The following is a 55,261-nucleotide window of genomic DNA, read 5'->3' as shown; positions in this document are numbered from 1 at the left end:
GGAAGAAACAAAAAGGTGCGACGGGTATAGTTATAGAAAGAGATCATAATGTACTTTAATATGCTCGATTTTCTACAACATGAGAAAAATATCAAAGACTTCATGCGACCATTTGCCTTTTTACTAGGGGCCGAATTTGTGGACTTCTCCATTTGCACAACATATAGCTCTTGGAATAGCATAGTTGTCACCCATGCCTCAAAAATTCTAGCCCTTTTTATCCCTTCATGTGAATCATGTCAGATATAGTCCATTCTCAAGGATAACATCACTTTTTGCCCCTTTCTTGTTCCGAACTATTTTTTTTGGGTTCGACATTTAGAAGTGTTCGGGACAATTTGTGTGCATCTTAACTAATCTTCACCTCGGTTCAGGCAAAGACAAACCATTCACACTAGAACTAAGATGTTCACAAAAAAAATAAAATAAAATAAATTTTTGCAACCTGACTCCAAAAATCAAACTATGGTCAATTAGAGGGAGCAAACCCATCTACCAACCGAACTAATTAACCCTTGGGGCTATTCCAAAGTCTCTATATTCTGCATCAAACTTGTTCAATAGCTTTTTTAAGATCATTTATTTGGTTTATAGTAAAAAGCATTAATGGGCTCTTAAATTATCACTCGCTCGGTTGAGTTATGCAGAGACCAAAAACTTCACTCTTTTCCACTTAAAAAAGAAAAAGAAAAGAATAGAAGAGTACTTTGGACATCGATCGATTTGCAAAAATTAAACTATACTGGGAAGCACATTATCGTGTTAAAAAATGTAAATTCATCGCACTTAATCTAATGTAATTATCCTTATATATATACAGAGAGAGAGAGAGAGAGAGAGAGAGAGAGAGAGAGAGAGAGAGAGAGAGAGAGAGAGAGAGAATATTAATTTGTAAAGATTGTGTCAAGAGAGAGAGAGAGAGAGAGAATATTAATTTGTAAAGATTGTGTCAATAATTAACTGGGGAAAAGAAATTACTAATTAAGGTGGGAGACCTTTATATGCAAGTTGTAAAAGTGGACAATTTCATAAGAGGGCACCATATATGGACAAGTTCCGAGACAACACGAAATGGTTTTATGTGGTCTTAATCGATCTTAAAGCACTTTTATGTGGAGTCTTTTCATGTTTATCTCTTGGTAGGGACCGGAATCATAATTAATTATGTATCGAATGGTAAATTAATAGTATAAGTAATAATAATTAGTCGAAATCAGGAATCCTAAACGAGAGTAGAAGGATACGTGTCGTCGGGAGCCACGGCACCCTAATTTTTGTCAAAAAAAAAACCGAACTATGAAATATTCTATATATTTGATGTATATATTTCAAAAAATAGCACTTTAATCCCTACAAGTTCTTAATGATCTTAATTACCTCTCTGAATATGGATGAATCTTAGCTTAACCATCTAAACTCTTAATTATTTTATCATGAAATCGATTTAAAAAGTGTAAACAAACAAAATTGGATCGTAAAGAGAAATTATGATCCCTATGTGAAGCCCCAAGAATTCCAAAGAGTCCCACATCGGTGAGTAATTCAAAGGAAAAATGGAATATAAGGATTTGCCCACCAACTACTATATAACTAGAATTAACCTTTTGAGTCACCTGGTTTGACGAATGATTAGCAGGTCAGCTAACGCAAGTCGTTACACCCTAATTAATAGAAATTATGATCCCCTAATTAATTGTCTGTGTATGTTTTCACGTTTACATTATTAACTAAAAATTTAAAGCTTCCACTAATGGTTTGGACTGCGGAGGAACAAAATAATTAAGTAAATGATGACATGAAAATTTATTCTCCTCTCCATTTAGTGGTTCACACTCTTGGAGGAGAAAAGAATAAACCGATTGACGTGAAAATTGAATCAAAGACTAACGGACAAATGATAGTTTGTCCATGGCGTTAGGTACTACAGTGACAAACAGAATTTGTCTTAGCTTTAATTGTGTTGATTAAACTCATTAATTTCTCGGCCTATACATCACCACATGGGGGATGCCAATTCGCATGTCATTTTCACATCCAGCAATTCGTTGCGTATGGTATAAGAGCAATGTTACGAACACAGATATAAAATACAATTCCGGACCGTTTGATCGATGCACGTAGACTCACATGCATCGAACGCCTCCGGATACGATTGTGTTCAGAAGTTGCATGTAGAAATTCATTTGTGGGGCCGCCTTGATTAATTGAAGACCGGTGGAGTTTTGATTGCGTGATTTTGCACATTTGTTTCACCACTAGCTTCCAACAATCATGTTGTTTTTCTCTTTTGATTGCTTTTTTCTTTTTCTTTTTTTAATAATATTTTAACTTACGCCAATCAATTGGCTAGATATCACCTTAGTGGGTATGATGTGATGAATCATGAAGATCTTCAGTAGTACAGCTAATTGCCTCATACATCTTGAAAATTGACATGGCATCCTATGTATTAGTGCAGCTTTAACTTTAATTAATTAGTGCTAAAGTCAGAAGCGTTAATAATGAACTAAAAAAATGACAAATCTATATATCCTTCCTTCCTCTAAATGCAACAATAACCATATAGTTTAACAACTTAATTTCTTATAGTTATGAATTAGTCGAGATGTACATAAGCTGACCTAGATCGATATCCGATTATCAAAAAAGAAATTCTTGTAGTTACACACAAAATGTTATGTGGTTGGATGTAATGAATTGGTCAAATTACTCGGTAATTACGGGAGGCTCTTATTCGTTATTTACCAATTCATTAGGTCATGTAGGTTGCAAACTAATCATGTTCCTAACTTGAATTGAACTCGAGATAAACTAGCTAGTCAAGTGCACTTTTGCACCTCAATCATTGCGTCCATGTGTAAGTACCAAAACTTATGTTTCACCCTCACATATTTTTTTTTGTTAATGATGAATCTTTACTGTCTTTCTTAATTTTCGCTCTACGTTTTCACTCTGAAATCTCACTCTCACGAACTTTAATAGTTTTGTGAGATTATTGGAAGATAATTCCACGCTCTTATTCTCACTCACGAACACGCATTAGGTCACTTACCTCGATCCCTTCTATAAACCTACAAGTACCTATCATTCTAACTTCTATTGTTTTTAGCCAAGGAAATGGCATGACATTAATTTATTTCATAGGAAATGGTATAATTAAAGCTGCTAAGTGAGGTAAGACATCAAGAAGCTCAAGTTACCATATATAAATATTAAGCCTTCAGATCATGCATTTTCATGGGATCAGCTCAACCAATTAGTAAGTTTCATTAAAATAATTAATACTATCAATAAGCACCAAGCCACCAATTGTTGGATACATGCTTAAAATTAAGCCGGTCCAATTAATTTAGTGACTTATTAATCCAATAATAAATTAAGTAGTTCCAAAATATCTACTCCAACCCCTTATTTCCAACTTTTCCTTAATTATCAAAATAGAGATCTAAGTCAAAATACCCAATAACAAACCTTCTTCTTTCTTTTTTCCAAATTTTAAGAAGACCTTAATGCAAAACACGAGAACTTGTACGTGTTCTTCCGCAACAACAAACGATAACCACATCAATGTTACAGATCGATCAGGTTTGAGTTACATGTGGAATCAAAATCTTTTTAAATAGACATTTGACTATCCACCTGTTCTACAGTTGGCAAAAAGAATACAGAGCAATTTATTAAAGTCTAAGCGCATATTAGTTGATTACTAATATATTCTTTAAGACATTACTCTAAAGTGGGAATTTTGTGCACTGAGGGCCCGTTTCAGAATACATTCTTAAAAGATAAGTACTTATTTCACATTTTTAAACTCAAAAATAATATAAATGAAAAATAATTTTTCAATTTTGTTTGCACCGTATTGAAGATCTCAATGAGATCTTTCAAACAAGATCCATAATACATATTTTTAGATTTCAATAAATCTATTATTTTTGAGCTTGAAATTGCATTATTGAAAAATAAGTACTTATTTCGCATTCCGGAACGGAAGCCGATTAACTTTTAGAGACTAGAGTTGTTAAAAGGAATTAAAGAAAACATGATTTATGCCCACTTGTAAAATAAAAGGGGGATAAAAGAGAGGGCACCGTACCCCATGTTGTATCTGCCTAGTTGCATTGACCATGAGGTTAGCAATGTTAACTTTTCTTTCCCCACTTTGCCATTTGCATGTGGCTTAGACCACCGAAAGACAAGAAAGACAAAAAGTGATGTTACGTGTCTTTCCTTTATATTACAAAACTCTGATAAAATATCGAGATGAAATGATGTGATGAAAAATGAAATCTACCGGAATCGTATTCGATTATTTGTGACGTTGGTATTGTTGACCTTGATAGAAGTTACTGTCATTCTTACAAAAAAAAATCAGATTGATAGTCGAATCATATTTGGCGTAAGAGAAATGAAACGAAACGTGACAGATATATTTTATTGAAATGTGACCTCCATAATAAGTTGAACGGATCGTCAAATGAGACCATGGACGGTCTTACTCTACTCCCCATAAGAATTTACAGTGTGATATACATTTAGATAAACATTAACTTGGTTTTATTTTTAGAGTGGGACAAAACTTCCAATTTATATATCTCAAGGGTTTTTATTTGTGGTTTGAACAACTTGATGGAGTAAAATTTTCACTTTCTGTGGTACTCCCACTCAACCAACCCCACCCCTTTGAAGGTGCTATAGAGAAGTTACCATTCGTAAAAATATGCCTCTCAGATTTCGCTCCATATTGGAATAAATTAAAGTAGTTTCCTGGTAGGTGACCTATGTAAAGTTTCCAGGTAGGTGACCTATGTATCTATTCTCTCTCTCTCTCTCTCTCTCTCTCTCTCTCTCTCTCTCTCTCTCTCTCTCTCTCTCTCTCTCTCCATATGTATACAAAACGTTTTATATACCGATTAATTAATCACATTCCTTGTCCCCGTGGTTCATTCAACCATTTCAACTTGTAAATGTCGGCCAACCATGTTTGAGATAAGTATCTATCTTGAATTGTACTACTACTACTTTATTTTTCTTTATACATGCGAAAAGAATTCACGACTATGACCTATACTGGTAGAGTACACTAGTAAAGCATGTGCTTGTTGCACTTTTGAAACTTTCCGTTCCGATTGTAGATCAGTATTGTACTCCATCGCCTAAGGTAGTTCTACAAATTATTCACAAGGCCTAGCTAATAAACCATACCAGAAAACCAATTAAACGACTTAATTTCCTTCAAGGAAATATATATGTGAGGTGATTATAATTACTTTTTCTGATAGAAATGTCTAGAGGTTTGTTCAGATTAAATTAATCTCGATGCTATCCCGTCTTGATCAACTCAAATAAACTAGGGTAATTATCGGGATCCTATTTGGATATCCATCTAACGGTCTTATATATTAATAATACCCATATGAGCCTGTCTTTTGGGCTTGGTGTGGTGGTTAATGTCTTTTGGGCTTGTTCCATCCGTACGCCGCTTAGCAGTACCCCATCCTCTTACGAGTAGGCTAACCATCTATCGAGTGACAAAAAAATGTCCATATAGAATGTCGTGTTTGAAGTACGTAAATATACTCTTCAATTGGAATACCGTATCACTATCCCTATAAAAATGTCCAGCTCAATATTGTCCAATGAGTAAAACTTCCTCCTCCCCTTTTCCGTCTAGAGATTTTGTGGCCCAATCATGGTGGGGCACCAGTACGTGACTCTACGAGGAATGGGTTTGGGCCATATCACAGAAAACACTGAACTTCATTGTAGCCCATGAGATCTCTTGTTATATTGGGCCTAGGCAGCGAGACCCATAATGCAACGACGGCGTTTCATTGCTCCGCCGGCCCCACTCCGAACATACACTCCAATACTCCATTATTGTTTCAGCAAAAGTTCATTCAAGTTCGTTGGAAGTTGAGAGAGAGAGAGAGAGAGACAGAAAACAGCCAACAAGCAAGCCAGCGTTAGTGGTTGATCTGCTCACCTACATTGATTGAATAATAATTTCCCACCGATTTCTTGTAATCCTCCTCTCAAATACCCTCTCTCTCTCTCTCTCTCTCTCTAAACTTCACTCTCTTGCTAAATCTCCTCTCCATTCATTCAGATCTCTAAAATGGCAGGCTTTTCCTCTGTTCTAAGACGCACGTACCTCACCCTCTACAATTGGACCGTATTCGCCGGCTGGCAAGTCCCTCACTTCAATTCCTATGTTGCCCCCTGTTCTTATTCTGATCTGGTCTTAATGTATGTAGTTAGATAACGCGAGCGTGAACGTGGAAACGTCTTTTAAAATATCTCAAAATATTAAAATTCGTGAGAGCGTGAGCGTAGAGTGAGGAGCGCCGGCGGAGTGTTCTACTGAATTATTGTGTGACACAGGATTTGATTATGTTGAATAATTGCAGGTTTCAAGTGCTGTATCTAGCTGTGAAAACCCTACGGGAGTCGGGCCACGAACATGTCTACGACGCCGTCGAAAAGCCTCTTCTACTAGCTCAATCCGCCGCTGTTCTGGAGGTACACCTATCTGATCCGTACATAGAATAGACAACCTTAAAACTACTCCATAAGTCTTTGTCGATTCCGTGGCTCTGTTGTGCTTCCCAATAATTTTCAACCCTACTTTGAAACTGATGAATTTAGGTTTTGACCAAATGATTTTCATCGGAAATTGGGTGGAAGAAATTAAGTACTAGTAGTAAATCCAGATGTGTATAGGGGGGAGGAAGAGAATTGGGTGCGTATTTAATTTTCCAACTGCCCCTAGTTTTTGTTAGGTCAAGGAGTTATCTCTATTCATTAAATGAAACAAGAAATGGAGAAAAAGAAATGAAATTGATTTTGGCAATTTTAGACATTGACACTCCACTTTGTGTCTTGATCATGTGCAATTACGAAACAAAAAGAGGAGTGCCACCCGCTAAAAGTGGAGTGCCAAAATCACATCTTCAAAAAGAAAATCAAGGATTTCGTGTTCAATATCAACCAGCTTAGAAGAGAGGCACTTTGTTGATTGGTTGATAGTAAGTCCTACTCCATTAATTACTGGTAGTTATTCAAAATCCATCCTTATAAAGCTTTCGAACCCAATGTCAAAATATGGGGGTGTTTGGGAGCCAATTATTTTTTAGATTCACGTTTGTAGACAGTATGTTTTAGATTTTTTTTATTATAATTAGAATCGGTGGAAGTGTTTTCATGATAATGTGCAAAATAGATTTTGCAGAAAGAAAGTGTTTGAACTTGTAATGAAAATCTAAAAAGCTTTTCCAGAGATAATGTTTAGATTCTGCATTCTCTAGTTTATTTTGCAGAATGCCTTTAAAATCATCTCCCAAACACCTAAAATGCAAATCTGCATAATGCATAATTCAAAACCACGGCCAAACAGGCTCTAATTTTTATTATCAATCAATAAATAACAATGTCAAACGCTTCAAATCCTTTTGTTTCATATCCAAATCCATCTATGCAAACGGAGACTTAGTAAATAGCCAGATAACCAGCAGCAAATTTTCTTCCTCTGTTTAATACAAATTCCGAGTACTTGTTTCGATAGCCAGACCCACCCTTAGTTTCTTGAAATTTCAGTCGTGTACTATTTGATGTGTCTGACACATTTTTATGTTTTCGTTTGTGTTTTGTTCCTATTGGGCAACAGATATTTCATGGTCTAGTAGGTGAGAACTTTTTCCATTGATAAGCTGTACCTTTCATCTTTCATGGGAGAGAATATATTCTGTCAAACCAAATCAATTTTCTTATACACCTATTATTTTTCTTTATATTCTGTTCCTACAAAAGGTTTGGTAAGATCTCCAATCACAGCAACACTGCCACAGATAAGTTCAAGGTTGTTTGTCGCTTGGGGCATCTTATGGAGCTTTCCTGAGGTTAGAAACCCATGTTGTGAACATTCCCCTTATGTTCGTTTGACAGAAAAGGGACGCAGGAATTGAACTTTTGTTTTGCAGGTTCGGACTCACGTGCTTGTTAGCTCTTTAGTTATAAGCTGGTCTATCACAGAGGTTAGCATTTCATCCTTGCTGCTTTAACTTCAATCTTCTTAAAAAGGTATCTTAATAAGTTCTGGTTTGAGTCCTGGAGCTGTTGTTAATGAATTACGTTAACCCTCATCAAGGTTACCATAACTCACCATTGATCACAGCTCACACTACCTCTTCCATAACTGGTAGTTCCACTTCCTCTAGTAATCTGTCTTGAATCTAGTCAGGTGAGAGGTGAGAAATTAGACTCTTTGCACTTGACTCTCTCAGGTTTGCATCCTTGGATATGGATTTGAAGTCATAAAGTTCGGATAAAAAGAGCTGGACAAAAGGTCCCACATTAATACTAGCATTTTTGGGTTTCTTGATACTTTGTTACATGTACAGAAATTGATTTGGGTCTCTAGGCCTACCCTCTCTGATGCTATTTGGCTTTGATTTGAGGGCACGGTTCTACAACAAAACGTCCCTGTAGCTCCTCAGTTCTTGGAGGTTTAGGGGGGCCACTGTTTCAGTGGTATTCTGAGAGTAGCCACTTTGTGCATATATTGCCAAAGGTTAGGTCTGTCTCCAATCATCCCCGCCCATCCCCCAATGATTGGGGACTAGATGGGTTATGTTGTTGTTGTTGTTGTTGTTGTTGTTGTTGTTGATACTTTGTTACAGAAAGCTGATATAAACTATCTGTGCAAACAAGAATTTAGTAATCTTAAATTATCCTTTGTCTTGGTAGATAACTGTATGCATTTAGCATTAGAAAAAATCGCATTTGCAAGTCTAGTCATATTAATAATCCGTAATCAAGGAGCAAGAGAACAAGTATACTAAATTGTTTCCCTGTTATTATTTGTCCTTGGCGTGTTCTTTTGGACAAGTTTATAATTGATTCGATTTTTTCATTCCTGGTCGTGTTAGATTATTCGGTATTCTTTCTTCGGCACAAAGGAAGCTCTTGGATCTGCACCTTCCTGGCTCTTGTGGCTCAGGTTATACATGCATTCTAAATTTTAAATCTCTCTTCTTTCTCTTTTTACTTCTTTAAAGAAATTTATAGAGGATATTTATTGCAGGTACAGCACCTTTATGTTGCTGTATCCTACCGGCATCACGAGTGAAGTAGGTCTAATATATGTTGCCCTTCCTTACATTAAGGTAATAAACTCACGATGCAGACATTGTAGTATTTTCACTAGATTTTGTTTGGTTGAAACTGTCCAAAATTCTGCGTTCTTCAACCAAGCTTTACGAGGTTGATCTGATAACCGCTACTTGTGTCAAGACATATTGTATTGCTCACACATTGCACAGGGCTATAAATGCGGTTATTTATAGCACATGCACACAGACACACACATACAAAAAAAGAAGAAAAAACAGTTCTTGTATAGCTCTGCTCCCCTGGAAGTATGCAAATACCCTTTGATTAAATGCTACAAGAGAAAATTCGAATACATGCACTGATTGAACTGCGATGCTTGCAGGAATCTGAGAAATATTGTATTCGGATGCCTAACACATGGAATTTCTCTTTTGATTACTTCTATTCTGCTATTCTTGCCCTTGGAATCTACGTCCCGGGTACGAATTCAACAGATACAATTTCATCCTTCTTGATTGGCTTGCTATCTGTTGACAAATGAATCCTATGATGGTGTGATCTATTGCAGGCAGCCCTCACATGTACACATACATGCTTGGACAGAGGAAGAAAGCTCTCTCAAAATCAAAGAAGGAGTAGAACGTCAATTTTAAGATTTTCACCGTGTCTTTTAGGTTTTTGTGTGTGAAGCAGACTGCGGGTTTGGTCCTCAATATTTACGCTGTGAGTTGTACTAAAAAAGTGTCTGTTCTAAGCTTTCCGGGTGTGCTGGTTCTCTTATTGCCATATTGATTTAGTTCAGCGGTGTCTGTTCTGTAATTTATCTGGTCCTTGAACATTGGTACGGAGTACTAGTTTATAAAAACACTCCATACATTTGTCTATAACGTTGTTGAGTTCAAGTCCTTGATTGGATTTTGAATCGTTAGAACTTTCCCGCTGGTGCTTCGTGGATCTAAAAAGGTTAAATCCAAATGTCAATCTCGAACAATAAAGTTGTAATTAGAACATCGCTCAAGGAAAGGAAAGAAGGATTCTAACCTCCCCTTGTTGTACGCAAAAACTGCCGCACGGACAATCGGGATAACCGCGATATCGAACGAGAAACATAATTCAAAATAGGACTATAACAAAAAGCATTCTAGTCGCCTGTCAATTTCCACATACTACTACAGAGCAGCTGGCATTAACGTACATAAGAGTGAACATTGGCACAATGGTAAATATGGGATTATGGAAAAGTTAGGAGTTAATCTAGCGTTCCAATCAACCCTAGTCAATCTTCACAAATTTCTCTCCTCTTTCTCGTTTCAGCCGGAGTAAGGTAACCTGCACAAGAATCGAAAATCCAATTGTTAAGTCCATGTCCGCGGCCGAAGGAAGCGTGAAAAGAATTAGCTCCCTACGGATAGCATGAACCTTGAAAAGAAAATGAAAACGTGATTTTGGATATTCGTAATTCCTACATTGATAACGGATTGGATTAAGGAAGTGATTACTGATGCGGGATGAACTATCCAACCCAGAATGATCAACTTCCCCATCTAAGTAGGAATCTGATTCCAACAGTCCCATTATCTTAATTTCCTAACTCAATCCAATCAAAAGGACTTCTTGTCGGTTTCAGAGTTTATTGGCCATGTAAATAAGACCAAACTTATGGTTTCTGATCCGTTAGATTCAACTCAAGCCAATTTAGTTCGTAAATTCAAGAAATTAACTAACCCCAACTTGAGGGAGATTGTGTCTGAGCTTTCGTAGTCCTGTACACGGCCGGTAGAGTTGCATACATTGGTGACAGACTCTGATGACTGGCCTTCTTCATAGACCATGTTATCCGAGTCGGCAACAACATTGTTTCGAGCATTAGATACTCCCATTACCTTCAATGAAACGTTACAGTATAGCCACGTTAAATCTCGCAGAAGAGTAGAACATAATTGAAACAAAGAAGGGTTTATGGGTTAACTCATACTTGCTGTCTCAGTTTCTCATTGTCTTCCATAAGTTGCATTCCCTGCATGTTTTGTCAGGCAAGTGAGAAGAAGAAAATTGCAGATCCTAAACAATATAGGGATATAAATGTGTATCCTAAACAACATACTTCCTCGGTCCCATATTGCTAGCTAGTCCAAAATTCCATTTTAGAATGTCCCAAAATGTTAGTCTTCTTTTAGATTAGTTAAACAAAAGAGTGTTTAGAGTTCCACAAACTAATCCCTACTAGATGACTAAAACTAGTTATATGAGGAAGATAAGAAACAATGTTGGTAATCCAATTAAACTTTCGAAGAAGACATGTCCCCATAGAATGCAGAAATACTTGTAGGGGACCAGGAATATGGGACGGAGATCGATGGACGGACTATGTTATTTTTACCAACCAACCCCCGATCAAATCTTTTCGCAAGATTACGATGTTCGGGTTCTGACCTTTTGTTGAAGGTGGGTGATCTCTTTCATGATTTTTTCAGCCTGCCGCATTAACAAAATCCTGTTAAAAGATAATCCTTAACAAAGTTAAGAAATATGCCTGTATTTTGGAATAAAAAAAAAGGGAGACCTTTTTCTCTATCACGCGGGTCAATCCAACTTCAAGGGATCTCTCTAGCTGCTGTAATTCCTCAATACTTAGTCCTCGGAGCTCCTCTCCTCTCATCTTCCTGTTTCCGAAAGCATTACATTCCATAAGGTCTAGAATCGGTACAGTAAATACATATATTTTCGCAAATAAGTTCGATACAACAACATGTACCTCAGTTCATGGCTTTTCTCCACCACTTCCTTGCTTAATCTGGTGTAGTTGGTGTCTTCTACTAGCTACAAGAAAACATCTCTTGGTCTTTTTGCGAAAATGGAATGAAGGCTTGGAAAGGCAATACACTATCAATGTTTGGTTCACTACGAAATGAAAGAATGAACATGCCAAATGGAACTGGTGCTGATCAATTAGGCGAATGACGATTTCATTGATGCCTAATTAAGGAATCGCCATTTTATTCTCTAAATCTTTCCAGCGAACCAAACACTACGTAAGAGTTTGGGATTTGGCAAACTAAAAACTATTAATTACCTTAAACGATGAGGGAAAAAATAACTTACTTGCAGCTCAGTAGAAGGTTGCTCCAGTTTATCAAGATTCTTTGAGTGCAAGTCATGCCTTTCGAGTATACCCTCCATACTTCACAAGGAAAAGAAATGTTACAAAGTTACTTGCTATTCATAGGGCTTGAAACAAAAAACATAAATGAAGTCTAATTTGGCTATCGGATGCGCAAGGAACAAATACATTTAGAATTATGAAGTCTAAAGTTTAATAAATCCATGTACTCGCGATAGGGATAAGAATTAAACTCACTATCAAGCTTCTCCTCGTTGAGTCGTAGTCATTGTAACAGAAGATCAATGTGCAAAGATCTCCTTGAGCATAGATACGAGACATGGCACATGCACTCAATTAATTCAAACCGACAGGCTTTTAATATAATTAAACGAATCCTCTCCCACAGAAGGGCTCGATACTTGAATTCTCTCCTTATCAAGTCCGCTGGTGGGAGAGGATTCTCACAATATGCACCCAATTATGCTAGTCACTGCCAAGAGAATACAATTACATGGAGAAGTCACTCTTCTCACCTCTCTCGAACAAACCGTCTCTGATGTCTTCTCTCTCAACCCCTTATGGGTTTTCTCTCTCTCAAACAGCCCACTTGGGTTTTCCCATGCTTTGGTAGAATCCCTCCATCCAAGGAAATCAGGTTAGTGCTGTGCAGTGGTGTGGTGTGCGCAACACCGTGCTGCATACCTCTGAGTCGTCGGATCGTGCATCCGACTGCTCGGATCTTATCTCGGCAACCAATGATCGAAAGCCGTTCATTGCCGAGATGAGATCCAACCCATCGGATGCACGATCCGACGGCTCGGAGGTGCGCAGCACACCACTACACAGCACCATCCCCCAATTCCTATCGTAGATGATCCAGTATTAAATTTAGGAATGTTCCAAAAAAAGATTGTCCATTTTGGAAAGTTTCAAAGAAAGTAATGCAATATTCCCATTTTCCCCTCTTTTTTTTTTATCTTTGGGTCCGTTTGATGAGAAAGAAAATTATGCTGGAAAGTAAAAATGAGAGAAAATAAAGTGAAAAGAACTTTATTAACATACATGCGTTTGATTGAATGAATTTTTTTTGTAAGAATCTTGAATATATATTTACCAACTTACCCTTAGCATACATAATGGATGATGATACAAAAGAAAAAATTATGAACATAATAGGAAATGTCATAAAATGTGGCAACTTTTAAAAAAAAAAAAAAATTATTTGTGTTTTTAGCAAGAAAATATAAGCTATGTGCTCATGCTTTAATGAGTTGTAAAAAAAATTCATTTTTTTACACTTTCTTGTATTTTCATACTAATCAAACACCAGAAAAGTGGAATTATTTTCTTTTTCTTACATTTTCTATCACTTTCACTCTATTCAAACGAACCCTTAATAAGTTAAGATTGGAAAGTTAATTCTTATCCCTATCGCCAGTGTATTTGTTTGTTTCAATGATTAATAATAATAAAAAATTGCCGATCAAAAAAAGATAGGAAAGTTTAAAAAAAGAGCAATGTAAAAATTATGTTCCCTTAAATAGTTGGTTTAGCCCAACAAAATTGATCAAGGCAAGAAGATGTTCCTCCCTATACCCTCCGTTAAGTCGCACGGAAAGGATTGGAAAGGATGAAAAAATCAACTTCCCTACAACTTTCTTTTTGTTCAGTTATCAGAAAAGTTGTAGGACTCACAATTTCAACTTCTCTACTGAAAAATATTTTCCTGCAAAATTGATCTTGCTAAAAGTAATGAGCTCTTGTTTACCTGCAAAATTTCTTATCAACAGAATACAAACAAAAAAATAATTTTTTTTTTACTTTATTTCACATCACTTCATTTTTTCTAAGAATCAATTTCTCATACAATATTCCTGACAACTGAACAGAGTCAAGGGGCACTCATGCGCTACAATAGGTAGCCCCTGACCAAGAATTGGCAATTGATGCAGGAAGGAACTCTAGAGGAAGGAACTCTAGATGACTGACAATAGAAACAGAGTATGTTTTATAGCCAACACCCTTACGAGTCAGAATGTCAACTCCCTTGATCAACACCCCGAAGGCAGGAGTGAGAAGAAATGACTTGTCTAGAGGTGATTGGAACCCTAAAATAGGACGGAGAGAGTACATTTTTTGTTATTGCTAGGCGGTGCAGGTAGTACATTATATGACAACTAACTTCAAGTGGCAAATCTCATCATCCACGTCTGTGGTGGTTGGTAATTTCTTTTCTTTTTTTTTTTATCGACAAAAGTAACATTTTATTTAGAGGAAGTGGATTCCAACTAAAAGTTGGAAAGTACGGATCTTACAAAACCCTAACCATTTAAAGAAAATTCAAACCCTATTTCATTGCCACCGCCAACCACCATCAAACAGCTACAACCAAAGCAAACACCGAACAGCCGCCTCTGCAACACCGGAGAGACTTCTCGTAGCTAGCACGAATCCAACACACATTGCCGTGGATGCTCACCAAGCCATTAGGCAAAAACCGTGGCACCTAGCAGTGACCACAGTAGGAGCCGACGCCAACCGTGTCTACCACCCACCAGAAACTCCTTGCCGTTAGGCCAAATCGAGACACCCAGGAGATAGTCTGACCGAAGTTCAAAGCGGAAAATGCGAGCAGAGACGAGAAGGGACACAGCGAGAGGAAACGCTCAAAGGACAAGGGTATGGGGTTGGAAAAAAGGAGAGGAAGCTTCAATCATCTGACACCCAATCAATTCTTCAATTTCACCTTGTCCCACTGTAGCAGGCCGAGCGAAGTGGCTCGTGCGGCTTCCGAACGTGGTCCAGTATCTCTTTCAATTCCAATCCTTCTTTCTCTCTTCGTTCAGAACTCCGAAGATCTCTGTAGCCGAGGGTGTCGTTAATTACAACTTCCTTAATCGCCTCGTTTTCCAATACCCACACGAACGGGAAACTCGCTCGGATTGGACACCACCTGAGGTCGCACGGCACGCTCGGTGCCGAACAAGCTTAGCTAACATTCTATCTCACCTGTATGGGAACAGCAGCCTCGGTCGTGGTGACGTTCGTGACGTCATCCGAGCAGTTATCAGGATAAGGATAGGGGTGGCACGTGAAGGTTCCAGCTCATCCTACAAACGGTTACAAACTCCTAAACGTGACCCAAGAATGACGTCAGCCGACGCGTGTCGAGCGTTGGTGCAATCTTGGAGACCAAGCTAAGAGGTTCCTTATAAATATCCCATTATGCCTACTTGGAAGAGGTACGCACAAAAAAAATCCTAGCTCCTAATCCCTAACTCTTCATTGCAAGTAAACTGACTCTTGCACCGAAGGGCCATCCCGAAGAACTTCCAGTGTGATCTTTAATCGTGCTTCGTTTTGCAGAATAGAGCAGGAAACCAAGAGCTGACCTCGAGCCTACATTCAGAAAGTATAAACCACCCGGAACGGAGCCCCCACACCCACAATTCTAATCTTGTTCCCCAAAAGGGTACCAACACAATCAATCTTATCCCCACAATAAAGCCGTCCTCTTCACGTTACTTCTCTGAGAAAAATTTGACAATATGCAAAATAAGTAAACTTAATAACAGCCCTTTAAGAAAAAAGGCATTGATATAATAGTATCACTGGGACACAGCAAAGCCATTGTCTGATCTTTTGTCCACTTCACGGCCGCTAAGGCCTCCAGTCGATACTTGATTGCTACGATCGCTTTGAGCACCCAAACTTCTCTCGCACACCCGATTTCCGATAGGTATCACTCGATCCTCTCACTACTCTTATATATGCTGCCTACTACCGCTATTTTACACCTCGGCTCAAGCACTCCATAGGCAACACAGAATAAATGAAAACACGAAACATAAAAGTCTACCCAACTACTATTTGTCGTAGTACGGATATATCTTCAAAGCTCGAACTAACAAACGGAAACAACCAGACCCCAATGATTACAACTTTTGTATAAACTCTAGAGAGAGAACCTTCTTTTCGAGTTACTGGAGTTGCTGTACGTTGAAGCACAAGAGCGGGGGCATGGATTTAAAGACAGCAATAAATATTTGAGACCTTAAACATATCGAAAACATATCTATCTATGTTGAACATATGCAGTACGGTGTATAGTTGAGAGAGAGAGAGAGAGAGAGAGAGCGAGAGAGAGAGAGAGAAACCTGGAGCTGGAGCTGGAGTACTGGAAGAGCTTGCCAGCAGAGGAGAAGATGATGAGGGCAACATCTGCATCGCATAGAACAGACAGCTCTTCTGCCTTCTTAAAAAGCCCTCTTCTTCTCTTGGAAAAAGTAACCTGCCTTGCCGTCGAGTTACTGATCTTCTTTATCTGAATCTTCTCTCTCGCCATCTCTCTCTCTCTCTCTCTCTCTCTACATATATCTCCTAGTATCTTCTTCGCTTATTCAATATATATAGAGAGAGAAACAGAAATCAAAATCAAAATCACGGCTTCACACACAGAACACACGGAATAAACCAGCATAGAAAGCAAAAATGAGCAAGTCAAAGACGAGGGTAATTAACCAAAAAAAGAAAAGAGGAGGGTAATTAATGTTTCTATATTTAGACTAGGGAAGGGACAGATTGGGACATTTTACCAGACTAAAAAGACCAATAAAGAAAACCCACATGGTCTAGAGAAGAAAGAAAGAACCCATTTGGACATTGTTTTTCAGATCCAGACGAACAGGATTAGGGCCCCTATTGGGAAAGAGACAGTCAAAATATCCAAGACTCATCAAGATGCAGTGTCTGTCTATTTGAGTGAAAAAGGAGAGAGATTTTGCCAGAAGAGAATTTCTTACTTACCAGTTTGGGTTGTGGGAGTGGTGTGTTGGCCTTTGGGCTATGGTGTGGATGATGCTTTACTTGGTTTTTTGGAGTTGTCGTCGTTGTTGGGAGGAAAGCCACCAATGGAAAAATAGACACTAGACAGTGCTGTGAGAGAGAGAGAGAGAGAGAGAGAGAGAGTATTTGATGTTGTGAATAAAGGGGGAGGCTATTTATGGTGAAGCAAAGGTGCGGGCCTTGATCTTTCCACTTCTTTAAGCTTATGCGTTCTTTTATGCTTAACTTAAACTTAAGCTTATTTTTTTAATTTAGTCCATTCTTTTAACTTAACTTATTTTTCATTCTTAAACTTAACCTATATTGTAATTGTATGTGTTAGGCAATTAAGTTTAAATTTAAAAGAATGAATGAACTTAACTTATTTTCATTTAAGTTTAGAAAAAAAGTTAAGTTTAAGTTAAGTATAAAAAGACGCAGAGTAGTTTACTTAAAAGGACAATTTGACATAAACAAGAGTATCAATGATCTAGGGTCACGGTTACGTGGCAGTCAAACACTTTTATGCACCATACACGTTGTTTCAGAGAAATTATTTGGTGATCTAAGTTACTGTAATTAACGTGGTGCCCCAATTCTTTTATTCACTACACATTTCAGTAGGGCCCAATACCAAGGGTATGGGCCCCACAAAATTGTATGATGCACGGATACCACGTGGTGCCTTAAGCCTACTGAATGTCTCATTCTTTTGGGGTTCATACACTTAGTATTTTGAAATTTATAAGGATGTGTGAAAAAAAAATGATACTGAGACACCACGTAACAATGCTACAAGAATATTGAATGATCTTTCCATAAACAAGGGATAAAGTGCACAACATTTGAAGTACTGTAATTAAGGAAAAATCATGCACAAAATGAGGTAGAAATGAGGAAGGGCATAAGCAACAAGTGATGGATCCATTTGCGTGATTTAAGGGTATTTGTTGAACTACTGCCAACGCGCAAGGACAATTTTGTATTAGAAAATTTTGAAAACGTACAGAGATATCAAAAAAGAATTACTATTTTATCATATCGGCATTGTCTAATCCTAACAACGGCCTTTTTGGTGGAGGAATATATTTTGGAGGAGAAAATGGGATATGGGAAGGGATCGGGAGTGCTATAATGCGGTGGGCAACACACTATAGCACGCTTGGATTCGTTGTAACTAGAAACACTTGTGATATGTAAAAAGTACATTCAAAGCCAACTTCAAACAAATGTCATTTATTAGAAAAGTTTTTATTTATCTTTTTCTTTTCTATTTCAGCAGATTATCTTTCTATTTTTTTTTAATTTTATGAGTTCATATTTTGTGAATAAGAGTTTGCATGCTTATTGGATAGAACTGAAAACGAACCAAAACCAGACCTGTCTTGAGGTTTGGATGCTTATTGGATAAAATCGAAACCGGACCGGTCTTGATGTTTAGTTCTGGTTAGGTTCCAAGTATATATTGGTTAGATTATGGTACCCAATTTTTTAGAACCATTTGAAATGGTCCGATTACTGATTTTATAGAGAACTGGACCAATCTGGATTATGTACACCCCTAAATTTGATTATAAAACAAAAAAAAGAACAAGAAGAAGAAGAAGAAGAAGGAGAGAGAGAGAGAGAGAGAGAGAGAGAGAGAGAGAGAGAGAGAGAGAGAGAGAGAGTTAATTTAGAGAAATGATATTGAAACTCCAAAAATTAATGTAGGCATTCCAAAAAATAAAAGAAAGTGGCTTTAAAATTACACTGATTTTGAAATACCTGCATCAATTTTTGGAGTGTCAATATAATTTTCTTTAATTTAATAGATTATTGATTGCAGTTTCTGCCTTTTGCAACCCATGCTTTTGTGCAGATAAAGCCATGCCGATTTGGATGGGACACTGCATTGTCGTTAAGATCGCCGCAAAACTATTAATCCTACATTTTATTGTCGATACTCGAAGTGGACAGATCAACCAAATACTAGCTAGTACTAAATAAACAAAATACATTTTTATTCAAAACATTAAAAAAAAAAAAAAAAAAAACGTTTTGGAAACATGAAAACCACTTCTTCTTCGAGAAAACCAATAAACAAATAGGTTTTGATTATACGGGCTGAAAAGATTCAATTGCTTACAAATAAAGAAACACCGATAATATAACGAATTTATTTAACAGCCAAAAATGAATCTAGATAATAAATTTATTTAAATTCATTTGTTAAATGAATTTATTTAACGAATTCATTTATATAGTGTTTCATATAAATGAATCTAGATAACAAATAAATAAGCAAGTGACACAAACCAAAAAAAATTCCAAAGCGGTACTCTAGCACCACATCAGTGACATGATTTAACAAATCATTCAGACATCATCAACAAATTAACTCCAAATTAAATTGCCGCAAATGGGAAGGTCAATTTCGAACGTCCAATTTTATCTACAATATACACATTAGAATTTGCTCTAGTGCAAATCTAACATTTTTTTTTCCCTTTGTTCTCTCTCGAGTCTCTACAAATAGCCGAAGTGGTCCTGCGTTGGATCACACTCGGCATTCTTGTGTGCGAAAAAGAAAATCGACTTTTAGTTGGCGTATAAAGATTTTGGCCTGTTTTATTTGTCTAATCTGTTTAGACAATAGAGAAAATCTAACCAAAGTGACTCTGGTTATGACAATGATGGAAAATCGACTGTCGACTGAGAGTGAGTTGTGATCGGAGAAGCGAGAAAGACCAGAAGTTGTGAGGAAAGGCCGGAAGGCGAAGTCGTCAAGGTGACAGTTAAACCTTTTCTTGCCCCAAATGGCCCCAAATGGGCCTAATTAATCAAAATTCATATGGGGTCTCATATCTAGGGAACCATTGGTCAAGAACCTCTAGCTGGTTTTAGTTTCGTGGGAATGGCGTGACCAGCTTTTTTACCAGTTCCCGGGATCTCGCTTGATGCGTCAATGACAGGAACACTATGATTGATTAACACCTAGTGGGTGGTAAAGGGTCCTTTCCAGTTTCTTACTGTCGAGTCCTGTTCAGTTTTGATTTTGTAGGTTCTGTTCCGGATCTGCAATCATTTTATATCGTAGAGTCAGTCAAGATCTACTATCATATAAAAAAATCATGTTAATCGATTATCGATTTTCATCTCATATGAACAAATTTATCTTTGACGGGACTTAACAGTTATAAAAGGTAGGAAACTGGACAAGGCCTTTCCCCCTAAAGGAAGGCTTTCAAATAAAACAAAAACCCTAGTGGACGTACTGGTAGTTAGGGAGCAGAAACCTATTGATTGAATAAGAAGGACCTATCATCATTACCTGCTGATTATGTACTCCTATCTCGGCCAAGTTTAGCTTGTAGTACTAATTACAGTACCTATTACAGTATAGTATTTTGTGGAGAAAGCTGCTACCCACACGGATAAAAGTGAACATATTATGTATAGATTTTTTTGTGAGGCTTATCACGGATTTCAGACAAACGATGAGAGCCGTTCATTAAATGTAGAACATTTTTTCAAGGATTTTTGTGAAAAATTAGCTCAATTCAATATTTATAAGTTCTCGATCCAATTATCTAATTTTTCATTGAAATTTTAGATTAATAAAAAGTTATTAAAGATTGAATTGAGTACCTATAACTATCAAATTGAGCTGATTTTTCACCCAGACCTTTGGAAAAGTATTTTATATTTAATAAACGACTTGAATCATTTGAGTGAGATCCGTGGTAGACCCCATAAAAAAATCTGTGCACAATTTGTGCATGAAATGTCTGTGTGGACAGACTTTCTGTTCTGTGGAGGATTGCTAGAGGTACCGACCATTTATATACCAATGGGTTACCGATGGCTCCATAGGGCCCACTATGGATCCTGCACGAATTCGAATCGTTCAATAATTTAAAAAAGAAGAAGAATGTGGCTATAAAAAAAATCAGCTTAATTCAATATATGTAGGTGTTCGATCCAATCTTCTAATTTTTCATTCGGGTTTCAAGATCGTCGGTACTCTTATCTTTATTTTTTTTGCCATTCAGTAATCCTAGTCTAGACTATTCTAAGGGACTTGGGGGAGGGGGAGGGGGAGGGGGAGGGGGCTTACAGGGATCAAATCTTGCCCATGTGAATGAGAGTATGTAAGGGATGTTAACTGCACTCTACTACACTTGTCGTCGGTACTCTTATCATTAACGTATTTTTGTGGTAGATTGTTTGATTATACAAGCAAGAAAAACAAACCAACTCTTAGGCTCCGTTTGTTTGGATGTAAAATATTTTCCTGTAAAATGTTTTACCTATTTTTTGGTGTTTGGTTGTGTTAAGAATGAGAAAAATATTTTATATGTAAAACATTTTTCATCAATTGGATGACTTACTCTTAAATTTTTTGTAAGTTATTTTCCGAAATGAATCTGTTGTTTTCTACTGCAATTCTCACTGCTCAATTTCTTTGATTGTCAGTCTTGACCCACGTTCAATCCCCTCTCTCTCTCTACACTATTTTTTTGATTTTTAAAAATATTTTCAAGTACCAACCAAACATCGAAAAATAAATGTTTGAAGTTTGTTTTTTGAAAAAATATTTACATCAAAACAAACGGAGCCTTATTGTATTTATTTTCTTTTTATATTTTAAGGTGTTTGAATCAGTTACATACACCTCGACTAATTTCTTAGAGCTTAATCCTACCATCTAACGGTGGAGCCCATTATATATTTACATTCTTGCCCGTCATACTTTTGTTTCGTATTTTGGTGCAGCAAATCGAGACTTAAACGGCATTTTCATGGATCTTTGGTCGTTTAAAATAATAATTTTGCAAGATACAAATATTCTCACATCAAATACAATTTCACAAAAACAGACAAAAATACCAATACCAATACAAAATCCATTTTCTTAGCAAGCTGTTAAACTAGGACGTGTTTTCGTTGTGGATCAAGAAAACAAAAATCTCACCATTGATCACCTAATTCCACACAACTTGTTGCTTAATCTAACTACGTAAATGTTTGACAATAAGAAAAGAGATATGTAAATGTTTGACAATAAAAAAGAGAGAGAAAGATTTGTAAATGTTGGATAAGTTTAAAATGGGTTAGAATTAATAGTCATGCTTAATCAAATTTCTGTAGCTTCACAATTTTTTAATTTTTTCTGCTCTGTTTATTTTTTATTTTTTTAAAGTTATTAGATATAGCTCTCCGACCTTTTCTTTTACTTTTCCTTTAATTCCACCACAAGTTTCAAGTACAGCTTAGGAAAAATTAAACATGTACACAGTTGGACGAACTGAACAAAATGTATACTACAGTTAATTACAATAAAGTTAAGGAAAGTGATTTTCATGCTCATTTTTTTAGTGAATGCACTCCATTTTATGTCTCTTAGTGAATTTTATGTGTAATTTTTTTTTACTAAAATACAAAAAAGAAAGTGCAAAAATTATTATCCTAGAATTAATTTAAATTTATCATTGTTTTGTCCATAGTACTATTTGTAATGAGCCAAACGTTACGGTTCGGACCACCGAGACCGGTCAAGCCACGGATGGGGCTTTTAGGCTCAGCTCAGCTCAGGGCAAGGCTGGGATGGTTATATGCCGACGATCGGAGATGATTTCCTCATGCCCGCTGAGGAGCTTGACTAAGTCGCTGAACTCTTAGGCGTAGGATACCAGTGACCCAGGTTCTCCAGAATCACCCGAGTCCGTGGTATTGGACTCGGCCATACCATCCGCGTGCAAGTAACTGCCTTACCCCAAGGTGACGTGTGCGACATCACCTGTAACGGTCACGCCAAAGAATAATGATGAACGCACATGGGGTGCCAACTCACGTTCAAAACGGCTGTCAAATCCTATCTGTGACATCATATGTGATGTCAATCGACGCGTGCAGGGCACATTGTCGGAAAGCAAGCAAAGGGATTCCTATGAATACCCAAGGATGAAGCTCTAAAGAGATACTACATGCTATCTTCCCCACTCAAACCCTAATCCTTTGCTTTCCTCTTTGCACTTTCTCATCCTCATGCTGGAGGGTCATACCGAAGCTCCTCCGATCTGATCTTTAATTTGTGCTTCGTGGTGCAGATTAGGAGGTGAACTAAATATTTCGGAACACCACTAGATATTTTGGAAACCCCACACTATGGTACTGTGCGTACGTACTACTGTACTAGTACATCATTAAATTCGCTTTATGTGTAGACCTTTCACAAGGAATTGTACTCTTTTCTTTGTCAGTTACAAATGCATCACAGTGACGAAAAAACAGTCCCGACTCTTGATGCATGGACCGACTTGTAAATACTCCATGGGTAAATCCTGACAGATCAAAGGAGAATGAAAATTGGAGTAGTAAAAAGAATGCATCTTCCTTTCATCTTCAACTATTAGAGCAACTTCACTTGTTGGTGACTAAATTTTACACAATTTATTTTTGAAATAACATAAGGGAATTGATTTTGTCACTCTCATTTTTGTTAATGTCACTCTCATTCTTTCACAAAACAAATCATCTTATATAGACGTAAAGGGGAGTGACATTAACAAAAAGAAAAGTGGCAAAATCACTCCCTTAACATAATATCAAAGTTAAAAAAATTAATAGTACATTGTTGCAGTGATTTAATGTCGTTTTGACATAACAAAATTATTAAATGAAACTCATCTACGGATCACTACAACACATATGACTTTTAATTGCATAATCTTATAGCGTTTTTTTCAAAATGCTATAATAGAGTTGTATATTAGGTTACCATAGCGTTCACTGTACTGTAGCGGAGGAAAAGAAGTTTCATAGCGTTTCATTTAACTTGATTACAGCGTTCCCAGAGGAAAAGGCGCCATTCTCCCAAATATTTAGAGCCAAAATCATGGGAAATCCCTTCTCTCTCTCTTCCTCGTTCAAGTCCTAAACTCTCTCGCTCTCTCTCTCTCTCTCTCTGAACTTAGCTTCTGTAATTTCAACAGCAACACACGCATGTCGTAGCAGAAGATGGACAACCGATCGGTCTATCTATATGAGCAGATGGACAAGCGTTGAAATTCCATGCTGTCGTCGCCGGAAAATCTACACCGTAGAAGGGACATCGCCGTTTTCGTTCTGTGTTCCACCCACTGTGTTCCACCCAAAGGTTTGGTCTTTCTCCTCTATTTGTCAAAAAATCTGATCTAAATGGGTTTATTCCTCTCTCTCTCTCCCTTTCAACATCGATCTGCCATCAAACAGCAGAAAACTCAGCCACTTCGCAATTAGAGTGTACAATCATGTACAATTAAGCAAACCCAACCACAAACCCTAGTTGTGGAGTGAGAAGGTTTCGAACATGCACAAACCCAACCACTTCGACAAGGATTATCTCAAATATTTAGCAGGCATATGTATGGTTAAGCAATTTTCGGGTTGGATTTTGGGGGTTTGTGATTTTGCATTGTTTATTAGAAATTAGGGGGGGTTTTGGGTCTATGTGCTCTAAATAATCTTGAGTAGCAGGTCTGTTCCTTTTATCCAGTTTTCCTAATATTTGATTGATTAACCTCTGTTTCCTTGCTAATCTCTCTACTTCATCATTTTTCTGCTCCTTTATTCCGTAGTTGGAGATGAGTTAAAGCTATATTTGGACAATATCTGATTTAAGAAGTCCATTTTACTGTAACTTGTTACTTGTGCGCTTTGGTTTCAGTTTGAAGTTGGGCACTTAAACTAATGAATGGATATTTTATTGAACTCTGTATTATACCTTGTAATTAATAGTCTTCTTTTGTTATTATTTACTCTTACTATCTTTTGTTTTGATCTCCCTTATGAAGCAAAATAACAAGTGTGTATTATGGTTTTACAGGTACATTTCATGAAGTCAAAAGGAAACAGGACAGGAGAAAAGAGGTAAAGATACTATTGTGGGTTTGCAATGGATCTTTTAATGGTGGAATTTACATTGACGAGTGTGAAAGTTTTCCTTCAGTGTGCTGTTTGCGAACAGAGAAATGAGTGTTGTCTATCAACATGGAAAATTGGCTTCGGACAGAGATTATCTTGTCCAAAAAATTCTTCATAGATACATGCTATGTTTCCAAAACCTTAGAATTTATTGCATCACACGTCGCTAGTTGGGACTATTACGATGCTAAATAAATAGGTTAAAGCTGCAGGATAACAATAGCTATTAAACGGATTTTTCCCAGCAAGCAAGTGACTAAGTTAGCATGCGACAGAGAGAATTGAAACCTTAATTTTTGTGTGTTATGACTCTTTTTCTTGTATGTGGTCATTGGTGAATATGACCTTTATGTCCTTTTAACCCACCTTTGGAACTTTGTAATAATTTTGGCTTCTTTGTGTTTGCACTCCTACAAAATTTGAGCAAAAAAGAGTCTGCAGAATTGAGGTGGAAACCTGGTATGCAGGGGCAAGGGAGTAGGGGTGGACGGGGGAACTATTCACCTCGTTACATATCGAACAGTAATGCACTACCTTAATGTTACATTTTCTTCTTGTTGTTGTTGCTACTTGCTCATTGAACCCCAGTTATGCTCAGAAAGTATTAGTCAGTGTTCACTTAAACCCTGTAAACTGAAATCAAGTCGATCTCTCTCCTTTGTGCTTCTAAATTCAATTTTTGATGGACACCTCGGACTTGTTTGTTTCAAGAAAAATCTCCAAAGTTAGGGCAATGTGTTGCCACCTTGGTTATCTTAATAAATAGAGAACACTCTGTATATCTATGGGGATTAGTAAATACTACGGTAAGACAACTCTCCTGCTCCCCTCTTTTGCTCTGCATATATGTGGACATAGTAAATTTCTTTTGTTTCTTGCCTACCCACTGTACCTTTTACTTAGAACTTGCTAGGTCCTACAGTATATATGAGGAAGTTCAGGTAAATATCATCGTGTGAAGATTTTGGGGTTGGGCAACCTGGAAGATAGCGGTGCTTAGACTAAAATGGGGGTTAAGATGTGTTTGGGGTTGACTGATCTTGTGGATTCTACCTTTCTACCAGAAACTTGTAAACTCTCAATGGTTAGAATTAAGGTTGCAAGACTAAATTTACTGTTTGGTGGACCATTGAAGTAAAGTTACATGATTTAAACTCGCACAAAAAGATTTTTCCAGATATATTTAAAGAAGCTATAGGAAAGATTGGCATATTGAAGGGCCCAATGTTCTGGCAATGCCAAACGGGTCTTACTTATTTTGTGTGTTAGCTTTCAAATGTCCGAACCAGTCTGGTAGTTTGGGCGATGGCGGTGCTACTGTTTGATGATTCTACGTGGGATCGTGGTGTGATTTCAATCAACCTTAGGAAATGGTCCTTGAATCCCGGTTATTTGTGGGGATCTCTTTGTAAGTTTATATAGCAATCTATCTTTCACATCTTTTTATGGATAAATTTGCAAGGGCCTTAACACATACAAGCTATACAATGTTCCTCATAGTTGTCAGTTGTCTCATGCACATGTCAGTTGTTTTGTTTCTCACTGTATCCCTCTTCAGATGGTAGTGGTGGCAAAAAACATCCTTCTGAAAAGGAAAATGGAGTCATCAAGTTCCAGACAAGGGTGCTGGGTTCTCGTCCTTACCCACCTCTCAAGAGTCAAAAAATAAAGAAGTCCTTCCTTCCACGTGGTGCTACTCTCTGCAATTAAAGTTTCATTGATGTTTATTTTAGATTTTCCTTTGACCCAACAGACAAGTAAAAAGAAGAAGAAGTTCTACCATGAGTCTTTTTGACCCCTCATCAGTGTTTGAAATTGGTTATAGAATTGCATGGGTTACGGATTGTACCATCCTTATACTTTACTATTTTGCAGCCCTCGATCATTCATAACCAATGGCCCCCTTGATGTGGCTCCTGGGAGTATGGGTGTTGTACGTGCTCATTTGTCTCCAGTAAGTTTGGACAACCAGTCTGGAGAGGGCTCATCAACTGATATGAGTAAGTTGAACGGTCCACCACCACCTCCACATCCAGTCAGCATGATATTGACTTTGTGACAGGAGATGCTCATGGGCATCTCACATCAAGCTTTAGCAGCAACTCAATTAGCAGCATCTAGCAGCAGCTAATTAAACCTCCACACTCAATCCCCTCACAATCTCTCTCTCTGTAAACTCCGCCCTCGACCTACCATTTTATTTACAACTAGAGTTAACAGAGACTTTATCTTTCGTTTTGAAAACCTGGTATTATTAAGTCTGTGAGGTTCAACTATTTTATAGCATCTTCAAGACTTGAGCACTTCATGAAATTGTGACACCTCCTAAATGGAAGGTGGGGAACGTATACAGCCTATGCAGGACATAGGAAAAAGGCTGATTTCGTTAGGAATATTGCTTGTTGCTTAGGTTTCTCTTCAAGGTTGTAATTCCAGTACCACATTGCGTTTCAGGTCTACAATTAGTGACAGTGGCATTGGTATGATCTGAAATGTATTCCCTGAAACTCTATCAAAGCTCCTCCTTGCTCTATGGATGCCTCTCTTTTGCAGTTGTTCCTCCCTCGGTAAGCATGTTATTTATTTTAGAAACGTGGTTGCTAGAAGCTCTGTTTATCTGGTTTTGTTTTTGTTTCTCCCCTCTCTGTTATGGTTCCTCCTCTATATCTATGTGTGTGCACGCCGTTATCTGATGAACATTACGATATTGATCTCCTAGGCATCTAAGAACATTGGGGTTTGTTGAGTTGACAATGTTTTTAGGATAGTTGGTTTCCTCTTTATGCTATCAATGGGCTTGAGGCGAGAAGTGCAAGGCGTTAAATGTTAAAAAACATAGATTTGTTTGCTGAAAATTGGAAACCCAAAACTACAAAAATAGATATCTTTGTGCTTGTTGACTGGTTAAGTTGCTTGATTTTGGTTGATTAGTGGAGGTTTAATTACGTGGTAATGACTTATTATAGTGCAAGATAAAGACTTTTTTTTAAGGGACTTGATGCTGAGAAGTGAAATAATAGCTATGCATTCAATGTGCTAACTTTTTTTTCGGCTTAATCTTTATATTTTTTTGGTTATGATTTATGATGTTAGTGTTTGCTAAGGTTTTAGGGAAATAAGTTGACTATCCTCTAGAAGTGCCCAAAGATAAATGATGAATTTCAAAATACATGAAAAACTTGTTTCTTTGTGTACATATTGTTGAGTTTTGTGATAATTGATAACCTCATTACTCTTATGCTTGATCTAATGGGACTTAACTGTTTGCCTAGAAAATGCAAGAAGACTATTGTGGGTTTTCTATGGTTCCGTCTTCTGATTAACGTTCGTACTGCCCAACGCTTTGCATGCTATGCTTTTCCAAATTCATGTGGATCCAAAAAACACTACCATTTGCTGCCTAAAACACTACCATTTGTAGCACAAAACACTTTCATTTGTAGCCTAAAAAGACACTTCAAGCTTCACGAGGGCAGGGCTGGCTGCATTCCACAATAATCTACCCACCTTTTCTTTGAATGACATTGTGACTATCCACAATCTTGTTTGCTGCCTTTTGTGATAGGCTTAGCGTTGTAGTTTTGGTAGATTGATTGTTTTAGCAATAGGAGTTTACTTACCATGTTGTAGGAGTTGATATTCCATTTCGTCCACACAAGTCGTATATGGCTTATTAAACTGATCATCACCTTTGAGAATATGTGCAATTAGTGATATAGCTCTATGTGTGAGGGTACATTAGTGTGATTTATGTACGCACCAAGGCGCGAAAAGGCATTTTAGCTTGTATACGCGTAACTTGCATTTGTTGTTCTTGTAGGTTAAATAGGACTTGTATTTGCTTACTCCTTTTCCTGCATATCATTTTTATACCTGATTAATCAGGCTAGTTTGTAGCCTGACAGTCATTATGACTACTATGTTCATTAGTTAAGATATGGACTTGCTCAAAGCCATCTTAAGATTAATTTGAAATAGAAAAGGAAGAAGATAGGGGACAACCCCTTTAGTAGGTATAATCTTTGTCTGTTGATTCAAGTGGATCCAATCATGTAGTTGATGCTCGGGTCTAGGCTGTGATTGGCTATGTTGGTGATTTTCATTGTATTTTGTTGAAATCCGGCTAATGTCTTTTGGCTGTTTGAATGAAATTATCAGCTTTTGGCAGTTGTTGGTGCTCCATATGATACGTTGTAGGAATTTATTGGTATTAGGGACTCTCATGAATTGGGTATGTTGCAAGATTTTGGAGTGAAGTGCCGAAAAGTGCACGTAAGTCACTACTTTTGGTGCTAACAATATTTTTTTTTTTTATAAAATTTTTGTTTCCAATCTTTTTCTCACGTCTTATGATTCAACTTGCAGAGGATGGCGGGCTTGATTGGAATGTGCTTGAGGGTGCAGTGACAGCTTGCAGAGGATGGCAGGCTTAACTTGAATTTTACTCTCCCCTATAGAGGTCTACTCATTTGAACACACCTTTCAATTCCATCATGACAGATTTCCATCAGACATTAAGCTGACCCAATGTCATTTATCAGTGCTTTTCAAGATCTGCTAGGGATGACGGTGCTAAAGATACGACATACACTTTTTTAAACCTCTTTTTTTTCATTAATATAAAGCTTTATCTATTTCCTTGGAATTCGTCCTCTTCCCTGTCTACTCATTACTGATTGAAAGGGTGCTTTAGACTCATTATGTGATGCTTCAGAATGGTTTAGTGATGGTTTCTGCGATTGGTATTCAGTGTTTGTGAATACTATATGTAATATTCGTGCTTTAGACTCAGTATGTGCACCTTGTTCATCCCACTCCACTTTATTCCTGAAAATTCTTTCATTCTCTTCAAAGATTAAAGAATGTTATGTTCAGATTGGTTTGGTGTTTTTGCGACTATTTTTGTAGCTGTTGTTGTTTGCTGTATATGCTGCAATGTCCTGCTGGTTTCTACTGCTTTTTTCTCTTTCTGATGTTGTTTGCTGTATAGGCACACTTAGTACAACCTTAATCCATAAAATCACTGCATGATAGGAAGGATTTTGGGATGGAAAAGACAAGTGAAAAATTCAAGGTTAGTGCATTTTGGTGTAAGTAACTTATCTGCTTTTTTGTTGTTTTTTTTTTTTTCTCTAAATGGTTTTGGTTCTAAGTGTGCCTCGTCCTGATATGCTGTTTCTTGTTCCGAGTGTGCCTCCATGTGATATGCTATTTTTCTTCACTAATCCAAAAAGTTTGCTACTTCACTTACATTGTTTTGTGTGTGTGTGTTGCCTTGTTTTTTTTTTCCCCCCGATATATTGTGTGTGTGTGTGGTGCTTGATAAAGAGCGTTAACAATAACCCTAAATGCAACAAGTGGACGTTGGTCTTTTAGTGATGCACATACCCGTGGTCATGTACTTATCTGTCCTAGTGCAATGGTAGTTTGGGTAGATGCTATAAACAAAGCTGAAGTATTTTTGTGGAGTAGTGAGTGACATGGTTTATGTTGAAGAATCTGTTGGAGCTACTGCTACTTGGCTGACAAAGTTATTATGGACTCTACATGAGGGTAATTCATTTGATTACATCCACATATCATCGAGAAGGAATATATTCGGTTTCTCTGTCTATAAAATTGATTGGTTTGAAATTTGTTCATTCAAATTGAAACGTTTTCATCTTGTACGTGTAGATTGACTTTGGGTTGAAAGACAAGATTGGTGTTTTGTGACTTTCGCTAAAGATGGAGATATGATCATGTGCCAGTGTCGGCCGGGCATTGTTCAAGCCTTTTCCTTGACACATTTACTGTCTTCTCACCGTCAAGCCTTGTAGTCCACTTTTGGGGTATATATGTTTAAGGGTGGGCCTAAAGTCAATTAAATTTCCTTCATTTTAAAGTTAACATGTATAGTACCTGATGTTGATGAAGTACAATTTTCTTTTTGGTTTTGTATGGAATGTTGTGACTATATTGCTACTGAATGGATATTAATTAGATTATCTAGTTCTTTTTCTATGAGCTTAGTTGGAATCATATCAATGATTCAATGTTATTGAGAGTATTCGGCATAGATTGCAGCATGTAACAAATGCTATATTAGTGCTTATTAAATGTCATGGTCTCAAACAAAGCGTGCAAAAAATACTATTAAAAGTATATATCGAACACAGCATGTCGAAAACGCTATGGAAAGTAAGCCAAATATAGTGTGGTAAGACTGCTACGGAAGGTATGTCAACAATAGTAGTCGAAAAATGATGTGGAAAGTCTGAACCTTTTAATAGCATGGGCAAATATAGCATTCCTCTGAATGCTGTCTATATGATTCCATAGCGTGCTTTGCTTGCTATGGAATATGTAAACAATAGCGGACAATGAACGCTATTGAAAGAAAGGACTTTTAATTGCATCGGCTAATAAGGCGTTCTTCAGAACGCTATGTATATAATTCTATAGCATTTTTGGCATGCTATGAAAGGGTTTATTTGTTGTAGTGGATAGAAATAAAATGACTCCTGTGATATTGGAGAACAAAGAAATTAATGACAATAACCATTGTTGGTGCCAAATTTGACACTAGAGATGGAACTGTCATTCTTTGATCTAGAGATGGAACTGTCATTCTTTGATATAGTAGATGATATTGAGTAGACTGGAATTTTGCAAAACAAAAAATTAACCAGAACACTTACCAAAAAACACAAAAAACAAATATCAACTTATGACTGTAACAACCCTTTTGGAGAGCGAAGAATGGAGGGGGATAAGAGCTTTGGCGTATAAGCTAATTCGGGCCTCTTATGCGGTGTTTGATTCCCCCCTTGCACCCAGGCCGCTTATATGATGGATAAGCTTAGGGCCTTGCATGCAGAGAGCTTAGCAAAATCCAATACCCCTACCACCCATTATTTACTTATCAAGGTGAACTTATTTACCCATTTGACCCTAAAACCTCACAATTTTTTTTTTTTTTGTATTCTTATTACAAAGGACAACTAAGTAAGCTCGCATATGATTTTCTTTATCCACCCATTGTTATTCATCCATTTGAACTACCAAACAAACAATTTCTTAGTTAATTCTCATTTTGAACTAATTCCCCTTTCTTTTTTGGTTGTAAATGTACGAACACTCCTTTTGTGTTTCGGATTATCCAAAAAGGTGTCCCACTCTACTGCTTTGCTGATCGTATTCTTAACACGAACGGTTGTCAAAATGCTACAATTTTGATTTAAAAAATGGATAACTTAAGGGTCAGTTCAAAAACTGCCCCTTAATTCTCAAAAAGAAGTATGACCCATTTTTATTTACTTGCAAGTCTAAGTAGGAAAAGTGTGAGCTTTTTCTTGATGATGCATTTTTAGATTGGGCTGGAGTTCTTGAAAATATGGACCAATTACTTGGACTAACCGTAATCTGTTGAAAATGGTTTTGTTATGGTGGAGCCTAATGGCTCAACAGATGGCCGGGAAGAGGGTGGCCCAAGGAGGGCCCTTGATGAGTGACCTTACATGGATAAATATAGCGCTGGCTTTGTTCAGTTATTAGTTTTGTTTTGTTTTAGTTTTGTTTTTCAATCATTATTCTACTTCTTTCTTCAATTATTATCCTATTTCTTCAATTATTACTTTCTCACATCTTTCTATCTCTCTCCAATCATTACCCTATTCTTCTCTCCACCCACTACCAAAATTAAATTAAACTAAACTTTCAACCAAACAAAACCGTTAATTCACCTCTTATCCACCATTTTTACATAACCTTCAAAACCTTATCCGCCTACCAAACAACCTGTAATACTAACACCCTGTTTGGTAGGGGTCACAGAGACCCAAAAAGATACGAACTTCTCTTTTAGAAGGACTACCGTTCCGCTGAGAAAAACAAGTACTTATTTTTTGAATTAAATGTGATGTATTATGAAAGAATGATATATCTAGTAAAACAAAAAATAAATACTCAAAAAAATGATTACCTTAGCGAAACAGGGCCTAATTAACAAAACAAAACAAGTACAGTTGATACTTTATAGAGTAGAGAGATCCACAGTAGTTTATTGTTGGGAAAAATGACAGCCAATGACGTGTTTTGATAATTAATACCCGCCTGAGTAATTTATTGTTGGAGAAAATGACAGCCAATGATGTGTTTTGATAATTAATACTCGTCTGGCGGGTATTAATTATTAAAACATTTTTTTGCCCATCATTTACCGATATTCTGTAAATAAAAGATGCCCCAAAGGCCCAAAGACCCACAAATGCACACTCGATAGGGCCTTTGGGTGTTTGGACTTCAGCCCACCACGAGAAGAAAAGCAACACAGTTACACAACAAAACAAAACAATGGATTGCAGACCAAGAAATTGCGTGTGCCAGCTGGACAACAGAACCTCAGGTTTATTTCTTCCTCCACAATCCAAAACCTTTCCCCCCAAATTCCTCCCCCTCCTATTCGAGTCAGGCTTCTCTCTCTCTGCGTGCGAAATGAGTGGCAATGGCGGCGGCGGCCGACCCGGAATCGGTCCCGGGCCGGACCTCCTACTGACAGCATCCCAACACTTCCTCAACAGCCGCAACTTCGACGCCTGCCGTAAATACGCACTCCGAGCCCAAGCCACCGACCCAACCAACCCCGGCGCCGCCCAGATCCTCTCCGTCGCCGACGTCCTCTCCTCCGCCGCCGAATCCCGCGTCATCAACTGCCCAAACTGGTACTCCATCCTCGGACTGGGAAAAAACTCAGAAGACCCAAACCTCATCAAAACCCACGTCGATTCCCTCAGTCTCCTCTTAAACCCTAGCAAGAATAAAGTCCCTCTGGCCGGTGAAGCCTTCGGGCTCGTGCGAAGCGCGTGGGCCGTCCTGTCGGACCCCGTTAAGAAAGCCCAGTTCGATAGCGAGTTGGGAGTTTGTGAACCGGAAGATATCAAAATCAAAATGGAGGGACAATGTGGATCCGGTTCGGGTCAGGAGGGTACGTTTTGGACCATGTGTCCGTACTGTTACTACGTGTATGAGTATCCTAGGGTTTACGAGGAGTGCTGTTTGAGGTGCCATAATGAGAGTTGTGGGAGGGGTTTTCACGCTGTGGCGATTCGGGCTCTGCCGCCGCCAGCGGTTTTGGAGAAGGGGGGGTATTTGTGTCGAGGGTTTATTCCAGTTGGGTTTGAGGAGGGTGGTAAAGGGTTTTCATCTTGGAACCCTTTTGGGCCCACTCCGAAGGGGGCTGGTCAAGAAGAGTTGGAGGAGGAGAAAACTGATGTACCTAAGGGTAATAACAATGGGTTTAAAAATATGGACAGTTTTGTTGAAATTTCTGATGACAGTGATGGTGAACTCATGGGTGAAAGTAATGGTGAGAAACTGCAAGGAGAGGGGTTGAAGAATGGGGATGGGATGACTGATGGGTGTGGGATAAGTACTTGTAAAATGGGTGTTACCGGCGGTGTGGTGAAGCCGGTGCTGAGGAAGAAAACGGTGGCGAGGAATACGAAGAAGGTGATGGGGAAAGGGATTAGAGTTAAGATGCACAGGACTGTTGCTGGGAGCTGTGACGGGGTGGAGATGGGTTTGGGTTCGGGTGAGAATGATGGGAATTTGGGTTGTGGGATCGCAATTGCTGGAGGAGTGGAGTTGGGAAGTTGGGGTGACTCTGGAATGGAGGAAATCCAGTTTTTTGAGGGACTGGATGATGTCTTTGTGGGTCTGCAGGATGGTTTTTGATGTGGGAATGGGAATGGTAAGGCATGGTAGGATGGTTGGTATAGCACAGATGCCAAGGTAGATAGTACAGCACTATAGTGGAGTAGATGGAACGTTAGGTGACAACTGAGATGTTTTTCTTCCGCTTGTTGCCTTCTTGTTAAAAAGTAGTAGTAATACAAACGTTGCACTATGGTTCTAGTTGGTTCTAGTTTAGACTTGTTTTGCGTATTTTTGCATTCTGATGCAGAGAATTTTAGAGCTCATACCTATTGCATACTTGAATCAAATGTTGGCCTTATAAATATTGTCAAACCTTCCATTGAGCAATATTTGTAATATGAAACAGTGGCGCGGAAGTGACTTGGCTGGATGAATTGTCAAACCTTGCGTAACAAATTGTTCAAACCATGCAACTTGCAAAGCTGCTGAACTTGGCTGCGAAAGTTCTGATATTTATCTTGGGCATCCCTTCCAAGTATAATTTCCAGGTGGATTATCTTCAGCTGCTTACTGCGTAAACCACGTGGATGAATTCTTGAAGGGATTAGTTGTGATTTCGCAACAGAAACCTACAATATCTCTAATCTCTCTCCTTGGGTTTCGTTAAGGAAGGAGAAACAGCTATAGCATGAAATGCTTACTTCTATACTTTTATGTGCAGTTTTGTATCCTCTGAATCGTGTTTCTTGGTTTCTCATTTTTGTGACTTTTTAGGCAATGGTTAAACTAAAAGTAATCAGGAAAATGGCCAATTAAATTATGAGAGTTACTAAATTCTGATCTTCTCACGTTCTGTTTCTGTGACAGTAAATAGTCCATTCTTATTGATACTGCCGTAACCAGCAGTTGCAGAATTTAGACAATCATGATTGGTCTGTTTAGATCCTCCTAATCTTGCATTTTCCATACGCAAGGCTGCATTTAAGAATCCATTTGTCCAAAGCATTCCATACAAGTTGAATGGTTCAATTCAATATGTATTTCTGCATGAGTTCTGTTGTAAAACCTCTTGGCTTTGGATTTTCACCTAGAACTTGGTAGCAATAGCATCAGAGGTGCCTGATTCAAGTATTTGATCTTCCATTGGCATATTTTGACACAGTAATCTCCATGTTAATAAACCAAACCAAACTGAGCCTTGTGTTCCAATCAATTGGGGTCAACTACATGAATCCTGTTTTTCCGTTGAGCTATGTCTGATAAGTTAATTACAATTAAGTTTTCTGTGATTGATGTTCTAGTGTATTTGCATACTCACTGACTTTTGCTAAACTTTCACTTACAACTTTGTTCTGTGCCTGTTCTTCTATGCCTGTTTGTTCTCTCTTATCTAAAGTTATGTTGCATTGTGGAAACCATCGTCCTTCACTGCATCCGTATAGGTATATAATTGTCAGAGAGTGTATAATCTTATAGCAGCCACAGGATTCAAGTCCGTGTTGCTTTCATGAAGCTTGACTTTGGATCTTTTGAAGCTTTGCTTTGCTTTATCTTTGCTTAGACTCCATACCAGAATTCCAGTTTCTGGGAGTTATGCCTGTCTAGTTACTTGGGCTATTTCCACTTTGGTTAATTAGGGCGAGTGAGGTATACATTCCGGGTGCATAGCATTTCACATCTCATCTGCATACCCTATGGACTTACCTTTATGTTCCACGACTGTATTCATGAGCTATACGAACCAATTAACAAGTGAAGGTCTTGTTTTGGTACTGCTTTGTAACATTGATCTGATTGTAAGGCAATAATAATCAGCTCTGTATCAGCATATTTTGAAAATGCATACCACAGAAAAGTTCCTTGACGCCCAAGTACTGCTTAGTGGTTACATATGCCATCTATGATGCTCCCATTTCCTGAAAGGTAGACTCTTGGATTTAACTGAGAAATTCCCACTTTTTGCCTTATGTTAGCTTAGTTGTGTCTGTATTTTGGTTCTGATGCTTGCATTGTTGAAGCAGCACATGCGGGGATTGAACCGGCGATGGACTAGTAGAGGTTGATGCTGAGGAGTTGTCCAACTTCCACTGATATCAACTGCACAGCAGTCTTGTAAGTTGTCCATCTAGTAATGCCTCACTTGCAGACTTGCATTATGTTTCTCTTATGATGCTGGTTCTGCTTCAGCGTAAACAAAAACATGATTCCATGTTCTTAAAAAACTCACTCGACCAATGAACACAAACTAATAAATCAATTTTGTAACAACATTCGAGTGGTCTGACATCACTTTCATCCCATTATTTATGTGTGCTCCCAGTTTCTTTTTGTTTCTTTTTTTTCCCCAGAAAACAGAATGTATCATCTAGTGCACCAATAGCACACTTTTAACTACATCACTGGGTCACTTTTTCCCTCACACTAAGTTAACACACTTTTTGTTATCTATTGCACACAACTACGTCTTACTATTTTATGATCTTTGTAACACAGTGTTAACGCTGAGGTGGCCTTAATCATCAGTGATATTCTTCTATGGAATCTGACTTCCATAGGTGGAAAAAAATTTCAGTGCCGAGCAGGTACCACGTGGTGCCCGCTCGCGCATCCGAGCTGTCTATTTTATTTTTGAACGGCTCAGATTTGGAGAGAGAGAGTGTTGGGGTGAGAGGAGAGAGAGGGTTTCAATCCGAGCTGTCCAAAAGTGTATCAGACAGCTCGGATGCGCCGAGCGGGTACCACGTGGGATATACCCGCTCGGCACTGAAAAATCTCTCCCAATGGTGACTACCTGCATAATTTCAAGATGTGTCAGGAGCATCTTGACTAATTTTGTCTTGCACTTTTAGGCCACATCAAATGGTGACTACTGACTTGAATCGGGGCTTCAAATGTTTTTGGTGCGTCATATTTCTGGTTAGTGTCGTTCAATTATGTGTTTTCCCTCAACATATTACAGCAATACCCCCTGGATAAAAGGATTTGTTTCCTTTCCATTGCTACTACGTACCTTCAACTTTCAGGGCAATGAAGTAAATTTAATTCTCAAATTTGGCTCTTACTGCATTTCTGCTAATTGGATTCAGCGATAGTAGAATCGATTTCGCATCCATAACTAATGTCTCAACATCTTTGTGCTTCCGGTTTGCTTGATTTCTTGTCTGTTTCCATCGGTTTGTTATTGTTCATCTGTGATTTGGGGGCTGAGCGCATCCCGAGGCGACTGAATGGATAGATTGCTAACTCTTCGTGACCTGACCCTTAGAGGCGGTGAATTGTGAGTCTTTGACTCGGCTTAGAATCTAGGCATTAGTGGTCTCTTTGTCCTTGTATCTCATGTGTATTTTTTGGATGGTTTGGTTGTAGTCCCCTCTTCATTGTATTCGGATGGATTCGTTGTAATTGCCTATTCTTAGGCTTTTAATGAAATGAATTGGTGATAAAAAAAAAAAAAAAAAACATCTGGAATCTACAATGTTTATGTGGTATAGGATATCTCTATTATTGGTGTGGTGAAATTACTCATCAGATGAGATATATATCCTACATCGTAAGAGGAAAAAACCCATAGGATATCATTTTTTTTTTTGTTAATAACCGGATGTCCGGGCGAGCTTGCGCGCACCTCAACTAAATCTGGGGGCCCTAAAGTTAACGGCCAGGCAAACTCTCCAGTATTCCCAAGGTTTTGATTGTTTGGCCTTCGTGGGATTCGAACATGCGATCTAATGGAGGACAATCACTTATTTGTTTTCTCATGTCTACTTGGCCAAACTCCTTGGGGTCACATGAGTGATGATTTAGAAAAAATCAAGAAGGGACATATGGTCTGGCTTAATTCTGCAAAATTTTGTCCTCTACAGAAATTCTTCTCTTATATTTCCCACTTTTTGTAGAACACTTTGGAGCTAAGGCCAAAAGAATACTAGCATTCTCAGGGGCACACACAGGGAACCAGCAAGCCCCCCTTTGTCATCTTTTGTCACCAAACTCTGCTCCAATTTTCTTATCTTTTGGTCAAAAGAAAGAAATGGGGAAAAGGAAGCTTTCACATGTGACACATGTCGGTGAAATGGCAGAAGTTTTTTTTGTTTGGTGCAGAAGCAGAACAGTGGTGAAAATGAAACATGCTGTATTGCAGTGCGAGTGTTGCATGGGTTAAAGGTAAGCTATGTACGTGGAGTTCAAATCTCTATGCAAATTGGTTAATTCTGCATGTATTCATGACATATATGTTAACAAGCTGAATCGATATGACACGGGATTAATCGAGATGTGCATGAGTTAGCTAGGAAGAGTTATAGAAAAATCAACATGCCAAGTCGCTCATTAGGGATGGTCTAGAAGCTATGCCGCTAGCCCACCACCAAATAAGATTTCATTGGGTTGAAAAATTCAAAGGAGTTAGCCTAGTGGTTAAGACCGGAGATTTAGGGGATTTTGCTCTCCTATGGTATCAGATTAGAAACCTTTCGGGTGTTATTGACTCTTTGGGGCCAATTCATAAAAAGCTTTGCTCTAAACTTAATTGAAACCTCATTAAGTGAGCAGTGGAATTGATCTCCTAAAATTAATCGAGATGCGCGTAAGTTGGAAACCTGAATTATAAAACATTTCTCTTGGAGCACCGAATAATCTTTGGTCAAGGAGGAGACAATGCTGCTTTTTTCCCTTCGGATCCCCCAAGAAAAAGGTATTGCCAATGCCGTAATCAACTGCGCCGGAAAATGATTGCAAAATTTTTTTTCGCACTTTTTCACACCAAAGTTTACTCCAGAACACTACAGCTTGTTGGGAAAATATTCCTTTATGTCCCCCGTCACTCTTTCTTTCTTGTCTGGGTATCTTGATTGGTCTTATTTAAATCGGGGACTTTATCGTCAAAACTTGACAAAGAGTGTTTTGGTTAGTTTATTTGCACATTAGCTAATTTTTTAGCTATCGATACCAAAGCTCCGTGCAAATTGACTCCGTAAGAATTAACAGCAGTTGATACTGCCCCAGCTCCGGTAATTGAGATCTCTGGAGCTGATATTTCAACAACTATTTAATTGGCTTTTAACAACAAAAATACTCGGGATTTTAAAGGGAGGGAGGAGCCCTCCGAGCATATCAGAAATTAATTTCAGAGAGCAGAAATTAGCATCCGGAGGTTATTAAAGCAAAATCGTGCCCAGGTACTATTTTTCTTTAATACTTCACTTTTACTAGTATAAGTTTTTTAATCTCTCAATATTCTTCCAAACTTAATGCTCACCCTATTTGCATGCCCCATAAATGCTAAGATCTCTCTCTCTCTCTGATCTCTCTCTCTCTCTCTCTCTCTCTCTCTCTGTGGTCAGGTGGACGAATGTATTCTATTCCAAGCTACTATGAATTGGGAAGCTGTTCCAGTTCTGGGAATTTTCTCCAAGGAGTAGTACTAAGCTCAAGTAGAACTGCAACAACAAACAAGGGAAACTCCTCCTGTTCAACAGCAGAAAAGAAGGCAGAAACAGCAAGCAAGAACCACAGCGAGGCCGAGAGGAGACGTCGAAAGCGAATCAACACCCACCTCGCCACTCTTCGTACACTCCTTCCAAAAACCATCAAAGTAAGTTGCATCTACCGTATATATGTCATGCCGCAACTTGATTTTGCAAAAAGGAAAAGTCTAGGAACACATTTAAAACGCAAATCCGGACACCGTCTGATGCATGTGTGTATGGATTGTTCGAACGGTTCTGGATACAATTGTGTCCGGATATGTGTTGTGTAACAATCAGTGTTCTACTGCTCTTTGCAAAAGTGGCAATAAGCAAGGAGAATGAGACACGGAGGGGGACACAATTCGATGCCTAAATATGCTGCACATGTCGGAATATATCCGTACTCTTATCTAGGCCTTCATTAGTTCTGTGTTTTTCAATATAGTTTTTCTGTTCCGATACCATGCACTTTAACTTACAAGTTTTCATCCCTTTCAATTTGTTTGTTTTACATGTTTTTGCGACAATCCTACGTTATATTGAACTTAAAATCATTGTGCTAATTCTGCCTGTACCAGTGTTTCAGTAAATTTTTGCAATTGAATCACGCGAAAATCTTCTTTATCTCTCAATATTTGTACATGTACAGTCCGTTGGAGCACCGGGACACACAAAATTAATTTGGAAGTTGTTGAAAGAAATGAAAGAAAAGAGAATTTTTTTAAAAAAGTTCTTTGTTGGTTGCTAGTGTAACTAGAGACTTGAGAGAGTAGTAAAAATTTCTCCTTATTTCCTCGATTTCCAAATGGACTCTTTGTACTTGAGTGGAATTAGGCCTCTCACTTTGAACCCACCCGTTCATATCAATAATAGTACTGTATTAATTATTTGGTATTTTCACATGGGAAAAATGGAAGATAGACAAGGCATCATTGCTAACAGAAGTAGTCTGACGCCTGGGAAAATTACAAAAGGCAACATCCGAATTCGCAGCTAATGGCACCAACAATGAAGCTTCCCAATCCAACCTTTCCCCAAATGAATGTGACGAACTAAACATATGTTACTCTGAGTTATTTTTCCTCCTCTCTCTATAGTAATCCAAACAAGAGAGGAGATTTTTTAAAAATTTTCCTTCTTTTTCACAAGTTCCAAATAGAGAGCAAGTATTTGAGTGGAATTAGGTCCTATCACTCACTTTTGAGTTTTGACCCATCTCTTCATATAGCTAGTTGGTGGTTTCATTTCACTTGATTTTAATGGGAAAAATGATTCTAACTGTTTGCTAATTTTCACATGGGGAAAATGGTAGACAGACAAGGCTTCACTGCTAGCAGAGGTAGTCCGACGACTCAGGGAATTGAAGAAGACAACATCCGAATTTGCAGCCAATGACACCAACAGCGAAACTTCCCAATGTAACCTTTTCCCAACCGAATGTGATGAACTCAACCTATGTCACTCCGAAACAGAGCCGGGGACAATAAAGGCAACCCTATGCTGCGAGGATCGGCCGGAGTTGATATCGGAGATAACCGCGGCGGTGAAGGCGGCGGAAGGGAAGGTGGTCAGGGCGGAGATGGCGACGGTTGGAGGGCGGACCAAGAGCATTTTGTGGGTTCAATTCGTCTCACCCACCGGGTGCGGCAGCGGCGGTGGTGAAGGGAGGCTGCGGCGGGGTCTGAAGGGGGTAGTGAACAGGGCTGCTGCTTTGTCGAGTACTGGGCCAGGCCTGCAGGCTTTGCCGGAGAATAAACGGGCTCGTCTCTCTCAATACTGATTTTATTGGGCTAGGTGTTTTGGACTTTGGTTAGGTAATGTTGGACCTGGTTGTTGGAGGGGACCAGTTACGGGCATAGTCGAATAATTATTCACTAGTTCGGGAGAACTGTCACGTGATGCTCTGAACTGTTTCAAACGACATATTTATATAAGGTTCATACATGTAATGTAGTCGTGGACCTCACGAGAATGCGTGGTTGTTGAGTAATTCGGAGTACCAAGTTGTAGTGCTCCCGCACTGTTGAATAATTTCGCGTCGTAATCCGTGGAGCTTTGATGGATTGGTGTATATTATGACTGTACACAATGATTAGTCATTAATGGGAAAAGGTTAAGAAGAGCAGGGGAACAAGGAACAGTACTGCAAGTAGGGAAGATGTTTTAATCTTTTTCAAGGTTTCATCTCTATTGGGGAACATGAGTTTTCAAGTTGATTTTGCATGGCTGTGGGAAACATGTATAAATAATGTTTTTCATTATTTCTAACGTAATTACAATGCTTCATGTGCAGATTTCAATTTTTTCGGATCAACTCTAGTTTTTTCGGGCCAATTTGGTCTATTTTCACGGGCGAAGGCAGAAATTTCATAGTGGCAAGTAAAATTGTATCACTTTGTACAGATGAAGGTAATTATTTAAAACTTGGAGGGTCTAAAAGTAGTAATAAAAAAAAAAAACACCAAATCACGTTCTAAGATGGACTAAACTTGTGCATAAATATTGAAACCCAACTTTGGGAAAATGGTGCCCTTGGACCAATAAGAGTAGTAGTCACGGATGAGTGTCCACGGATTTACCCACCGTAGTTTGGTTGGCCTCACAAGTTTCCTTTCTTATTTCTCATAGGCCAGATGTACAAAGTTGGAACCTACTAAACATTCCAAACTTCGGACTACTGGAGGTTTATCTGGTCGTTAATTTTAGGGCTTCGGAATTTGTCGAGGTGTGCGCAAGCTGACCCGAACACTAGTTTATAAAAGAAAGTGCATAAACCAATATGTTGATGATGATGCATCCCGACTTATGAATTTTCCATTAAACTCTGACCATAAGATTAACTGGTTAAATTCAGGTTAAGTGTTGGCCCATAAATGCAAAATTCCTCCATTTGGTATACCCTTCGGCCTTTGCATTCACAAGTTTGGGAGTTGAACAAAACCAGAGCTTACTTAGCAAAAATAACCAGCCCAACCACATCTCAACAAACTCTCAATCGCCTGGTTTTCCCAACTCATTTGATCCTCTCAAGTCTAAACCCTATAAATATCCACAAAAGCATGTTATCTTCTTCATCTCTTCCATACATTTCAGGGCATCTCAATTTCCTAAAAATACCCTCCACTCCTTTCGCATTACAATGGCTGCTCTCAAACCTTGTTTGGCACTAGCTCTCCTAGTCGCTCTGATCTCACTCTCCACCGCACCAACAAGCACGGCAGCAGCTCGTCACCTTCTCCAGAATATCCCTTCGAACATTCCATTCAATATGCCTTCCATTCCAAATTTCCCAATCACTCAAATTCCGTCGATAGCGTCTTTGCCAATTCCGACGACGTTGCCAAACCTGCCTTCGATTCCAACAACAATTCCTACAAATCTTCCATTTAACATTCCCACCACAATTCCTACAACACTTCCCACCACAATTCCTACAACAATTCCCACCACAATTCCCACATCCGTAGCCCCACCTCCATCTGATGATTAGACCCGATCCATATGGTCACATTCCATCCATCTTTATCTATATTGACTATACTTTATCTATATTGACTTGTTGAGTGTTTGATAGCTTGCTGCTTGCCTATGGTTTTTGGCCAGCTTGATTATCGATCGCCTTGTACGTCGTGCTTTAAGAGTTGTACTGTTATATTGTTTTCTTTTCTCAGTGATCGATGTGTGGAGTGGGTTTTGTGTTGCTTTTCATGTATGTTACTAGCGAGCAAAGTTTACCGTTTGCTCACCGTTTAAAGATATACTATTAGTACTCTCTTTGTTATCAATGAAGTATCTTATCATTTGACGGAAAAAACAAAAAGAAGAAGAAGATATATTAGTACATCTTTTCGCCTCATCTATGGAGTAAGTGCTTTTCAAGTTGATTTCGTGACTTCTACTTTGTCTTCACTGATCAGAGCCCTCGTTTCAAAAGTAACATGAAAGAACTAAAAGGAGAAAGAGAGAATTAATCGTTGCCTTGGACACGGGGTGGAGCTAGCTGGGGGGTGGGGCGGCCGAGTTTCGAAAGAAGTTTGGATAAGGAACTTATCGGAATCCTTATGACTTCATTTTTCACCTAATTGATGAAAATATAGCGATTTAAAAAATAAATAATTGGTGATAGGTCCACTATTAGGGACTTTCAACTCCACTAGTCCACTATCCAATTCTCAAACCTCTCTAGTCCACTTTTTAAAAAAAAGAAGTTTTGTAAGACAAAATTGCCCTCTTATAAAACCTGACAATTGGAGAGAAACCCTAATTGGGTTTCAAATGTTCTAGACGCCATATCTCTCGCTCTCTCTCTCTCTCTCTCTCTCTCTCTCTCTCGCCAACCTCCTCCATCGCCAACGTCCTCTGCCCAACCCATCCACCAGGGCAACGCTGTCCTCTCACCACCGCCTGACCGCCGTTCACCAGTGAAGACGCCGCCGCCTCCGATCGCGATTTCTCACCGTCAACCTCTCCCCCACCGTCGGTACACCACCACCACGTCTGATCTGACTCCGGTGAACCATGGTTGGGATTTTTTTCCGTCACAGCAGCAGGGGATCATCACATATAAGATCAAGTGTTTTTTTTTTTTGATTCTTGAATATTACGTTGTTTGATAAGTTTTTTCTTCTTCTTTTTTTGTTGGATTCTTGAACATATAACGTCATTTTTTTCCTAACTTTATTTTTTGAGTTTTCCATTGTATTGTTTGATTCTTGAATGACTTTCAAAAAAAAAAAAATTCTTGAATATGATAACATATTTTGATATATATGATTATATGTGAATGTTATTTGTATGGAGTCCAGATTTGCATATATAACCACACATGTCTCATATAACGTTATGATGTTATATGTTCTCCTGACAGAAGCTCGATCACAAATAACATTAAATGTTTTTATTTATGTGCAAGTTCAGATTTGCAGATATAACCATATATGTCCCATTTATCTTATTTGCATGTTCAGATTTGCAGGTTCAGGGTTCTTATTTGTCCCATTTATCTTAGGGAATGACTTAGGTGTCCCTGATCATTTTGGAGACACCGTAGCTTTTAGCATAACAAAACCACTATAAGTATAACCAAAATCTATTATGAGTGTAACCAAAACCATTATAAACATAACAGAACCATAACAAGGCATAACTTGATTGTTATGCCTTGGTTGAGTTTGGTTATATGCTTTGATTGGTTTTTTGGATATTTCTTGGTTATGCCTTGTTTGGGTTCTGTTATGCTTGTAATGAGTTTTAGTTATGCTCATAATGGTGAAGTTATGCCAAAAATTACGGTGTCCTCAAAATGACCGGAGACACCATAGCATCACTCTTTATCTTATATGCCCCATTTTTCTTATATGTCTCATTTAACGTTATATAAGGTAATTTGTTTATAAGGTTATGTGTAATCAGAAAAGGCGAGATATCACACATATACAAACACACACAAAAATATCTATGTGACAAAAAATATATATATATATATATATATAACCTCGTATAAGGTAATATATATGTTGGATGATGCTATGGTGTCCCCGGTCATTTTGAGGATACTATAATTTTTGGCATAACTTTACTATTATGAGCATAACTAAAATCTATTACAAGCATAACAGAATCCAAACAAGGCATAACCAAAGAATATCCAAAAAACAAACCAAGGCATAACCAAACCTAACCAAGGCATAACAAACATGTTATGCCTTGTTATGGTTCTGTTATGCTCATAATGGTTTTGGTTATGCTCATAATAGATTTTAGTTATGCTCATAGTGGTTTTGTTATGCCGAAAGTTACGGTGTCTCTAAAATGACCGGGGACACCGAAGTCATTCCCATATATGTTTATAAGGTTTATGGTGTCATTTGTTCAAAATGGGGGGAAAGTGTATGTCACTTTCTAGATAATGGATAGACTTTTCCTACTGTTTCTGGAACATATAGTACGTGGATCTCATAATTATTGACAAATTCATCCGGATCCAAAGTCGATTTATTTTTGGGAGGCTTAATTATCCATCCTAGAAGCCTAACAACATTAAGATTTCGTCCTCCCGTTTTGAACTAATTATGATTTTGTCCTCGTACTAATTTTTTATCCCATTATATATATAAAATCGTTGAAATTAGGGACGAAACCTTAATCCCTTTCATCCTCGCGAGATTATCACGATTTCCGTTCAATTCCGAAAAATTTGGATCCCAAGATTATCAACCCAACAAATCCCATAAATTTTGGGAAAATCAATAAACAACATCCCCCACCCCCCAAATCCCATTTCCATATTTGCAGATTTTGGAGAGAGTGGCCTCTCCGACCGTCGCGCTCCTTGACACCGTCGATCGCCACCGTCGCGTGCTTCCGCTTGAGCACGGAGTTCCAGTGATTCTTGATCACGTTGTTCGACCGGCTGTTGTGGAACCTGGCGATGGTGGCCCACTTGTTGCCGAACCTGGAGTGGATCTGTCGAGGGTCATCAGTGGCCATAAAACATTCGTCGGTGGTCGGCGAGGGCTGCGCTTTGGTTGCGATGTGTATTTTGGTTCGATTTATTCACGTTTTTCGATTTATTCATGTTTTGGTTCGATAATTTGAGAGCTATTTTGGTTCAATTTATTCAGGATTTTCTCAACTTCTCCCATTCAATTTAACTGGGTTCTAGAGGAAATCCCTTTGCTAGAGTTTCTCTTTCAAGACTCTTGTTTATTGCTGTAATTTCTTGTTTGGCTGTTTACTATGAAATTGAAACCGTTGAGAAAATATGATTCTCTGTTATTTTCATTTCATAAATCATTTGAACTGTTAACCATGAAATATTTGTTCGAATCATGGGATATTTATCGTGTTCACGTTGTAATCTTCATGATAATTTAACCATGTAATGTCATGATAATTTAACCATGTAACGATTTGAGTATGTTATGTTATTTCTTTTTTTATGGTAATTTAGCTATATTCCGTGTAATAAGATCAACGGAAAATATGACTTTTTGTTATCTGGTTGGCCAACTCTAAGAATGAAGAAAACATGCAAAGATGTGGTCAATTTATCATGTCATGTTCCTAAAAAAATTGATCTTAATCCATGAAATATGGTTAAATTACCATCAAAACAGGTGTTATCGTGATTAGCGTTTCATAGATAAATTATCATATCAATTTCAACGTTTCATGACCATTCGTAATCTAGCTTGAAACCGATTTAATAAACATGACATACCTCCAAATATTATCATTGAAATATAAAAGTAATCAATCATATTAAAATTACCAAAAAAATCACGAATTATGACTGTTTTGATGCAATTTAATTTTAAATATAAAAGTAATAGGATAAAAAAATAAAAGTAATCAATCATATTAAAATTTATCAAATCCCACTGAATTAGGAAATCAATCCAATCCAATCCCACTAAATTGGGAAAATAATCCAATCCAATTAATCCCACTAAATTAGAAAAATAATAAACATAATATATGTATATCATAATGAAAGTGTAAGAAAGGTAATTCACACACTAAGAGGATGAAAATATAAGCATAAAAAAGGGCATGATGAATTCTTACATGACATGGATAAAGAGGATATATATTTAAATATTCCTTTATTTTTCTTCATCATTTTGATTTTTTATGTCAATACGAGAACAATATAATGATATATGTGTACATTTGAACTCCATATCATGCCACCAATTCTGATATATATGGTTATAAGTCCAAATCTGTTCTCAACGTACACATATATTAGACATAAACGGTTATATTTACATATTTGCAAATCTGAACTTTGTTTTGCGCTAATATAAGCACATATAATACTATATGTGAGCATCTAATTTTTGTATTATGCCATTATAACTGTCATATATGGTTATATGTCAAACTCTGTACTCTATTATATACCAATAACATCCACATATCATGCCATTATTTTTGACATATATTGTTATATGTCCAAATCTGTTCTTTTTTGTTATATGTCCTCCTTTTTATATGGAATAATAAAAGTATACAATTGGCACATGTTCTCCTTTATGTGCAAGGTTATTCACTCTAGCATATGCAATTTGTGATGTTGAAAACGATGGACCAACAAAAGTTGGACGAAGCAAATACAGTTGAATTGGTATTTCAATAATACACATATAGACATGATTCCATGATTCAACAATATGTTGTGTATGTCAACCATTACATGTGTTCCCTAACTAACTACTGTCTTGTTCCTCGTAATATTCTTTAATTTCTTCCTCTTCTTCTCCCTCGCCCTCTTCTGTCTTGTAATTTTTGTACAAATAAGGAAAGAGTTAAACAGATGCATTATATGTTTTCATTGTAATAAAAAAGATCACAGAAACTGATATATAACCATATATGTCTCAGTACAGAAGCTCATCTACAACGTAAACGGGACCAAAAGCTCAAATATAACGTTATATTTTCAACATCAACAAACTAAAAAACTAACTTTATATAGTTACCAATGGCAGATTGTCATATATAACCATATATGGATATATGACCACATGTCTCAGTAAAGAATTCAAGTTAATTGAGTACATATATGGATATATAACCATATATTACAATAAAAAAAGATGCCATAAGCTGATATATAACCATATAAACCATATAGACGGGAAAAAAAACTCAAATATAATGTTATATGTTCAGCACCATTGGAATTTAGTTTCATGTGACAAAAATTCACATCTGGCGTTATATGTGAGCTCCACTTCTTGTGATAGATTAGTGGTCGTAGCATTGTTCTATTTTCCACCACTCCAATTTACTCACTTTAAACTGAAAAAATGGTCTACAACCACTATTGCGAACAAAATCGAATATACATAACCATATATATATATATATATATATGTGTGTGTGTGTGTGTGTGTGTGTGTGTGTGTGTGTGTGTGTGCAGCCCACACAGACAAACAAAAACAAACATATATAACCAAATATGTGCAGCCCTAAACAATCATATATAACCCTATCAGTGATAGACACACCCAATCAACCTCAGACCTTTTTTCGGAGTAATAGTGGATGTATAAACATATATAACCACTATTGCGAACCCTAACCAAACCCTAACTATGTTTTGCGCTACGTCTACTATTGCGAAAAAAATCTAACATATATAACCCTATATGTGCACCCCACAGAGCAAAGCAAAAACAAGCATAAATAACCAAATATATGCAGCCATAAATAATCATATATAACTCTATCGGTGATAGACACTCCCAATCAACATCGACCCTTTTTCCACTGAGTGAAACTTAAACCACAATCAATATGTTGTTGTAAAACAATAACTGGTGGTGGACTGGGTTCTTTCATATACATCGCTCTATGGTTGGTTTCACTAATCAAACTCAGTCGAGTAATTCTGGATATATAACCATATATGATATACATCCGAAAACATAGCCAACCCAAACAAAAACCCTAAATATAGCAAACACGCCCATATATAACCCAATATGGGATAACATACAGCCAGAATTTGTACCCAAGTTACCTTTTCGGGGTGAAATTGGTGGCACCTGTTGAACAGATGGCGATGAAGAATGCTGCCGAAGTTACCATATAGATGTTCGTTTTTTACCTAATCAAACTCAACCAATCATATATATATATATATATATATATATATATATATATATATATATATATATATATATGGATAAGGACCTCCCTTCTCCCAAGGACCACTTTAACTTAATAAAATAAGGACCTCCCTTTCCCGATCGAATTTCAATGGATCCCGCTGCTAACTTACATGGTTTGTTCTACCACGAATAAGGAAATATAATGTTAGTCATCAAGTAAGATTGAGTTATAAGTATTAACAAAAAAAAGTTAAATACCTTTTTTACTTTTGGATTCTAGTCCAGATGTGGCACATAATCTGTGGTTCTCACCTTGTTGGATTGTTTTGGTAGATGTTTCGGCGTTCCCTAAACACAAATGATTCTCACAGTATAAAGATAAGCAGACATTCAAAAAATTAAAAAGGTAACAATAAAAAACTTTACCTCATCGTCAACCAACACGAGGTTTTTGGGCCAGGCCACTTGATACCCGACTACCTCGCCTACAAGAGTCACACTTCCTGGCATAGGTATGGGAAGATGGGCATATGGTACTATCACAAAGTCAACGGAGACGCGGACATTAGAATCTCCTAGTAGTTCATCACTGGAAACTGTCTCATACATTGTACCATGAGCTACAATGTTTTCAATGGATCTCACTGCTAACTTACATGGTTTGCTCTATAACGAATAAGGAAATCAAATGTTAGCCATCAAGATTGAATTATAACGAGAAAAAAAATTTACATACCTTTTTTTACTTTTGGCCATCAAGAGTGAGTTATGTGTATTAATGGACACTAACGAGAAATAAAATTTGGATACCTTTTTAACTTTTGGATTCGGGTTCGGAGGGTGCAAGTCATCCTTCCTTCTTGCCCTAGTCTCCATCACAATGGGATGCAGCTGTGGACTCTCTATGTCATCACTTATCAAAGTGTTCGAACCAATATGTTCAAATGGGGGTGTATAAATGGTGTGCCTTCTCAATGCATTGAGTTCAGCTTGCATTTGATACATCATTGCCTCAAGAAATTGTTGCCTCTCCTCCCAACGTGAGTGATTTCCACGTCTGAGCACATGGAAGAAAGCGCTTGGTGTAACAAACTGTCCCACACCGCGTACTCGGCCAGGATGTTCCTTACCCAATGCCATGGTTAGGATATTGTTGCTTCCTTTCACGATTAAAACCCCCTCATCCACTTGTTTGGTAATCTCATCCTACAACACACATTACTGTATAAGAAGAATGAACACAATCAAATTTCATCGAAACAAAAGACTAAGATCAGGGCATTATAGAGTTCTTTACAATTTTTGCAGCTTGTTTCGCTATATTGTCATCATTGTACTCTCCTTTTTGGTTTTGACGAGCCTTCTTCCACATGAAACTCCTATCTAACTTTTGAGTCGCTTGGTTTTTATCCTTCTTCTACAAACAAGGAAACAAAAAATTAGTTGACAAAGAGTTCAAATATGAGAAGGTATTATATGTTGTTTATTCCGCACACAACAGTTCAACTAAAACTCCAACCTACTATCTAATGAAATTTACATATAAACCAACAAAATCTGTGAACACTCATAAGTTCTTCCTCAAGAGCTGGATAGCCCTTTCGACTAAGCCTGCAGAGATATTTGTTGAAGCTCTGCCTATTTCATTGATCCTGACTCAAATTCTTTTAAGAAACAAAGTAGAATGACAAGTCAAATGCATCATATGCATGGTTGTTAAAATCTTACGATACGGGATACGTATCCTACGATTTGTATCGTCTCCTTCCAAAAACGATACGTATTGTAGACCGTATCTTTTTTGTATAGAAATCTTACGATACAGAGGCGTATCCTACGATATAATAGCGTATTCCGATTCACAGTGTATCCTACAATTACTTACAGAGAACAAATCATACCGTATTTTAAGGGGTGGAACACCAAACACGTTCTGATCTTTTCATCTAATTACGGTAGTATCCAAATCATTTAAAAGAAACCCAAACCCAAAGCTCGAATAAAAGAAAGAACGTATTTCGATCATGTTTTGCGTGAATCTGATAATGGCTCTTTTTCTCTTCCCTTAACCTTAGGCACCAGAAAGCCTCAATGCGATAGCCCCTACTTGAGAGACTTGGATTTTTTCATACATAAAACACTTATTTTTCAAATATACACCAAATTTTTAGATTATTATTAAGTATAACTATTATTTTATTGTATATTAGCTTATTAACGTATCTTACGATACGCGATACGTATCCCAATACAATTCGTAAAATGAAATAAATGATACACGATACGTATTCCGATTTGAAACCACTGATCATATGAAACGGGAACTTACAAATTAATCAAACAAGATAGACAACACCGACCACAAATTCTTTGGAGAGTCTTTGTTTCATAAATGATTCCCAATCTTTTTGTTCGACGAAACTGTATTTTTTTGGTGGTTTTGAAAGGAGTTTGTGATCTGAACTGTTATTATGTATGTGCCTTGAAAGAGTTCCCTTGAATGTCCTCCATTTCTCGCAAATAGAAGATAAGACTTTCTTCTCAGTTCCCTCATCAACATTGAATGCCGCCTAAGCAATTATGGAAAAAAATGCCTACATAATGAAGAGATGCTGAATTGAATTCTAAAAACACAACACTGCTCCATAGTTTAGCTTTTAGTTCAGGTGTCACCTTAAACCAATTAGGAATAGATATAGGAACCATTGTCCTTGCCAAAACTCCAAGATAACTGGCGTACTTTGCTCTATTTACCCCAATCGGTTGACCTCTTTCGTTATACTCAATGACTTTCTTCACACCAGAACACCTAGCCTTTATAATATCTGGCAGGGTTGTTGAACCTCTACTCTTAGTTTTCTTGCGTTGTTGGGTGTTATCCTCTTCATCACTGGAACCCATCCTGTATAAGCTTTTGGATTGAATGGAGCTCCGTCCCCACGTTACCCTTGCAAAAGGAAAAATACAATAGTCAAATAGAGATTTCTTGTCCAAATAACTTTTGAATTGAATGAGTTGTAACCCTAGTCCTTGCACGAACGAGCAACCATTCATGCCTTTGGTTTTCCGTTCACATCTACGTGGTAGGAAAAAAAAGGAGAAACAGGTATGTAGACCCAAACGCATTCGCATACTTTGTCGTTGTAACCCAGCTATCAATTATGAGACGAGATCAAAAGAGTCCAAACACAAGTACAAAGTTTCTGTCAGACATTTTATCAAACACATAGAGGAAAAAACAGGGTATCGCACTTGTTTATACTACAGGAAATGCTGCATGTGTGCAGTTGGCCACTCTGAACATACAACAGTTCATCTGACCAGTCATTCTTTCAGCGCATTATTGCGTTAGCTCCATGTATAAAACCAGTTACTCAGATATATTGTCGCCCAAAATAAAGCAGTTCCTGGCACCTTAATGTGTAGCAGAATATTGAAATAGATGGGACCAACAGGTTCAACTGAACACTAAAAACAAAAAACTTAAGTCATACAGTACAGTTTTTACTAAGAAAAAAGATGGGAATATCCCCTTCCCTTCCCACGCCGACGTCTCCGTCAAGGCTTTCCAGGCATTCAGATTATTATATCCATCCTGATTTAAACAAAAATATACAGCACATAGTTATCAGAGTAATCAAACTAAAGAAGATCGAGATATAAATCCCATTTGTTTCCCATGACCAAAAAGAAACCATCGAAGTCCAAAAACAAAATCAACACGCAGATAAGAAAACCATAGAAATAGTACAATACTTCGACTCAACGTGGGGGCGTGCGAGGGAGGGAGGGAGGGACATACCAGGTCAGAGCTGCAGCGATGGTTGATCTGCCGCGGAGAGAGAGCGGTTTTGTTAGGGCTTGCTCTGCTGCAGAGTATAAGAGGGAAAAGTAAAGTGATCGAGAGGGAGCTTTGGGCGCGAATGCAAAATTTTTTTGGGCTAATCCCTTTTGAGTCCGACTATGGTGTACACGTTTGAGTAATTATTTGGTGGCTTGAGGCACCGTTATGTGCGTTGCATCACCAATTACTGCAACACCTCGATGTGCTATTAACTCATGGAATGAAGAACAAGCAATCAATCTGAAATAGACTCAAGACAGCATAAAGAAAAATATTACAGCAAGAATAAATCTTACTATGTGCCTTCCGGCCTTCCATGTTTCAGTATCATAATCCATGGCTTCGTAGAGCAGCACTTAGATGACCAAAATTCGTCTTGAAAGAAGCATAATGCACTTCAAAAAAATTTTGGTTGGACAAGTTTCCCGAAATGCTAAATTCTACGTGGGCAACAAGTAGGAGCAATGTTCTTTCCTGAATAAAGAAAAGCAAAATCATTTATAGTGTAACATGCATATAACTCCCATCTGAAGAACTCATTTGAGGACTACATTGAGAGGGGGGGGGGGGGGGGGGGGGGGGGGGGGTTGTTGTTGTTGGAAATCAAAACACTTGCTGAAGATTTTTAATCTACACTACGCAAATATAACACAAATAACAAGGGCCCACATTGCAGGGGAATCACAGAGAGCATACTATTTATGGAACAATGCAGATGAAGAAGGAAAAGGAAGGGCCCAAAACAATAACTATATATCCGATGGGTAAAACAAAATGAATCAGGAAATGGACCACAAAATAGGGCTGATTGAGGAGTACACTCATATCTAAGACAAATAGGGAATTGGAATATTTCTGATTCTCAGAAGCATTTCATCAAACAACTTAAGTGCAATAAGAATTTGTTGTCTAAATGTATTACAGTCTAATCTAGAAATCAGAATTGTGTTGATACATTTAGGGGATGCTTACGGTATGTAAGGCAAAAGCTGCTGCAGAAGTAGATTCTGGGCGATGGCCGGTGGGCAATGGCTGACGGAGAGATTCTGACAATCGCAAAGGGTTGTCAATTCAATACAAGTGAGTCTGGGGGCAACGGTCTGAGAAACGGATTCAGTTTCAGTACTTCGGTTTGGAGGGGTGGAAGTTGGGCGCTGTTCGGTTTTTGAATTTGCGTGTCGTTTGGGAACGGCGTCCGTCCAATGGAAACGGGGCAAAGCAAGCGTATTTTTTGCTTTGGGTCCGGACTGTTAGTCCAAGTGTTTTTGGAGGGGTATTTTTGGAAGGAAAAAGTGGAGAATCTATCTGTACAGTATATACCAAGCACGTGACGTGACATGCCGCGCATTCTCCTTTACAAAAAAAAAAAAAAACAGAAACTCTCACAAAAATCCATCTTGGCCACTAATTTTCTCTCTTCCTCTATTGGTTTTTTCACTTTACAACTTCAGAAAATCTCACTTTACAACTTTAGAAAATCTTTCAAACTTCTCCTCACATTAAACTTTATCTTTTACATCCGCACTCTTTTTAATTATCCACCCTCGTAATTTCAATTTATTAAAAGTATATTATTATTACACTTTTTACGTCAACTTTTAACTTCACTTTTCAAAATTATCGTCCTCTTTTACCCATTAACTCTTTATATATTAACTTTTTAAAAAGACAAAATGATAATTGTACAAACTTTTATCTATTAACT

The 55,261-nt window shown here is 37.8% G+C and overlaps 5 protein-coding genes, 1 long non-coding RNA gene and 1 pseudogene across 12 annotated transcripts; 5 read left to right on the top strand and 2 right to left on the bottom strand.

Annotated features, from left to right (window-relative positions):
* Positions 1-5,881: 5,881 nt before the first annotated feature.
* Positions 5,882-9,995, top strand: LOC131298278 (very-long-chain (3R)-3-hydroxyacyl-CoA dehydratase PASTICCINO 2). The gene is made up of 9 exons (XM_058323650.1): positions 5,882-6,189; positions 6,411-6,522; positions 7,667-7,685; positions 7,810-7,898; positions 7,980-8,033; positions 8,928-8,998; positions 9,083-9,164; positions 9,494-9,590; positions 9,680-9,995. Exons 1-9 carry the CDS (start codon positions 6,119-6,121, stop codon positions 9,748-9,750), a joined length of 666 nt encoding a protein of 221 aa, XP_058179633.1. The 5' UTR covers positions 5,882-6,118; the 3' UTR covers positions 9,751-9,995.
* On the top strand, positions 8,351-8,478 carry LOC131299322 (small nucleolar RNA snoR100; annotated as a pseudogene).
* A 211-nt stretch (positions 9,996-10,206) lies between the features above and the next one.
* Positions 10,207-17,186, bottom strand: LOC131298276 (MADS-box protein JOINTLESS). 3 transcript variants are annotated; one of them, XM_058323644.1, is made up of 9 exons: positions 17,021-17,186; positions 16,372-16,609; positions 12,214-12,292; positions 11,867-11,931; positions 11,675-11,774; positions 11,545-11,586; positions 11,087-11,128; positions 10,837-10,994; positions 10,207-10,440 (listed from the first exon to the last, which is right to left on the bottom strand). In XM_058323644.1, the coding sequence occupies exons 2-9, from the start codon at positions 16,557-16,559 to the stop codon at positions 10,422-10,424; spliced, it is 693 nt and encodes a 230-aa protein (XP_058179627.1). In that variant the 5' UTR covers positions 16,560-16,609; positions 17,021-17,186; the 3' UTR covers positions 10,207-10,421. The 3 variants fall into 3 exon arrangements, with proteins under 3 accessions (XP_058179627.1, XP_058179626.1, XP_058179628.1); XM_058323643.1 differs by having other exon boundaries at positions 16,372-16,604; XM_058323645.1 differs by lacking the exon at positions 17,021-17,186 and having other exon boundaries at positions 12,214-12,294; positions 16,380-16,965.
* Positions 17,187-28,161: 10,975 nt separating this feature from the next.
* Positions 28,162-30,988, top strand: LOC131298267 (uncharacterized). 2 transcript variants are annotated; one of them, XR_009190479.1, is made up of 5 exons: positions 28,162-29,257; positions 29,351-29,444; positions 29,976-30,059; positions 30,314-30,538; positions 30,662-30,988. It is a non-coding gene; the product is annotated as an uncharacterized LOC131298267 (long non-coding RNA). The 2 variants fall into 2 exon arrangements; XR_009190478.1 differs by lacking the exon at positions 30,314-30,538 and having other exon boundaries at positions 28,172-29,257.
* A 2,319-nt stretch (positions 30,989-33,307) lies between these two features.
* On the top strand, positions 33,308-34,944 carry LOC131298266 (uncharacterized). The gene has a single exon (XM_058323632.1). The coding sequence runs from the start codon at positions 33,320-33,322 to the stop codon at positions 34,697-34,699; it is 1,380 nt and encodes a 459-aa protein (XP_058179615.1). The 5' UTR covers positions 33,308-33,319; the 3' UTR covers positions 34,700-34,944.
* Positions 34,945-39,261: 4,317 nt separating this feature from the next.
* LOC131298264 (transcription factor bHLH30-like) lies at positions 39,262-42,369 on the top strand. Of its 2 annotated transcripts, XM_058323631.1 has the most exons (3): positions 39,262-39,798; positions 39,964-40,214; positions 41,402-42,369. In XM_058323631.1, exons 2-3 carry the CDS (start codon positions 39,972-39,974, stop codon positions 41,867-41,869), a joined length of 711 nt encoding a protein of 236 aa, XP_058179614.1. In that variant the 5' UTR covers positions 39,262-39,798; positions 39,964-39,971; the 3' UTR covers positions 41,870-42,369. The 2 variants fall into 2 exon arrangements, with proteins under 2 accessions (XP_058179614.1, XP_058179613.1); XM_058323630.1 differs by lacking the exon at positions 39,262-39,798 and having other exon boundaries at positions 39,849-40,214.
* Positions 42,370-48,199: 5,830 nt separating this feature from the next.
* LOC131298263 (uncharacterized) lies at positions 48,200-52,312 on the bottom strand. 3 transcript variants are annotated; one of them, XM_058323629.1, is made up of 7 exons: positions 52,073-52,312; positions 51,278-51,376; positions 51,010-51,123; positions 50,523-50,918; positions 50,139-50,378; positions 49,971-50,060; positions 48,200-48,367 (listed from the first exon to the last, which is right to left on the bottom strand). In XM_058323629.1, exons 2-6 carry the CDS (start codon positions 51,281-51,283, stop codon positions 49,989-49,991), a joined length of 828 nt encoding a protein of 275 aa, XP_058179612.1. In that variant the 5' UTR covers positions 51,284-51,376; positions 52,073-52,312; the 3' UTR covers positions 48,200-48,367; positions 49,971-49,988. The 3 variants fall into 3 exon arrangements, with proteins under 3 accessions (XP_058179612.1, XP_058179611.1, XP_058179610.1); XM_058323628.1 differs by lacking the exon at positions 48,200-48,367 and adding an exon at positions 49,867-49,892; XM_058323627.1 differs by lacking the exon at positions 48,200-48,367 and having other exon boundaries at positions 49,928-50,060.
* Between the last annotated feature and the right edge of the window lie 2,949 nt (positions 52,313-55,261).

Source organism: Rhododendron vialii, chromosome 8a (genome assembly GCF_030253575.1).
Source record: "Rhododendron vialii isolate Sample 1 chromosome 8a, ASM3025357v1".
NCBI lineage: Eukaryota > Viridiplantae > Streptophyta > Magnoliopsida > Ericales > Ericaceae > Rhododendron > Rhododendron vialii.
Note: the sequence above shows the minus strand (reverse complement) of the source record. Positions and strands in the feature narration are given on the sequence as shown.

Bases quoted from the DNA above. Each gene is read 5' to 3' on its own strand.
- LOC131298264 (XM_058323631.1), top strand. From the start codon at position 39,972: ATGTATTCTATTCCAAGCTACTATGAATTGGGAAGCTGTTCCAGTTCT. The intron at 40,215-41,401 runs GTAAGTTGCATC...GGAAAATGGTAG, and splicing joins TCCTTCCAAAAACCATCAAA to ACAGACAAGGCTTCACTGCT.
- LOC131298266 (XM_058323632.1), top strand. From the start codon at position 33,320: ATGGATTGCAGACCAAGAAATTGCGTGTGCCAGCTGGACAACAGAACC.
- LOC131298263 (XM_058323629.1), bottom strand. The intron at 50,919-51,009 runs GTAAAGAACTCT...TGTGTGTTGTAG, and splicing joins CGAAACAAGCTGCAAAAATT to GATGAGATTACCAAACAAGT. The intron at 50,379-50,522 runs GTATCCAAATTT...TATTCGTTATAG, and splicing joins CGAATCCAAAAGTTAAAAAG to AGCAAACCATGTAAGTTAGC.
- LOC131298278 (XM_058323650.1), top strand. From the start codon at position 6,119: ATGGCAGGCTTTTCCTCTGTTCTAAGACGCACGTACCTCACCCTCTAC. The intron at 6,190-6,410 runs GCAAGTCCCTCA...GAATAATTGCAG, and splicing joins TGGACCGTATTCGCCGGCTG to GTTTCAAGTGCTGTATCTAG. The intron at 8,034-8,927 runs GTTAGCATTTCA...TGGTCGTGTTAG, and splicing joins TAAGCTGGTCTATCACAGAG to ATTATTCGGTATTCTTTCTT.
- LOC131298276 (XM_058323644.1), bottom strand. From the start codon at position 16,559: ATGGCGAGAGAGAAGATTCAGATAAAGAAGATCAGTAACTCGACGGCA. The intron at 12,293-16,371 runs GTTTCTCTCTCT...TTCCTTGTGAAG, and splicing joins TACTCCAGCTCCAGCTCCAG to TATGGAGGGTATACTCGAAA. The intron at 11,932-12,213 runs GTAAGTTATTTT...GTTTTCTTGTAG, and splicing joins AACCTTCTACTGAGCTGCAA to CTAGTAGAAGACACCAACTA.